At 32.5% G+C, this 72,089-nt stretch overlaps 2 protein-coding genes and 2 long non-coding RNA genes across 4 annotated transcripts; 1 reads left to right on the plus strand and 3 right to left on the minus strand.

Moving 5' to 3' along the window:
* Positions 1-5,558: 5,558 nt before the first annotated feature.
* LOC132731956 (uncharacterized) lies at positions 5,559-30,094 on the minus strand. The gene is made up of 7 exons (XM_060718260.1): positions 29,956-30,094; positions 19,409-19,983; positions 18,912-19,070; positions 18,405-18,425; positions 17,529-17,855; positions 15,962-16,031; positions 5,559-7,609 (listed from the first exon to the last, which is right to left on the minus strand). The coding sequence occupies exons 2-7, from the start codon at positions 19,973-19,975 to the stop codon at positions 5,559-5,561; spliced, it is 3,195 nt and encodes a 1,064-aa protein (XP_060574243.1). The 5' UTR covers positions 19,976-19,983; positions 29,956-30,094.
* Positions 30,095-33,239: 3,145 nt separating this feature from the next.
* LOC132731957 (uncharacterized) lies at positions 33,240-33,994 on the plus strand. The gene is made up of 3 exons (XR_009625959.1): positions 33,240-33,317; positions 33,486-33,585; positions 33,815-33,994. It is a non-coding gene; the product is annotated as an uncharacterized LOC132731957 (long non-coding RNA).
* Positions 33,995-47,674: 13,680 nt separating this feature from the next.
* Positions 47,675-51,586, minus strand: LOC132731960 (uncharacterized). The gene is made up of 2 exons (XR_009625960.1): positions 48,412-51,586; positions 47,675-48,345 (listed from the first exon to the last, which is right to left on the minus strand). It is a non-coding gene; the product is annotated as an uncharacterized LOC132731960 (long non-coding RNA).
* A 13-nt stretch (positions 51,587-51,599) lies between these two features.
* On the minus strand, positions 51,600-69,934 carry LOC132731959 (uncharacterized). The gene is made up of 6 exons (XM_060718261.1): positions 69,878-69,934; positions 68,788-69,362; positions 64,513-64,671; positions 63,237-63,488; positions 58,466-58,535; positions 51,600-56,861 (listed from the first exon to the last, which is right to left on the minus strand). The coding sequence occupies exons 2-6, from the start codon at positions 69,352-69,354 to the stop codon at positions 53,599-53,601; spliced, it is 4,311 nt and encodes a 1,436-aa protein (XP_060574244.1). The 5' UTR covers positions 69,355-69,362; positions 69,878-69,934; the 3' UTR covers positions 51,600-53,598.
* Positions 69,935-72,089: the final 2,155 nt, after the last annotated feature.

The raw sequence follows: 72,089 nt of genomic DNA on the forward strand, positions 1-72,089 counted from the left end.
TTGATAAGAAAACAAATTAAAAAAGCTTTAAATGAAGTCAATTATTAATAATTAACATTAAATCTATCGGATGAAATGATTTTTGAGTGTTTAGGGCAAATATAAATGGTAGTGAAGTTTGCCACTATCCCGGTGGTGCAAAGATTTTCCGGTGGCTGTTATTAATGAACTGTTATTTTCAGACGGACTTTAGCTATAAACATTTTAACACTTCTTATATAATTTTTAACAAGAGCTCTCAACACCACGGTGTGCTCTACTATCCACAGTGATGGATAATGCAGAATTTTCTAACATCAAAAAGGGAAATAATTCTGTCAAATATCTATGTTATAGTTCATGGTCCTGGGACTTCCTATCACTCACATATATGTGTAAAGTTCTAATCCATCCTTTAGTTGTAATGGAGATAGAGCTTACGTGTAAAAATTTAACCTAGATTTATTTAGTCGCAGAAAGGAGCTTAAATATGAAAAAAAAACAGTTATGGTACTTGTGGTAATCAAATGTGTCAATTGATATTTTACTTCAGTAGTTTTTAGATACCAATTTTGCACGCAAAAAACTTAACCTAAGTGTGACCCCAATGCGACACCTTTGTAACTACTACAAGTATATAGCTGTAGCTATTCTCTTAATAGTCGAGCTAAATTGATTACAAGTATTTTCGAAGAATGATCTGAAATTTCGCACACAAGTTAATAGTTATATTCAAATAGTAGGAAACCTCAAGAACATATAACTCATGTCAAAAATCAAGAAGATATAATTCCAAACATGTCAAAAATCCTCAGTGGAGTCCCTTTAACTTTACACTTTGAATAATACTAACAGTTTTAACTTGTACACATTGTTTTACATAAATATAATTTTTAACTTTTTTCAATATTTACAATATAAAACTATCCAAGAAGGAATCACTAAAATATAACATGTAAATGAAACAATTTATGTATACCATTTACTTGTCATATTTATCATCTAACAAGTATTCATTATTATACAATTGACTATTCCTCTGCATCATATAATCCTATATATCATATAATTTGTAATAAGATATACTGTTCCACTTTACTATATATCATATAAGTGGTATTTATTATACAATTCCCTTGTCCTTTATAACATATAACTGGTATTCATATAATTATACCATTCCCTTGTCCAATATATCATATAACCGGTATTTACATAAACCAATCATTTGTCCTATATATCATATAACCAGTATTTACATAAACCAATTATTTGTCCTATATATCTTACAACTGGTATTAGTATAAATAATTCCATTGTCTTAATATAGTATAACAGGTATTTACATATAACATTCCTTTGCTTTATATAACATATAACTGGTATTCATTTATACCATTCCATATTTCTTTATATCTTATAACTGGTATTGATATATACCATTTCCTTTGCATATTTAACATATAACTGGTATTTTTATATACCAATCACTTGTCCTATATATCATATAACTGGTATATATCATATAACTGGTATTTATTAATAATATTCAACTGTAAATACCATTGAAATATTTCTTACATATACCATTCCCTTATCCTATCATATAATATAATAATTCACTGCATTTCTTTCATTTATTTATTTAAATACACATTTGAATATTACTTTCATCAATTTCAATATTACTACAATGATCAGAAATTGATATTTAATGAACTGTTTTTGATGATTGTTATCTATCATATTGTATTACATTCATTATTTAACATATCAATATGTAACTTTAGTATTTTTATTTTTTTTGCTGATAATGTTTATTTTAATAATTATGTCTTTTATCATGAAATAATTTAGATTAAGCACTATGTTAACTCACGGATTTATATTACAAGGATCGAACACTATATCGTTTTGCTTAAAATCTCGTCGCGCGCATTCGCGGAATCGCATATCGGATAAAGGTGGACATAATGAGAGATGGCGGAACGCGCGGAGTGCGAAATATGACAGATTTTCACAAGAGTATGTGGTGTTATGGCAGCTTTGTGAAAATTTTTACACATATTAATGTAATTATACAGTATTATTTTGTGTCGCTAAAGTATTAATATATAAAAATATTCCGCTGCAACGCTGAGTTAAAATAGTACCTAATTTAAAAAATATTCGTCTATTGTTTAGGCATACTCTCTACACTTTGACGCCCTTTAACTTGAAGCACAAATTATTACCGCGATTCAGATTAAGATAATTAATTTCTACATGGTTTAATGGTTGCAATGCAAAAAAAGTTTCTTGATTGCTTAAAAACTTTTAAAGAAATTCATGTTTGAAATTTGTCTTTTTTTTCTGTGAATTATTTCCAAATGATTTGAACATCTTTTATTTGATTACCTGAATATTAGTATAAATGTAGTATTCTACTAATTAGTGTATTAAATATATTTTCAGATCATTGAAAAAAGCGTTCATACATAGATGAATTCATTATATTGGCAAGGAAGAAACTTTTATTGGCATACAGAACAGCTGTTTTATAATATTATTTTTTATGTTGACACAAAATTTTTCATAGTTATCCTTCACAATTCCCGTCAAATGATTTATTTGTCATATGTTTATTTTCATTTTTTCAACGAAAGGACTTGTATATTTTCAATTTCATTTATAAATGTTAATAAAGAAAATAGATTTACATTGTATTTATATCTATCATCTTCAGAATCATTTTCTTATTACACATACAATGGACTGTAGTTTAAGACCACGCACATACAAAATATACATTCAAATTCTATTTGTTTTTGAAGATTGATTGTTGCAATTATCACATGCAACCTGGTAATGAAATGTTGAAAATAAAGTTTTTCAATTATTACTTGTTACCTGGTAATTAACCCCTTTCAAAAGTAATTAAACTTCAAAGACATTTTTAAAGCGATGTCACGGATTTATATTACAATATAAATCTGTGGCGATGTGTAAAAAATAATCAACAGTTACTTTTATTTCGCATAATACTGACTCAAACTGTAAAGATTTTAATTGTTTTTCTAGTGTTACATTAAAAAATATCAGAAATATCTTTCTACAGGCATCTAAATAAAAAGAATAATTAAAATATACGAGTGACATTAAAAAGGCCGGAATCGAGACAGCCACACGAGAGTAGGGCCTACTTTACTGTCACGATGATTGTCTACTTAACTGCACCGACAGATAATAATGATACAAATTATGAATGAAATTTGAATATTGTATGAATATGGCAATATTAAACTCTCGGCAATATTTTGTACTAAAAAATGAATATCTTCTTCACGTGTTGAGTGAATATAATTGTAAAGCCTGCAATACATTACCCGTAAAACAATTGTGCGTTAATAAATTTGACTACATAACCCAATAAATCTTAAATATTGCATATTTGATCAACTGTGAATAACTTACATTGGCTTCTTTTTTATTTTGAAATTGAATTTAGTACGTGTCCATAATAATTAATTTGAAATACCTGCTTTTTATATAAAAAAATGTAAATTTACCGCGGATTTCGTCAAGTTATTTTTCTTAATCGCCGTTGCCGACAAATAAACTATACATTGAAAAAATAAATTAGATATTTGAATTGAACAAGTATTTTTCTTCAAAATAAACTTTAAATTTCAAAAATGGGATAATAAATGGAAAAGCTATATGGTATTTTGTAAAGTAGGAATCCGTTGCGAACGGGCATTTACGCTTAGCGCCGGTAGATTATCGATCGATGTACCTTTATCGGGTGCACGACAAGATATTTAAGCATTTATATAGGGTTAACTGGGAGTGTCCGATCCCTGTAATATAAATCCGTGGTTAACTGCATGTATTCTATCTCACTATGTTAAATATTCAGATCATTTCTTTTTTGTCAAAAATGAACAAAAAAATTATCTCTTTTAACATGCAATAATTTAGTTTAATCACTATGTTAACGTCATGTATCCTATTTCACTATGTTAAATTTTCAGATCATTTCTTTTTTGTCAAAAATGAACAAAAAAATTATCTCTTTTAACATGCAATAATTTAGTTTAATCACTATGTTAACGTCATGTATCCTATTTCACTGTGTTAAAGATTCAAACCATTATTTTTATTGTTAATATTGAAAAAAAAGTTCAAACACTATGTAACTAAATGGATACTTTATCACTTTTCTGTTGAAAATATAAACAAATCATCATCATGTTTAACATGAAATAACTGATCTCTATTGTTTACATACTGTTTAGCATCATTTCCCTTCCCTTCTCTTAGTCCTTGTGTTATCAATGTAAACATATCAACATCATTAAACTCCTCACCATCTCCTGTCATATAACAGAACATACTCACATCTACAGTATGAGGAATATGAGGAAGACTATCAACAAACTTCTGCCATGTTGTCAAACTCATTATGACTTCATAAAGCTCAATGTTCTTTAAACTCTTCATCTCTAAAGGTAACTGTATTATATTGTCAGTTAACCTACAATACCTTAACTCAAGCTTACTGAGATTGTGTAACAATGGTAATACTGTGACTAGTCTCTTTGTTATGTTGGTATGATATAATTGAGATTTATTGTTATCATCTCCATACAATTTAAGTTCTTTTAATTTGTTAGATTTTCTAATAATATCAAATATTTTCTCATAATTACTATCTTTCAATTCACTAAATTTAAATATTTCAAGGTTTGTAGTATCAGCATCTATCACACTAACAGTATTATACAAATAAAGGTACTGAAGTTGTTGATGTTTTGATAAATTTACATCATGCTGGTTCTCACACTCACATTTAACATTAAAAAGATGTATTTGTTCAAGATGACTGGTTCTCTCAAGAAAATTACAAAATGTAGTAGTATCATCATGACTCATTGTTATACCACTCATACTTATTGCTACAAGATTGATCATACTAGGTAGGTTACTAACAACTGTTTTACACACTGGGTAATACTTGTCAGTGTAAGAGACACCAGCAAGAGACAGAGATTTTAATGTTGAAGTATTTACTTTAATTGTCTCAGAAACACAATTGTTTATCTCATCAATCAACTGTTCATTACTCTGTGTACTACTAGTATCACTTTGTGATTCATATCCATATTTATTTCAATTTTTTCAAGATGATGAAACATTGGTAAATATTTTGTAAATTTAACATTTTTTGTGTTGATGGCATCTACCTTAATAGACAGAACAGAGTCAGGAACAATTTGATGCTGATCAATACCTGAACAAACAATATCACAAGACTGACCCCCTCTACCAATGACCAAATCTCCTATATAAAATACAGGATTACTTCCTATATTACATGTTGCATTAAATTCTTCCATTGAGTCAAACATAAGCTTTTGAATATCAGTAATACAACGATTATCCATATCTATTGTTCTCCTGAATTCCTGACCAAGAGAGTCTTCTGACACAGTATCATATATGTATTTTGAAACATATGTTGCTAATCTAGGTTCTTGACCACATAGCATAATGATAACATTTGATTGCTCTAATATGTCATGTATTGTTGAACATTTCTAAAAAACCTCTTTTATAAACTTCTTGGCTAATTCCTCATTTCCTTTACTATCTGACGAACCCAATTTCATATTAAAATTGATACCAATATTCGCTGCAGCCAGAAATTCTTGCATTGATTTGTGAATAAAAGAGAACAATGAGCTTGGTGGTTCTGATACAGATAAACTTGGACATTCATCTTCTGTCATTATTCCAAGTTTCAAGCAATTTTCTCTTACTTCATCTGATATCTCTACTTCATCAAACATACAAATGTCAAATGTCAAGGATTTATCCTTCGGACAATTAAATAGTGTCTCATAAGCCAACTGTGACACTTCATAAATGAAATGGCGGTTTAATCTTAATTTAGTTTTATCGGCTAAATATTTAGGAAGATCTACTTTCTGGGCACTCTTCATAAGTCTAGTACTTGTTCCTGTAGTTTTCATGTCATTCCAGGTGAAGAATAACTCTAACATACCGGTGTAGATGGCACATCTTAAGGTTTTATCGAGTTTACCATCAAACCATAGACATATCAGTTGATGTAGCATAATTGGTACCTGTTTTAAACTTTCCAGAGACTCTTCTTTTAGCTTTTCCCTACAATCTCTTGCTTCTTTACTAGAATGTCTTTTTATATTTAATTGTGAAACTGTCCTATTTACCATTTCCCATTCACATCTAAAATCAAAACCCTTCAGATTCAGCGACTGTTCAATCTTCACATCACTAGATCTTAATGTATGAAATTTCCATGGCCTCGAAGTAGTTAATATTGTGTACTTCTTGAAGATGCTATGTCCTGGGACATTTTCAGAGGACCATTCATCTAAGCCATCAAGCAAAATTATAACTCTAGAGGATTCCTCTTCCAGAAGTGTGTTTAACATTTTCATTTGGTAACGTTTTTGAAGCATTTCATCGATAGTGTCAATGTTTCGATACTGTCTAAGAGGGATGTAAAATACAAAATCAAATTTCTTCATCTCTATTACACCATTGAATTTCAGTTCATAATTTTTGCTATCATATTCAGAATCATTACTGTCAAATTCAGAGTCTGTTAAGTCACCATCAGAGCCATCACTATCAAATTTAAAGTCTGTTATGATATCATCAGTGTCATCACTGTCGAATATGTAGTCATTTAATCTATCAACATAGCCATCACTGTCAAATTTAAAGCCTGTTAAAATATCATCAGAGTCATAAATGTTAGATTCGGAAGGCATTGAGTCACCATCAGAGTCATCATTGTGGGATTCGGAGTGTACTAAGTCATCGTTGTTATCTTGAATGTCATCACTGTCACTTCCATTTTTCTTCATGTCACCCACATGTTTTTCATTCCCTCGTTTCTCAATAACACCTTGATGTGTCTTACTGCCCTCTTCGTTTTCAATGTCTCCACTATGTGCCCCCTTTACCTCTTTATTTACAATGTCACTTCCTCTTTTTTCATGTTCTTCAAAATCACCTCTGTGTTTCTCTTTGCCATCTTCAATTTCATCGACACCTCCAGCTCCATGTGTTTCATGTCCTTCATTATCACCTCCTTGTTCCTCAGTGCCACTTTCATTTTCATTGACACCTCCTTGATTTTCATTGTCACCTTCATGTTTTTCACTGTCACCTTCAGGTTTACTACTGCCATCTTCATTTTCATTGCAAGCTCCATGTTTTTTACTGTCATCTCCATGTTTTTCACTGTTCCCTTCAGGTTTACCATTGCCATCTTCATTTTCATTGTCGGCTTCATGTTCCTCACTGTGTGCCAAACACCAACAGTTGACCAGATATTTACAAAAACTAGTTTTACCTGACCCTGCATCTCCTATAACATATACAGATTTTTTGGGGACTTCATCCTTTGTAAAGATTTCTGACATTGTTTTAACCTCCACCTCCTTTGTCTCACCCTTTTCTCGTATTATTTCCCTCGTTATTTTGGGCCTAATATAAATCTCATTAAAGCTACATTTTTCACTTTTTGGTTGTAAAGGTGTTGTAGGAACTTGCAGCAGGGTTTTTTGATACTGTTCAATCAGCTTTTCTCGCCATTCTGTAATTTAAATCATAAAATGACATCAAATTGTTATGGACAAATCAATGAATAAATAATACAGAAATATATTTAAGAAATGAACACAGCACTGATGGCCTCCTTGAATTATAAAGATCAATCAGCCAGTCAGCAAACATTAAACAGCCTATGACAGTTTATGACAAGAGACAGGCACTACAAAATCACCTGCCAAACAAGGGCAACATTGTCGCAATAACCACAGAAACATTTGACAGAAGTGTGGGCATTATAGACATGCATATAGGAGATATTATGCTCTGGGCAATATCTGGAAAGTATCTGTACATTAAGACATGTGTTTTTTTTTCCTGAACTTAAACCCCTAAATGTGACTTTGACCTAAGTCGCTGCGAACTAAATTTTGTGCGCAACACTCTGACTCACATTAGTGCCAAGTTATATTGAAATCCCTCTATGCATGTAGAAGTTTTGCTCTGGACAAACTTTTTTCAACGACCTCTAAGTTTGACATTGACCTTTGACCTAGAGGTCTGTTTAATGCACAAGACACATCTTCACATAATGGTTAACATTTCTATTAAAATTCATTACAATTCCTCCATGGATGTAGGAGATATGCTACGGATAAAAATTAGACGCGGTTTTTTTATTGTGTTCTTTTCTTCATAATGAAACATAACACTGTGAAATCATTTATATTCGCGGGGCACAAATTTTCGTAGTTTTCGTGGATAGGTCAATCTACGAATTTAAGTCCCGACGAAATTTTATCTCAACATATACTTCTTACCATGTCTCTGTTCCATATATCACAACATGAGTCAGCGCTTTTCCGGCCGATTTTTGTGGTATGAATGTATACTAATAATCAGGTCAGTGACAAATTAAATCGATAAGTAGTTTAGTATTGCAATATTTAAGAAACTTGAAAAACAAGAGGGCCATGATGGCCCTGGATCGCTCCCCTGACCCATCAACCGCATCCAAGCAATGTCTTAGACAAGCATCCTGGCCAAAATGTGACCTCTAGTGTGTTAAAAAGGTTTTCCAAATTTGGGCAATGCGACCTAATTTTTAACTGGAGACGACCCATATTCGAACTTGACCTAGAAATCATCAAAACAACCTTTCTGACAAATTTCCTGAATATTTGGATCAAAACTGGACCCACTACAGTATTATAAAGAATTTCCTATTTTTAGCTCCTGTGACCTAGTTTTTGACCGGAGATGACCCATCTTCGAACTTGACATAGAAATCATCAAAACAACCTTCTGTCAAATTTCCAAAATATTTGTATCAAAACTGCAGTCACCAGAGTGTTAACAAGCTTTATCTATTTTTACTTCCTGTGACCTAGTTATTGACCGGAGATGACCCATCTTCGAACTTGACTTAGAAATTATCCAAACAACCTTCCTGACAAATTTCCAGAATATTTGGATCAAAACTGTAGCCAATTGAGTGATAACAAGCTTTTTCTATTTTTAGCTTCTGTGACCTAGTTTATGACCGGAGCTGACCCATCTTTGAACTTGATCTAGAAGTCATCAAAGCAACCTTTCTGACATATTTCCAGAATATCTGGATCAAAACTGCAGCCAGTAGAGTGTTAACAAGCTTTTTCTATTTTTAGCTCCTGTGACCTAGTTTATGACCGGAGATAACCCAAACTTGATCTGTAATTCATTGAGACAAACATTCTGACAAAGTTTGACAATGATCCAATCAAAAACGTGACTGCTAGACTGTTAACACCCCAATTGTTGACGACGCACAACGCACGACGACGGACGCCGGACATAGCCCCATCACTATACCTCACCTTGACCACTTCGTGGTCAGGTGAGCTTAAAATCCATTGTATGTCTTCAGTTTGCTGTCACAAATGTCATCATAGGGACTACTTGATCGTTGTAGGCTATTTGATTGTGTAAGCCAAAATACGTGACATAATCCAGTAAATATGGAAACCCAGTGCATTAGTTAGCGCCGATAAAACTTTACACGACTAGTGTTTATATGATCCATTTAAATAAATTTCAATATGTATTTATGTGACTGCTATTCCTAAAATATTTAAGAAGCTTCCGTATTTTTACTAGATACACACATACATATCTAACAGTATTGAGGCACTTACTCGTATTAATTTATATGCATATCAATTTACACCGTCGTAGTGTGTAGTTTTGGACCATTTCAGGGCGTAAACTTTTTAAATCGCTGGTTAAAAAGTGACAGATGACGTATTATTTATGCGATGTTTACATTGGCGAATTATAGGGGCAGTGTTTCCAATGGAGCTGCATATCATGTCACACAAACGTGTTAATTGCTGTCAATTATGGGCAGTTACTGTCTTACTCCCAGAGGCAAGGATTAATTTTATTGACAAGATCTGTGTTATATACACGTGGTAAGTAACACAGCGCGGTGATTAAGTGAAAAATAATACTTTCCATTGCTAATATTTTTTTTACAAGAAAATGAAAATCCACAAATTTAAGAACCCAAGAAAATGCCAGTTTGATAAAACCACGAAATTTCATGTCAACATATACAAATGATTACACAGTACTTGATATGATATGAAACATCAAAGCGTTGTCCTGTGCGGTCTGAAATTGGGGTTTGCAATAACTCTACATGTAGTTGGGAAAAGTACTGGCAACTAAAAATGGAACCTTTCACAAATGGCCCATATTCATTGTTACTGTACATCTGCAAAGTAAAGCTTTCTTTTTTTCTTTTTATACTGGAACCTTGTCAATTCCATTTTTTATTCAATTTTTAATCAGGATAACAGTTTGGCTATTAAAAATCTTAAAAAGAAACAAGAGGGCCATTATGGCCCTATATCGCTCACCTTAGTAATAGATCTTATAAATTATTTTCCTTTTTAAAAAAAAAAACAACAGGTTTATAAAATGCTTTCATGTCATTTAAAGGTTAGTGTCAAATGTAATGTATTTTTGGCCGACAGCAACAGGAATGCAAACAAGTGTTTAGAAATACCTCTTTTTTCTTTTCTTTAATGTACAGGTTGCTAAAAATACACTCCCTGTGGCGTGTTTACATCATGAAAATTTTAACAATGACATCATCATAAACAAGACGAAGTACAAATTTGGATCATACTTCAATAAAAATGGGCCAAAGACAAAAATCGCCGGGTTACATTTGTATACCAAATAACATGACTCCTGAGGCTGTGATGTTACAAAAATTTCCTACAATTGACCATTCATATCGAACATTTAACTAAGTCGGTAAACTGGAAGACGATAAGCGATAGACCTGAACTTTGCAGTCACAATACCAAATTTCAAGAGGCTGTGATATGTAGTTGCTAAGAAAACTGTTACGGAAATTTCCTTCCATTTACAATTACTGCTGAAAATTTCACTAGGTCAGAAAACTCTAAGTGGATGAGCCACATACCTGAAATCATATCAATGTTGTATACCAAACATCAAGAGGCTGTAATAAGTAGTAGCTGAGAAAATTGTTACAAAACATTCATACCATTGACCATTATTATGAACTAAACTAATGAGAAAATTGTTACGAAATATTCATACCATTGACAATTATTATGAATTTAACTAAGTCAGTAAACATGAAGTGGATAAGCGACAGACCTTAAATCGAATCTCATGGTATTGGACAATGTGTTAATGCTGCAAACTAAATATCATGAGGCTCTGATAAGTAGTTGCTGAGAAAACTGTTACGAAAAATAGCCCAACCATTTCGCCTGCCTGCCAAGAATCAAGCCTCAATACAGGATGGCAAACAGTATTATATGATTTTTTTTTTCGAAAACCAGTATTATAGTTGTAACAGATATCCCATTAGTGTTTAAATATCAAAATATTTTTGATAGTGTTTACTCAGGGGTATCATGTTGGCCCAAGCATCTGTGGTTTATCATAATTCAGAACACCCTTTCTAAAAAAAAAGAACAACAACAATTAGCAGGGATCTCAGGAAGGTAAACATTTCAAGTGGCAGACTGTTTGACCAAAATTTTCATGAGTCATTTCAGTTTTTTCCTCTCTTTGAATCTCTTCATGAACCATTTTCATGTTTCAATAATGAATTCAAAAATTACTGTTTGAGAAGATTTTCAAGTATAAATCGGCGGCACGAAATACCCAATTATAACCAAATACACCCAAATATACCCAAATATAGCAATATTTATTTTTGTTTGCATAAAATATAGATTATAATGAGAAATAAATAAATATTTATAAAATAATATGACTTAGCCTGCTATAACTTTTATTCATTCCGTTGAAATGGACAGTAAAGATGTTGTAAGGAAATAATAGTTGTGACATTTGCTTATCTAATATATATATAGGTTCTTTATGAATGTACTTGCAATTTTAAATCAAGATATGGATATGGTATTTGTTGTCTACACTAACATTTTTAACGTGTAATTTTGTTGAAATTTCATATCATATACATGCAAGTGTCCATCTTATTTAAAAAAAATAGCTGAAATTGAGTACATATACAGTATTTTGGTTCAAAACACAATGATAGGAAAATGTATATTTGGGTATGTTTGATTATATCTTAGTGAAAGTGTATATTGTATTCATGATTGAAACAGCACATTTTTAGCATAAAACATTTATTTTTAGTATAATTTGGCAATATTTTGGTATATTTAGGCAATATTTGGGTATATTTGGGCAATATTTGGGTATATTTGGGTGTATTTGGGTATATTTGGGTATATTTGGGTATTTCGTGCTGCCCGTATAAATTGATAATATTGTGAGGTTAAGTTACTTTAAAATTACGTATTTTTCTTGCTTAGTTAACAAAATGATAAAGATAATTAAGTATTACTAGCACCATGGATAATTCCCATAATTATTTTTCCATTTTCACTAACATTTATTGAGGTCAATAACACATGTGTACATGTATAATTTTATAAATCATAACACGGGACGTCGGGAGGTGATATTTACATAAATACAGAATGTCATGCCTTTAAACTTAATAAATAGTTAACAAAATACCTATTTCAACGAAGCACACCGATAATTGTATTCATCTTCACTTCTTTGTTGTGAAATACGAGTTTATGTTACAAAATTTCTCAATTTTCTTAATTGGTGGACGTTTCGTCATGTACTTCCGGTTTAGTATAATTTATAATCTCAACTCGAGGTCAGATTGATACAGATGTTTTCTTAGGCAAAATTGTTGGTTTGATTTGATTTGATATGCATTATTTGATAATTCGAATCGTATGTTTGTTCTCAGAATGAAATATTATGACATAATTCGTTCATCAGTAGGTGCGCTGTAGCTAGCTGCTATATGATTTTTCCCGCAAACCGGAAGGACAAAAAATGTAATATCCGTTCTGTAAATTAAACTTTTATCTTAATCAACTAATTTTTGTGGGAAAAAAACAACATTTTTTGTTCACTTTCGTTTCTTTGTGCAATTTCATGCACAATAAAATGTGCCAGTCATTGTCAAGAACCGAAATATTTTACAATTGTATTTCGGAAATGACACAGTCTTCCTTTCTGATGATATAACGAAATTAATGGAAAAATCCATTATTCAATGGGGAAATCAACTTCACTGTAGCTCTCAAATGTGTGCTATTCTGATCGACTCTGTTTTGAATTAACATTCACATTCAACAAACTTTTCATCCTTCTTATGCTTTAAAAGAAAAATCTTCATAACAATGTCTGTTGAGACAAATAATACAAGATACACTGTCTCAATTTATCCCTACAAAGAAAGTCTATATAACCTTGCAATAAAAAAAAACACTTTAACTCCCAAAATAGAGACCAATTTTCAGCTTTAGGCCATAATTTGAATATCCTTTGTAGGAACTAACAAGCTAATGCCTTGTGAGAAATATCTAAGCTCTAGCCCGTTCCATTTTGAAGTATAAGAAATTTTAAGTTTTTCTTTTAGTTGCCATAGCAACCAGAGTTTAGCATGGAATGGCATTCTTTGAACAATCTTGATAGAGCTTCATACGATGAGTATTCCTGCCAAGTTTCATTAATATTGGCCAAGTGGAATTGTAGATGATGTCGTCTGAATAAAATGTGGACGGACGCCATTTGGTTGGCCATCCTAAAAACTCTATTGCACTTTGTGCAAGGTGAGCTAAAAATTACAGAAAAGAGGGAAAAAAAGAATGGATTTTTTTTTTGTGAAAATGAACTGAATATCTTGACTAACTTGCCCAGCCAATTTTCAACTTTGCAGGGCAAGTGGGCAATGGATTATTTTTAAATTGTTTTTTTTTTTTTTTGCAAAGTACAAACATTTACATTTTTATTTGTAAAATGTATTGGGTACTGTATGAGGTAAGTTAGAACACTATTTTCCTAAAGAAAATTTTTGAGTTTTTTGGTGGTGTAGCGGTCCATGCATTTGGTAGAGTGGGTCTTGAATAAAACAAACTTTTGTGTAAGCAAAAAGTGTTATCTATATGACAACAGCTAGGGTTTTGTAATAAATGATTCATTACAGTCACACAAATATATAAACAAGAGGGCCATGATGGCCCCAAGAGGGCCATGATGGCCCCAAGAGGGCCATGATGGCCCTGAGTCGCTCACCAGAAACAACTGCTTTTCAGTGTTGGAAAAAATTATTCATTGTCAATTTTTTTCTATAGAATATGTTTAAACAATAATTTTAAGAAATCCCATGATCTGGGGCATTTAAGCTTTAGCTTAATTGGGGCCAATCAAATTAATATGAGCAAACTTGATAAAAGACTACCTAAGAATGCTACAAAGTTTGGTGATAATCTTTAAATTATTTCAGTAGGAAATGATGTTCAAAGATTTTTCTATTTTTGGCTTTAGTGGCCCCAAAAAGGGGCTAATCAAATTAATATGAGCAAACTTAATAAAAGAGTATCTAAGAATGCTACAGACAAAGTTTGGTGATCATCCATCAATTAGTTCTGTAGAAATAGACGTTAAAAGGTATTTCTTTTTTAGCTTTACATATGTAGCTGCCTCTAAAAAGAGGCTAATCAAATTAATATGAGCAAATTTGATAAAATACTACATAAGAATGCTACAGACAAAGTTTGGTGATCATCCATCAATTAGTTCCATAAGATGTCTGAAGGTTTTTCTATTTTTAGCTCTAATTACCCTAAAAGGGGCCAATCAAGTTAATATGATCAAACTTGATAAAAGACTACTTAAGAATGCTACAGACAAAGTTTGGTGATCATCCATCAATTAGTTCTGTAGAAATAGAAGTTAAAAGGTATTTCTTATTTTAGCTTTAGCTGCCCCTAAAAGGGGCTAATCAAATTAATATTAGCAAATTTGATAAAATACTACCTAACTACAGACAAAGTTTGGTGATCATCCATCAATTAGTTCCATAAGATGTCTGAAGGTTTTTTCTATTTTTAGCTCTAATGACCCCTAAAAGAGGCCAATCAAGTTAATATGATCACAGTTGATAAAAGACTACTTAAGAATGCTACAGACAAAGTTTGGTGATCATCCATCAATTAGTTCTGTAGAAATAGAAGTTTAAAGGTATTTCTTTTTTTAGCTTTAGCTGCCCGTAAAAGGGGCTAATCAAATTAAATATGAGCAAATTTTGATAAAAATACTACATAAGAATGCTACAGAAAAAGTTTTGGTGATCATCCATCAATTAGTTCCATAAGATGTCTGAAGGTATTTCTATTTTTTAGCTCCAATGACCCCTGAAAGGGGCTTATCAAATTAATATGAGCAAACTTGATAAAATATTACCTAAGAATGTTACAGACAAAGCTTTGAATAAACATCCATCAATTAGTTCTGTAGAAATAGACGTTCAAAAGATATTTTCTATTTTTAGCTTTTTAGTGGCCCCTAAAAGGGGCCAGTTTAAATAACATGAGCAAAATTCAAGTGTGACTGGCACAAGGATGCTACAGACCAAATTTTAAGTAAATCTGCCCAGCAGTTTCAGAGAAGAAGATTATTGTTGACACATTATGACGGACACCGCAGTATCCCCTTTGATACTAGCTGATAGCTCAGTATGAACCTTCGGTCCTGGTGAGCTTATAATACATATCAACATAATATTAATATAACGAATATATGAAAATGAATGACCAAACAATGACCAAAGTCATTCCAGTATAGCCCCAACCATATAATGTGGTAGGGTATAATGAAATGTTAATTACATGAATTTCATCATAAAAATATAATTTAGAGTCTTATCATTATAAACTTGTAAAATTACAAAGTAACAATGACCTTTACTTGTTTTTTAATTAACAAATGTCATACACTTGTATATACACCATCAAAACAAATATTCACTCACCTAACTTGGCTTGATCATAATCTGTCTGACTTTTACCTGAGGAGGTTTCTGTCTTAATTTTTGCCATTTCCTGCAAAAACAAATCATTTACTTTACTCCAAAAAATTATGGTACAAAAATAATCAACAATATATTATTAACTTAAGTATAATTACCACCATAAATTGCCCCATTTAATCACTTATGCTAAAAGGGCTCTCTTCAGCATTTTGAGACTTGGGCCAGGGTCCATGCAGGAGGGGAATTTTGCATGATTTTTCAAATATTTTTCATTCAAGGGGAAATTTCAACAGAAGAAAAATTTTAATTAATTAAAAACAAGGGAAAACAAGATTCAGGTAAAAAATTTATCAACAAAAAGCAGCTGTCATGAAATATTTTAGTTATTTCCAATGTTTGTTTGTTTGTTTGTTTTGGGTTTTACGTCACACCGACACAGTAGAGGTCATTTGGCGACGTTCAAGCTATACTGTTGAAGAAAGACCTCATGCACAATTCCTTGCATTATTCCAGGCATGAACGGCCACCTGAGTAAACCACCGACGTTCCGTAAGCTAGCTGGATAGCTTCCTCACATGAAAGAATCCAAAGTCCTGTCAGGATCCGAACCCACAGCGTTGAGGGGCAAGTGGTTTGAAGTCAATGACCTTAACCACTCGGCCACGGACAATATCTCATTCCTAACTCCACTTATTTTCCATAAACCATTTTACTTTTTTTAGTAACAGTAACCTTGTTCTTGACCCCAGGGGGTCCCAAAAGCAATACCAGCTAGGGTCTTCATATAAGCCTACTAAAAATTACACCAAGTTTGATTACAATATCTCATTCCTAACTCTAGTTATTGTCCAGAAAACCATTTTTCTATTTTTACACTGTAACGGTGATCTTGACCCTAGGGGTCCAAATGGAATACCAACCCAGGTCTTCATATAAGCTTGCTATCCGCCAAGTTTGATAACAATATCTCATTCCTAAATCTAGTTATTGTCCGGAGACCATTTGTCTATTCTTAGTAACTGTGACCTTGAACCCAGGGAGTCCAAATGCAATACCAACCCAGGTCTTCATATAAGCTTGCTATACACCAAGTTTGATTACAATATCTCATTCCTAACTCAAGTTATTGTCCAGAAACTATTTTTCTATTTTAAGTAACGGTGACCTTGACCCCAGGGGGCCCAAATACAATACCAACCCAGGTCTTCATATAAGCTTCCTTTATGCTAAGTTTGATAACAATATTTCATTCCTAACTCTAGTTATTATCCGAAACAATTTTTCTATTTTTAGTAACGGTGACCTTGACCCCAGGGGGTCCAAATGCAATACCAACCTGAGTTTCCACATAAGGTTGCGATATACCAAGTTTGATTACAATACCTCATTCCAAACTCTAGTTATCGTTAATTGGCTAGATACTATTAGTTTTAATATTTTTGCCACAAGAACTTAATTTTTTTTTCTTTACAATTAACATATTATCTTTATCTTCTTTAATGCAAAGATGCAGATACAGGTGTAACATATATCGTTTAGCTAACAAGCAGAAGGAAATTTGTTTTACCTTTTTCTGTTCTGCAACAAGAGTCTCTAGGACAGTAAATTTCTTTTTTAAATCGACATGTTCTATTTCCATCTCGAGTTTTTCCTTCTTCTCCTGGACCATTTGTGATTCAAGTTCTGTGATCGTTTTCTTAAGATCTTTAAGTTCTTTTTCATTTTCAAGCTTTTCCCCATCCTTTTCTTCTGACATCTTGGTTTCAAATTCTATAAACTTCTTCTTTAGATCATCGTATTCCTGTTTAGTTGCAGCATCATCAATTGAATTTAGAACTTTTTTCATTTCTTCATTGATTTGTCCCAGAATTTCATCAAAGTCTACAGTAGTTATATAGAGGATATTTGTTTGTTTTGCATGTAAGATTGAAATATAATTTCACTGAGTGAACACCAGATGTAATATTTTCACGAGTGGCGTAGCCACGAGTGAAATTATAATAGCTGGTGTTCACGAATGAAATATATTTCAATCTTATATGTAAAACAAATAAATTTTCTTTTTATTTCATGCTTTTTAAGTGATTTTAAGTATTTTTTACTGATTTTGCCGCGTAACGTCGCGCATTTTCCTTTGTGACGTCATCACATCATGACGTCACATCATTAATTTTGAAATATAGTTCTGTTAAATTTTGTCTAATTTTGTTACATTTTTAATATGATGTATGGTGACATCGACTTTCTTTTCCTAAAGAAGCAAAGTTTATGCATGACAGCATTTATTTCTGCCTTTTATTCCATTTCCTTATGATTTTCTATTCATCCGCATTCAGATATAGTCCGGCTACTGTGAAAATTATATTTTATAAATTTCACTAGTGGTTTATCAGAATATAATCATCTGATATATTACAATAAAACACTGGAAAGCATGAAATAAAATGAAGTCCTTCTTCTTCAGCTAATGAAAAATATCAATTTCTTTTATATTTTCCTTCATAAAAAATGAAGTTATGTGAGTTATAATACTTACTCTTCTATGTAACAAATTATATGCAAGGTTAAATTTCAAAATTATCTCAATTGTTTTTTATTTTAACTCATACTTTTTCTGAGGGCTTCAAAAATCTGCTTTTAAGGCAGGATGTGTGGTATAGTCATTTGATTGCCAGAATTCTCTATTTTCTTCACCATTTGTTTTTCTTACCTGTTACTAACAAGCTTAGATCTGTATTCTTCATATTTACACTTGTGGGTAATTTTATTTGATTTCATCAAGATAAGTTAACTTAAGGCAGTTGTTACTTAAATTTGACTAAAATGAAGTAACCACTTCGAGCACTTTTTTCTATTTAACCCTGTAAATTTAGTAAAATGTGCTTATTTCAAGTTATGATAATTTAACTCTTTAAAGGTTTCAAACTTATAATTTATTATGTACACTTACATCTTGGAGTTTCAGTACAGCTTGTTGTGCAGCTGGTTGATGAACAAGTTCCTTACTATCTTGTAGAACTGTTATCATATCATCTATGTAAGTATTTGCATCGCTTTCCTCTAATTCCATACTGCTTGAGTGGAAAATCATGTTTCTGTACTGACGTACCTATTGAATGAAAAACAAATAAAACAACATATTTATAGGGGTGTATCACTTAATTACACTCAGAGTTAAATGGACATTCTTTTTTATGCTTTGTTGCTGTATTAACATAGTAGTTACCTTACAATGAAGCGTAAAATTCTACGGTATCTACATTATTTAACAACATCATTGCAAAGGAACAGCAAAATATGCCAGAATAAATAAGGCTTAGTAATCAAGGATCAAATGTGCTTGAGTTATCAAGAATAATTTTTCACATAGAGAAAAGCCCCAACATTCTACAGAAATAAAAGAACATTATAATTAAAGTATATAAATCATTAAATGATTAAATCTACCTTTGAAAAAAGATTGTTTGGTCCTGCAACATTGCCTCCAATATGACTATGAAAGTACTTGTTATTTATGATAACATGAAGCAACCCAGTGCAATCAGTTTCGTCTGCTGATGTCTTGTCCTTGTACCCAGGAGCATTTATAAAACATTTGCAAACCTCCCACGGTTCTGTCGACCACTGTTGGACATCACTGTTTTTCCAAAAAGGTGCCAGTGGCATTGATGCATGATACTGTATAATGCTGTCATAGATGGCACCACATACATTGTTTGGACAGGGTCTCTTTTTATTAGGAAAGCAACAATTACATTTATCTTGATTGAGGGGACATATCCCTTTTGAGACTCGGACATGGTCTGGCTGGAGAGCTGTTATCCGACAGGCGCTGCATGGTACGTTTGGTTGAGGAGTCTTTGTTTGTTGTATTTTGTTTATAATATCTTTGTGTTGCTGTCTTCCTATGTCATCACAAAATGGCGCAAGTCCCTCTTTAAGATAACCCAAGCCTAGGCCAGCCTTAACCCACTGCCGGTATTTGTTGTTCTTTAAATGTATTTCATGTGCCATCTTGATTTCTAGAAAGAACAAATTTTTTTTAGCTACAATATGTAAGAATCCAAGGAAAACCAACATTAACTATGATTGATCACGAACACTTGTACATGTATGCCTTGAAAGCTGGGTCCAGTTAAGGGAACATGAACTTTAACTCATAATGAAGGCATTGCTACTATCACTAGAGGGCCATATTGGCCCCAGATTGCTCAACTGAGATTTGTTGTTAGAAATGGTCATAGACAGAAATAGATATTATTTGGGCTACGTTGAGCGACCAAAATTAATTCAACCATTTCTATGTCTCTGCAATTAATTTCTATAATTTGAAATCACATTTCAATCTGTGTCAAGATAAAAGTTGATACAAAGGCAGGGCTTGAGCAGGGTCAGAAGTTATTTCTCCGTCAAGCTGTTTTAGGGATAAAGGAAGAGACTTTAAGTAGAACTTGGAAGACATGTTAGGCGTCACCTCGAGACATATTTCCTGTCTTTTTTTCTTCGGAATTATAAGCAATGAAACTTTACAAACCATAAAAGAAATAAGAAACAACTCTCAAAATCAATTCAATTATAATTCTACTTTCCATAAATATACAGTACAGATTAAACAATTTACTAAAGTCTTTATTATTTTACGGGTGGATTGTCATAGCAACATCCCTGCTACATTTTTGACTTTCCCTTATCAACTAATCGGTTACCTATTGTCCCTCTAGCCACATAATTACTCTCCTGTGAGTGCGGACGGACAGACGGACGGACGTACGGACTGACGGGCGCCAGGGGGTATAACATAATATTCCCGAAATTCTTTCGGGCATATAAAAAAGTCTAGAAATTACTATAGTATATAGCCCTTATAGAACATTACTTATAGTTTGTTTCAAGTACCTGTCGAATGACAAAAATCAAGACTAAACATAACGGAAACAGGTGCCCTGTCAAAAGGACATGTCTAAAACAATACTGTGGCTAGTAAAAGGACAACTACTGTATGGTAGCTGTATTTGCACTTCAGAAAAAAACTTATTTCTTTGTGCTAAAATGAAATAATTATATGTACGAAACAATCTGAATTTTGAAGATTATTTTGTCAAATAAAAATCCGATAGATCTAAATCAATTATCATTATACTTTGAACTATCTTTTGATTCGAGATTCATCATTCAAAAATGTCTACATTTTAGTCTATGCCCATAATTATCTTAACACTTAAAAATTGGTGTAAAACAAAATTGTTGGGACAAAAAGAAAGCTAAACATTCAAAGCATTTAGGAACATTTTGGGTTTGTTCAAGAAAAAGGGTTGTTAACTCAAAAGAATAAGTAAAAAATTAGATTCTGTTGTATGACTGCCATTTAGCCGCAATCTTGAGACCACATCTTGATGGCAAGGTTAAAACAAGAGGGCCATGATGGCCCTGAAATCACTTACCTATATATAGGCGCCTGGGCCAAGGCCAATTTTAAACCAGGGGCTTTTATTTGAACAAACTTGCTAGACACCCATTAGAAGATGTTTCATGATAAATATCTACAGTAAACTCAGTGCGGATTTTGCAAAACCTGCGTGTCCCGGCGGATGTGGCTCATCACAGACCAAAATATGCTCAAATATTGTGACAGAAAATTTTCACCACCGCGGACATAAAACTACAGCCGTAAGCGTTTCCCCAGCGGAACACTGCGGTTGATTGCGGGGGAACGCGGTGTTCAATCACCGTAAACCGCGGTGTTTTTCATCGTGAAAACGGTTAAATTTTACAAGTAGTTCATGGAACTTGTTAAAACGTTATGGAATAGATGTAATTGTACAGTAAAGAATTTATATTAGAGTCTACTAAAATAATTTATTTGCCTTTATTTTCAATTTCAGAATGTTTTTGGACATCAATTACAGAAGTTGCAACAGCTTGCGTCCGGGCCCGTACCGCTAGTCAAATGTTATTGCAACCTCTATTTTTTCTGTGAACCCCGTTTATTTAAAGAATATACTATGCAAAGCTTTTAGTAGATTATAATTATTAGAAGAAATTTATTTAAACCTATGAAATTCTTACTGAATATGTCTAATTTGAATAAAAAATATTGAATAAACTATGCATTGGAAGTTACGTTCTCTATTATGGGACAATAAAGTTGATATTTTCTTTAAAAAACTGCCAGTTTTTTTAACGACACTATATATTCATATTGTGACGACCTATACTGTGTAGAGCGTTAAACATGACAAATCAACTTTTTGTGAAGTCAAAACATGTTTATTTCATATTTACAAAGAGACTGTGTAGCAATTATCAATATTTTCTGATACCATATCTGAGCATAGTATATCTTTACATATGCATGTAGAAGAAAAAAATTCTATCAACCAACTATCTTTATTTCATCAAACAAATTGTAAAAATGAGGTACGTTGTTTTAATTTTGTAGAAAGATGTGTTTTCCGTTGGCTAATAAATTTGGTAGATTGACGGGTAAAATTTCTAAACTCTATTTATATTTCATCGTATATTGTAAAAATTTGGGGCTCTGTTATTTTTGTTGCAAGACATAAAATAAACATGGAGATGTAGTGAGAAATGTACAGTTAAAATTTAAAACTGTATAATGTTGGTCCTAAACCAAAGAAATATCTTTTATATCAAAGAAAAGGCATCCTCAGTAATCCAGGCCGTATACCGGTATCGGTATAAAAAAAGTATTTACGGATAGTGTACCGTGGGTTCTGGCGGTGAGAAAATAAACATCATCTTAAAATTATTTTAAAAATGCAAGAACTGTGTATAAATTTCTTATTCTTCATTTTGAAGTGAAAGCACATCCACGGTCGTAGACTAAGTTTTTTTTTTAGATTTACTTGTTCTGACCCCCGCGTTATCCCGCGAAACACGGATGACTGATTTTAACGATAACATGACTGCAATCGTCGGTTTCTGGTCCGCGTTGGAAACAACTAGACACCGTTGATCGCGGGGAAAATTAGTATTTTTATCGCGGACCTCCACCGTGTTTGTCCGCGTTAGAAAAAAAATGACCGCGATGGTATCGCTGAAAAGGCTAAATCCGCGCTGAGCGTACTGTAAGCTCTACCTTTTTGGGGATTTTATATGAAGATTTTTTCTAAGTTTTTACAATGTACATATAGGGAAAAACAATGGCCGCCCCCCTCCCCATTCCGTCAACGTGGCCAATTTTTATCCCAAGGCTTTTATTTGAACTAACTTGGAAGACACTCACTGGAAGATATTTCATGCTTAGTATTTAAACTATAGCTCTTTTGGTTTTCAGGTCTTCCATTAATGGAAGTTTGGAAGTCATATACTCTCTGATTTTGGCTTGTGACTTCCAAAATCTGACACTTTTCAGTCTTTACCTATATAATGTGTCTACCAATATCAGAGATTTTGCAATGACTGACTCCCAAATTTTTGAACTTAGTGGAAGCCCTGGGTTTTTAAAAGATTTTTTAAGTTTAAGTTACTACATGTATACACATAAGGAAATCCATTACCCGCGGGCATGGCCAATTTTTACCCAAGGACTTTTATTTGACTAAACTTGGTAGAAAGAAGATTTTTTAAGTTTTTACTATATACATAAAGGGGAAAAAACGACCCCCTGGTACGGGGCTAATTTTTATCCCAGGGCTTTTATTTCAACAAAGAAAATTTTAATAATTTGACCATCAAAGTCAAGATCATATATGAGTACAGGTCTGTCAGGTTATTCTAAAGGGCTATCCTTGAAGATTATTATGTTCAAATTTGGAGACAATCCATTCAAAAATAACAAAGTTACAGCCAATAATAGCAAGAACAAGCAAAATTTGGACTTTTGACCTTGAAAGTCAAGGTCATTTACAGATGAAGGTCAAGGTTAGTGTAATCTACTGAAAGGTCTTGTTCCAAGGGTTGTTGTGGCCAAGTATAAAGACAAGACACCAAGAACTAAAACGTTATAATCCAAATACCTGTTTGTGGACGGCAACGGCAACGCCGCCAGGACTATAACAATACCTCTACTTTTTTTTAAAAAGTTGAACTAAAAGTTGCTTGGCATTTTTCGTTAAGCTTCAGATTATTGTGATTGTAATTAAACGCCCCCTATTGCCTAAATGAACATTTGGTATTTAGACTTTTTGAAAAATAAAGTAAGGATGTTATGTTGACTCTAGGAGAGGGACAAATTTAGGGCAGACGACGATCGATAATCAATTTCTACACCCGATTATTGAATCCATGTAAACAAAATGCTATTTTTAGCGATGTCAATTACCGAAAACTTCAGAGCGTTTTACACAAATAAATATGACTGTTGAAAAGTGGAATATATATATGTCGGGCTAATTTGGGGAGAGTTTCGCTAAATTATTTACATCAGTGTTAAACAACAGGTTTATCGTGAACAAAATACTTCAAAATTAATAAGGATTATAAACCCGAAATGGAAATTCTAAATTTAGAATCATTTATTTTATTCGGGCTTACTTCGTATAACTTCCCCGTGGTGCAGGGGTAACGCGCTCCTTTAGGGTGTTTAAAAGTTTGATTAAACAAGAATTTTTTAAAACTATTTTTAAATATTGACGATTTGTTGTTTACTTCTTTCACATTCCTCAGTGGTATAGAATTCCAAATCACCATGGCATTAAATTTGAATACATCATTAAAAATGATTAGTACGTGGGTTGTAAGACGAAATTATTTTTTTGTTAGATATCGATCTTAAATTATTCTTTTGATTATTTGATATTGTAAGTCTCGGATATATTGAAGGGGCATATTATTCAGTGCTTTATATATTTGGACAACGGTGTGAAAAATACATTTTTTCGTGAAAGGCATTTTTTTTAAAATTTGTGTATAAATTTTCTGATCGTGGTTTAGAATACTTTTGCAAATAAGGTTTTGTATTTTGTATATTCGGCACATTTTTTGTTTTCTTTCCTCCATATATTACAATGGTTATCAAAATAGTAAGAATGTATGCATTATAAAAAGGATGCGAGGTTCTTTATATAAAAAAAGTACTTTATACGCCTAAATAAATTAACTTCAATTAGTTCACATTTTGTCGAGTTATCTGTATCTTAAATGTAAATTATATCTTCATGTACAAAACTTACAACCAGTATTTAAACTCCTGCGGGCTAAATGATATTTGGAGAAGAGATACTAACTCTTTCTTCATTACACGGATTTTGTTTGAAAACTCGTCTGAATGGCAATGATTTCTAGCATTTTTTGCTAATACTTCTTTGTATATATCATGTGTACTAGTATATCAATTAGAGGCAATACTTAAGCGAACGAAATAATGTTTTAATCAATCGATGGAAGAATTTCAGAAACTTTTTCGAACACTATTGAAAACTTAAAAAAAACCTGATCATATTCTTTTCGTAATAGACTTAAGGTAAAAATATTGTCAATTAGTTCTATTTATTACTTGTGCCTTAACTCTGATTTACTTAAGTAAACATGTATCAGTCTTTGTGAGCGTGCTACAATGTGTTGTTTTACGACAAGACATGTTAAATAATTCTCAGTTTGATACATAAATATAAAATCTTTAAAACGTGCAACACTTCTTTCAATTGCAATGTTTTCAAATAATGGTCATTATTGTAAAGACGATTGGAGTTAAATATTTTATATTTTTGAGATAACAACTTCTTTCAATATGTTTCTTGTATTTTAAATTTAATTTCTTCAGAAACTCTGATTTATTTTCAGATAAAATAAGCATGGAATTTCGTTTATGTTATACCGTTATCCACTTAGACTACTACTCTGTCTATTGCCTCACGATTATAAAACATATATTGTTCTTATAAAGTAACATGTTCTTTGAAAATTGCCTAGGAATAAAAGAAGTAATTATGCTAGGTATCTGTTTCCTATATATCGAGAAATACCTTTCTTAACATAATTTTAAATGTCGGTTTCAAACAAAAGAAGTAAATATATCTGACCATTTGATCGTTGGCACAAAATAAAACAAATCTTAATTGAACATGTCAAAGTGTATAAGTTGATTATATTGATATTTGTTCTTACATTTTTGCATCTATCTAATATGTGAGCTTTATGTCTTCGTATGTCCACTATAACAAAGTGGTTTATTTAAACTCGATAAATTTATAACATTTTGACCAATACTTTTACAGTTATAAAGCGTTGGTGCTAAACATAGCTTTCACGTGTCTTAGTAAAAAGGAAAATGTGCAAAACGTATGTTCACTGAATAAGATTATTTAACTTGAATATAATCAAGTGCCAATTGCACTATTTACACACGTATAACCTACTCTATACCCAAAGCCCAAATTTATTCAAGTAATGATACATGTGTCAAACTTCCGCTGCGTGATCTAGGGTTTTGTATTACACTCGCAATATATAGTTTACCTTCTTCTTGATCTATTAACGTAGCAAAAAATTATATGATCATAAAAATAGCTTTTATTCGTAGAAGTATTACAAAGTTGCAGTACGTACGTTCACTAGATAAGATAATTTTATTCATTTAAAGCAAAGTGTCAATTGTATTGTAAACCCATGTATAACCTTTTATAATTCCAAAGCCCAAATTTATTAAAGTAAAGGTAAATATATCAAACATCCTCTGCATGATCTAGGGTTTCGTGTTTAACTTTCTTGATAAGTGTACAAAACAAGAGTTTAAAATGTTCAATCACGTGTCATTTGTAGTGTTTATACGTGTACGAAATTAGAGTGTTTGCAAAACTCGGATTCATTTAAGGAAAGGTAAGCATATATCATACTTCCTCTGAGCGATCTAAGGTTTTGTAGTTCAGCGGACTGATCAAGTTTATTGTTTAATTGATCGATTTACGTACAAAAAATAATATTATCCTTTAAATGTTCTTATTCGCAAAACATTTCTCGCGATTTTAAACAAACAGACATGTCATAGGTCCATGTACTTTGTTCAAACCAAAAAAGCACCAATCATTTAGATATTAATGCTTATTTATTATCTCTTTGAAGAAAAACCGACCGAAATATAAATATATATTGTCAAGACATGTATTCAAATCTGAAAATATATAACCCATTCGCTACATTTGCTTTCTTCTTAAAATGTTCTTTAAATTTTCATCATCAAAACTTTTCAACTTTTTCCTTAATCTTTTATGTATTTTTTTCAAAGAAAAACAGTCATAGCAATTACCTTTCTAATTAAGCTTTCCCCAAACACAGAGTACACACTCCGTCTGTATTAACTAAGCTTTATTTGCGTAAACACAACGTATTCTTTGCCGTTTCTTTCTTTATCAAGCTTATTTCAAATATAACGAACGTAGTAGAAATTTGTCTCGGTTCGAGAGACAATATTGAGCGAATGTGTTAAGGTTTATTTAAAGTTTGGAAGTATTACCATTTCAAAAATGCTAAGAATATGCTAAACAGTTATTCAATTTTGAATTGAAACATATGTAGAAATCGTCCTGAACAAAAGAGCTAATGTTTCTTCCTGTAAATACTGTTTAACCCACAGGAGCCTACAAACTGGTTTCGAGTTTCATATATTCTATATACTCAGGCAACCTAACAATAACATGACGGATGGCATGCCCCGTAGCGTCCCTTTTTGATGTCTTCTTTCGTCCTTTTGTCATCATGTGTTGTTTATTCTGTATTAGTTTTGGCATAAAGCAGGCGTTGACCGGGTATAAATGATGGAATCTAGTCACTTGGATATGTCACACCATCAACATCTTTGATTGATGAAGGTTAACCATATATATGCAAAAGATGCAGGTATTACATATATTACGCGAAAACCTTATATTCATGTGCGTTATGTCTCTTCTTTGCTCACACATAAGCAGAAACAAACTAGGCTAAGGCTGACATCAAAAGTTAAGCCAAACGTTGATGCATGTGATTACTACCAGCCGGGAGAAATAGACACAAATAGAAGCTCTGAATTACTTATTATATTTTGTTCAGATATATCAAAGCAATGTACTGAAGTGAACTATGATAAAGTTTCATGATTGTGCTACTTATTCTGATGGACTAAAGGCTCGTTGAGACATTATCAGACGGTATGATTTAGAAGTATAACAACCATTAAAACTAAAATGTACAGTGAAGACAACTTTCTTTTGATTTCATGAACCTTAATGCTAGATTTACATTACAGTATATGTCTTTTTGTAATTCCTTTTGTGGAGACCTCCAACGACGAAAAGCGACATTTGTCAGAATCTTTAATCTGATAATAAGTGTAATCAACGGGATTTCGTAAGAATTAGAAATAAACATGTAAACAAAGTAGTAAGACAGAATAATGAGGATGTTGAATACCAAAACACTGAAAACAAGGATTATAGATTAAAAAGTTTAAAAATAATAAAGAATGTCCTTGGTCGTTCCCATGAACGCAAAATAATCTTTCACTGTTAGTCCTAAACGCAGAGCAGGCTTACATGTGCTTGGGGGTGGCTCTGTTATTCCTGATCAAAAAGTAGTAGAAATGTACTACTTAAATGGACTTTCATTGATAATACACGCCCGTGTAAACAGTGTAAATCTTTACAATCCTCCAGCAATTTAATACTACAAGGGATCTATTTGGAGAAAAATGTATCTAAAAGTATAATTTTGAGAAGTGACCTATAGGAAGCAATGTACACATTATCAATGGGACTTGCAACCCACGTGAATTACCGGAAAGAGGTCAAAATATGCAGAAATAGCCCTTACTTTGTTAGTATCGCAGTAGAAATAGTGTTATACATACAGAAAATCAGTCATTAATCGCACATAAGATAAATTATTACTTGAATATTGAATCTTTATCTTTTTCCGAAACTATTAGATCATTTATTCCAAGTTTGATTTTAATAAAATACCTTGGCTCATATTTAGGCGTGTGGCTTTAATTGGTCGATACCAACACGGTGTAAATATTAACGGATACTCCTGTAATTTAATACTTCAACGGATTGATTTAGAGGAAAATGAAAATGTAGTAAAAAGTAGGCAAATCTACAGTTTGGGGTTTGACAGTAAATGGTAAAATACATATTAAAAGACAACCAAAGATCAATTTGCATATATGATAAAGCAGTCAAACTTTTCATGATAAATATTTCCCCGTGCAAAATTGAAATAATGTGTAACCTCGGCTGAGTTCTCTTTTGGAGTGCAAAACTTCTTTCCAACATATTTTAAAATTTCATAAGGTAAACTTTCACAATAATCTTAACATCAAAAGGGCAACAACACCTTAACCCTTGTTCCAAAAGGGCTTTTCTCCGAAGAACTTACACTGCAACAATATAAACTCGTCAATTATAAAGATATACAATCTCCCTTGACAACAGTGGTTTAGAAATAATTTTTTGAATACCCTTTGAATGAGCAGTGAAAGTGTCGCTGTAATGTTGAGTTTTTCCCTCTATTTGTCCTGAAGTAGATTTTACCTTCCCGGTAAATATTTTAATGTATGGGTCGATATGGCTATAAAGATATTTCTTCTATTCATAAAACATCCACTGACTTATATCAATAAATAGTCAATACTATTCTATGAAATCGTGTTATACTATAACTATTGTTATTTCATACTTTACAATTATTGACTATCAATCATTTGAATATGATATGATATTCACATGTTTAATATCATATGCAATTATTTGAAGACCAAAACCATTCAAACAAAAATGCTCGCATGCCTTAGGCAAACCAAGATATGTACGATCTAAACCCTAAAAAGTTGTTAAATGTTCATGTCAAGACAACCTTAAAAATCATGTAGGTTAATTCAGAAATGATAACACATAAGTTGTAAAGAAATGTAGATATACATACCTTATTCTTATTCTCGTCTCTTTTCTGTTCCTCAAGCATTCAAATGTTAACTTTCAGGTAAACCTTTCATTTTTTATAATCTTTATATTAACTTCATCACAAAATGCGTATATTTCTGATTAAAATAAACATACCGTAAGTTCTTCTCCCTAGTGTTAAATGTTTATCCTGGGCTCTCTGCAGCCATCTTGACGTGTCTCAAATGTAATGGCTTTTAAGAAGGTTTACATCCTTCAGGTTAACATGTAATTTATACCTCGTTATTGTATTTTTGTATTTCGAAACGTTCGCAATTGGATGTAAAACTACCTCCTCGTGACTTTATTGTATAAAAAAAATCGACCAATCGTTGCGCATTTAGTGAATAGGACAACCCTTTATGGCGTTTATTTGTTTGAATATAAATACGATACTTAAATATCGCCGGCATGGAATGAAAAGAACTTAATATCAGTGCAGCGACGCCATGAAAGATAAAGATTTATGTAATATGGCGAACTGAATGATAGCTAACATACAATGTATATGAAATATATAAAAGATGTTGTAAAATATGACCCAAAACCGAAAAGCGTTTAAACGCTTTTCATTTCAATCGATCTGTGAAAAGCATAATATTACGATTTTTTTTTATACGTATTAAGGTATATTTTTTAACTATCTTTGCATAAATTTCTGTATGGTGCCCCAGATCATTCATGTTAGAAATTCAAATGTTATGTTTTTAGGCTTTTAAACCTCAGTGGAGCACCTTTAAACATAGCTAACATAAAATTTATAAAAAATATATTAAAAGGTAATTTTATGCCAGTCTGATGAAAAGAAAAGAGGACGTGAATGTGGACATTTTCGGTATATATTTCAAATGTTGAGCTCTTCAAAGTGATTACCCATTTTAAGATATATAATTTGAACCTGCTGGTAGATAATAAATAAGCATGTTGTTTATATGCAAAATAAATTACTTATTGATTGTAGGTTACAGCATTTAACGGTTTATTATCAATGGCCAACACATATTAAATTAGACAACCCTCGTAAACATGAAGTAGATATAAAACATATAAATTGTTTTATCAGTCTTATAAAAGTGAGAAAGGGTGAGAAAATTTTCAGTATATATTAAAAAAGTGTATTTCCTGTACTTCCGAGGGATTTCCAGATATTAAATCTGAACCTGTTGATAACTAATTAGTATGCAAATTATCTAGAAAATAAATTATTAATTGATTACTTATTAACATCATCCTAAATACTCAACCGAAAAAAAATACTTGGACTTGGATTTACCCCATCCTTGCTTTGCCTTGTACCCTGCCTTATTTACATTTGGTGTCATTTGGCTCCTTGCCTGGGGCTCTGTGTTGCTGGGTCTTGTTGGGGTTGCGTTCATTTATCGTGGCCTTTCGTTCATGACCTTTCTTTCATATTTTATTCATGGTAATAAAACGTAGCCAATTGCCAATTAGTTCATATTTTGACAATGTGTACAAATATGATAAACAAGATCAAAAAGGAAAGACGGCGTTGAATAAACGCAACTCCCACGCGACTCAGTAACAAGAACCAGCGCCAAGGAATCTAGGAGGACCCCAATCAAATAGAGAAAGGGCGCAAGTGAGAGCACGTACAAGCTTATCACTGTAATTGTAAATATGTTTAAACCTAATACTGTACGTTAAGGCTGACATACTGAACAGATGGAGTCTTAAAATAGAATTCATGAAATACATTCAATTTGCTTAACTCTATTGACTATTCTATGTTTTCTACACCACGGGGATATTCTCAAGGCAGATATGATTTTTTCCGCTTTACAATTTTAAAGGCAAAAGTAATTACTTTCAACCAATTTAATTGTCTTGTATCAATGTTAATATCACTTATGTCCAATGAAATGTTAAACATTATTTATACCTACATAAATTACTATATATTTAGGGTGCCTATCGTTCACCTTGAAATGACCCCCACTATAATGTAGGTTGCCTAACTTGACATTCTCGGATTGAGATAAAAACAAATCTTAACGCTCGCTTTATAAATGAAGCCTTGTTTGATGTAAAATGAAACCAAAGTCTTAAAACTGTCATACAAAAGAATTGAATTACTTATTATCTGACAATTAAAATATTTATAGTTAAGTGTTTGGTGTTATTTTGTAAATATTGGAGCATTATGAGTTAGTGTGTCATAGTTTGGGGACATTTCTGTAGAAAATGTGTCCGAGTTAAATCGTATACATTTACATGCACCATGCTTGAACTAGAGTGCAGGTATTTGTTACCCGCACTTCAGAGCATGCCCAGCAGGCACTCGACGTTGTTTCAACGTTGAAACAACGTTGAAATATGGTCGTGACGTTGTTCAACCAATATTCAACTATGGACGACCATACGGATATATTGCCAATTAATGTATATACAACGTTGATTCAACGTTGTTTATGGTCGAGGTTTTACATTTAGTTTAATCATTATATAAACTTTTATACCACTAATTTTGTGATATTATTCCTTTATTGAATTAGTCTGTAAGTGATTTTTGTCAGGAAAATTTGCGTTACAATCTTTTTCAGTTTATTCGAAAAATTTTAAACAAATAAAGTTGGAAATAATTTTTCACTTTCTATTAACGCTTTAAATATTAGTTAATATGTTTTGTTGTTTGTTGTTTCATTTTTTAGTTCTTTATGAATAATATTTATTAATAAATTGATATCAGTCAAAACCCCGTTATAAAATAACGCTGGTCGGGGGAAGTAATTGTTGCGGGTCTATGATTTTGTTTGTTTGTCTATGATTATCGTTCGTGCAAATGGTGGCGCTGTTTGGAAAATTTGAAAACAACACGATTGGCAATTTATTTGGATTTCGAAGGTATTACCGTTATGTTTTACTGTAGTTTACTGATTATTTTCTAAAATATTATAATTTATTCCTTAAATTCTACTTTAATTTACTTTATGAAATAAATGAGAGATTTTAACACATTATTGAGTTGATTTGACACGTTTTCGCGACCTAATTGAATGATTTGGGTTCGCATGAAGTTATTGATGTCATTGGCAATTTATGATTTTACAAATCTTGTCTTTCTTTAATTTATATTTCATATTATTAAACATATGTCTGTACTATATCCTATTTAAAATTTAATCAATTTTAAAATTGAAACCTATAAAGTAGTTCGGCCCACTTAATTTACGTCCCAAGACGATTCGTCAATATATATAACTATGTATATATTTTATTGATAGTATAATACAGTGTTAATTAGTTTGAAAAAAAATAAAAATACAGTATAGTGATTATTATTAAGTAAATTAACAAATTTGAGTGTTAAACTTTAAAGTTTAATAGTCGTAAATTTAATAATAAATCTATTTCTATTTTATTATATATTATTTTATATTTCTAGATCCTGGTTCTGGCTGAAATAGAGTATTGCAGCTGTAGCCTGTATACCATACATTCAACATGAAAGGGACTGTCAGGTTTGTTAAATTGAAATTTATTCTTATTAATTTATATATTTGAATTTCTTTACAATACAAAGTATAAATTTTTCAACTACTGGATATTTATCTTGTATTTAAATATATTTCTCTCGGAATATTCCTGTAACATTATTGATATAAAATTTACATGTTTGTTGGTTTCAGGATGCTGCATAAAATGGTCTTAGCTAGAGCCTAGAATGTTAATTTCTTGGGAATATGCTGCAAGGAACTGATGGGGAGCAGTTTTTCTTACTAATCAAAGGTGAGACTTTTTAATAGCTTCTTTTTAAAAAGATTTTGTTGTCTTGTATACAGTATTTGCAGTCAATATCAAACTTAGCTATGTTTCAATTTCTATACTGTTTTATGATGTAAATTTTTAGATAAAAGCATTTTAAGATAAAAAGAAATCACTAAGTTGAGTAATTATATGTATAATTTGAGATTGACCAAGTCACTTTTAACTACAAACTTCTTATTTTTATATGCAGAAGCAGTAAGAGACAGCCAAAGAAGTACTCGAACACTTGAAATACCCAGAAAGATCTAGAAAAAAAGATTGGAACAGATTTTAGCTTAATTGTTAAAACTATTAAAGTGAATTTTAGCTGCACTTGAACTGTATTTTTGAAATAAAATATCTGAAGTATTTGATATTGTCTTGATATTTAGTTAAACTTGGTTACTTTGCTTTATATCCAAAAATTAAAGTATGGTGGGTTTTCAACGTTGAAATGACATTGAAACTTCAACGTCGTGCCAACGTTGAAGCTGCAACGTTCAAAAGTGAAAGAACATCAAAACAATCTGCAATATGATTAATACTCAAGGGCTACGCCCCCCTCGTACAAATCAGATAGCCTCGTGTTTCGATGCTCTATCACGTATTTTCATTGAGCAAATTACTACGCGATAATTATTTAACATAAGATATTATTTTTGTTCTATTTAAAATGTGAACGGTTATTGGTGTAATTAGTTTCATGTTATTTGATCAAAAGATCATATGTTTTTGTAATTTAGCTGTGCTTGTATTTGATCAAGTGTCATTTTTCAGTAAACGTTATGAGGGCAATGAATGATTAATTATTATTGTCTTGAAAAACAAAACCTGACCTTTAATCATTGAAAAGTGTATCCAGTAATGAAAGCAAGGTGATAAAAAAGGCCGATAAATGACTGGTAATAAAAAGGCCGATAAATAAAGAACTATCGTGATAATGAATGAACAAGGGAGAATACATATGGCAGAGGTTAATAGACATCATAATAATTACCAGTATTATACTAAATTTAATCATGACACTTCATCTTTCATACATGGTTATATTTTAAAATATATTGATACTTTAAGTAAGGGAAACGGTAAAATATGTTGGATGAATTCAACATTTTTGTCGGAAGATGTACGTAGTCCTGGCTTTTATATCCTTAAAAAAACATAAAAGGTATATTGAACTATATCCAAATGATTTTATTGCCAAAAATATAACCTCTGGGGTGGGAGAACATTATCTTGTACATTTAGGTGTTACATCTTTATATACGAACATTCCACATACAGAGAAAGTATAAGCTTGTAGACATTGTGTGGTGTGGGGGTTTCTTAGAAAGGGCGACAACCAAGATTAGCGGCGATGTCTAAATGCCGTATTTCATAGTGAAATAGTGAAATATAAAATGTGCTATTTATTTAATTATTTTCCAGTAAATATCGAATTAAGCACGAAGTTTGTCATAATAATAGAAATAAAATAAATAAAAAGCCCTGATGGAAAAGACCTCATGATCTGATTTAGGCATTTTATGAGCAAAATTAAATTTAACGAAATATGTTATTTATTTAACTAATTTCTATATATATCGAATAAGGCACATATTTTGTTGTAGTACTTTAGTTTGTGTACTTATGTCACGACACACATTTTATGAACAAAATTATTGTCTAAACGATTTTTACTTTATGCCTATATAGATTGTCTCCGATAATATGGAACGCTTATTAAAAGAATCGTACTGGATTCATTTGTTTAACAACTTATCTCGTACGTATTTGTATGAATGCTAAAATTGTGTACATTGTATAGCTTTGCATAACATCTGTCAAGCATATTATTGGGCCGATATACATGTAGTGCTAGTGTTTGCTCTCATACAAATGTGTTCTTTTATAAATTTTGTACCGCATTTGCAGATCCATATTTTATGTATACTGTATTGTATATAGCTGAATTCATGAAAAAAATATTAAATTGAAATGATCTGTTTCCATTTGATAAATGTTTCATTTCTGCGTTACCGTCACGTTCCGTGTAGCGTATAGTTAAACGGACGTTACGTCATTTGTTATCCTATAACTTCATTTTCTTCTGAAGAAGATAGAATGTCGGTGGCTAAAGAAATGCTTTTGATTTTATTGGACTATTCGATATATAATTGCAATTGTCTTAGCATAATTTAGGCTAGATGTGACTCAGACTTCAAAATGTTTAAACAAAAAAATAAAGTTATTAACTATCTATAATGCTTAACAGTATCTTTTTCAAATTAAGATACACGTTTTTTAAATACACAAAGAAAAGATTATCTCCAGTTTACAGGTAACTATATTATGTATACATCGTGTCATTGAGAAAAATTGAAAGCTGTTTTAAGAAAAAACAAGTTGTTTTGTCCAGTATTGGAGAATACAGCGTTGTGAACAAACAATGTTAGACAAATTAGACAATTTCAGTCAGAATTTCAAAAATTTCGACAACAATAAATCTGCAATAAATAAAATTGAGCATAGTATACATTTCAGTCATTTATTATAAAAAAGTTTTGAAATAGAATACTAAACCGCTGCATTAATGTTTAAAGGGAGATTAAAACATGTCATAGAAGTAATTTGTGACAAATGTTATGCAATATGGCTGAAAGAGTTATCCGCCTAAACAGTAAAAACTTAGCTTAAAGTATTTTATTATCACTTACTTCAACACACGCTTTGTGAATGGTGGTACACTTTTTTCTCTCTAAAATCCTCAATAAAAGAATGAAGGGAAACGTTTATACAAGGAAATAAATATAATACACTTATAAACTTAAACTTATAAAATATATCAATGAATATTGAACATAAACGTGAAAGTAAGGTACATATTATAGTTTTAAAAAAGAATGCGAAAAACCAATGTATAAAAAAAAATAGAATTGAAAAAAGGCTGCATGTACAAATTAAGCGTAATACAATATTTGTTTTCAAACGTTCTGAACGATAAAACGATAAAACAATTTTATAATTTTTTTTAATATTTTCTTTCAGTAACATTTTTGTTATTATAACATGAATTGTGCGTGGTGTTGACAATGAATATGTAAACATGTATGAAAACCACTACTTGTGCTACGCATCTTATTACACATCTTCTGTTCCACTTGGAGTTTCAAAGCCGGTCAGGTATAGGAATACAAAGACTTCTCTCACGATTGAACACATTGATGTGACTAATGTATTAATATATCACCATAATGCAACTGACATAACTTATATCAAATTCGCTACTTTTCTTTTCTCTTGTCCTTTCTTCTGTATGATGTCTGCAGTGTCCTTGTTGGAAAATTGGACTCGTAATATGTCGCATAAATTAACAGTTTTAAGTAGCATGTGTTAAATATTAACTCTACAAATCAAAATACTTCGTGAAACAAATATTTAAAACAAATGACATATTTGACATATGACACAAATAGTATATCGTCAACTTAGTTTAAGTGTCTTTACTTGAAAGTATCTTATATCAAAAAATCGTGGTTAACATTAAACACCCCTTATATTTTTCACTGTAATGTATATTTTGCCATATATTTCAAAATGAAAATTGAAAGAGTAGAGTTGAGAAGAAACCTGGTAAAGACAATAATTATTTTATTCATCATTGACATACTAGGCATTTAAAATTATTTAAGAGATCTAATTGATCGTCCAAAATTACATTTAAGCTATAAATACAATAACATTTTGTCACACTAAAACATTTAAGCTGTTGTTTTTGTATTATCGTCTTACAGATCATTTTAAAGCATATTTTTCCTTGATTATAGTTAATGTTAAGTAATGAAACGGCAGAAACGTTGCGATTGGCTAACCGAGGCGGCCAATCAGAGGGAGTAACTGGAAAGGAAGGGTACATAGTGACCTTCATATTATTCTCGCTCTTCTTTGTATGTCATGGCATAAATCTGCTTCAGGGCGCTGGCCAACAAAAGACCACATATGCTTCTGGCTATGGTTGTTTAGTTGTTACAACCTGCAGTAAGGATAGCTTCTACTCAGATCTATTATGTCGATTTCTCCATCTTTAGCAGGAAGATGTTTGATGTTTAATCTAAACTTAATACATTCTCAAATCTACATGTTAGTGAAATTATTTTTGAAAACATTACTCAATCGTGAGTAAGAAAACAATGTATCTAGTTTTTTGTATTGTTAAGCTGTGTTAAAAATACAAAACACAGGTTTTGGGAAAGGACAAATCTGTTAACATGTCCAAACTATTGGGTGCATTAAAAGAGACAGATCGACCGACAAGCTGACTACGATATATATCCCTTACCATCGTTTGTGGGGGTATTATTAAGATTTTAATTCAACTTTTTATCTCTTCACTGGTCTCTGCATAACTGAAATATAGACATTTACCAACTGTCTGGCCCTTTTATAGTTTTTCCACGGTGTTTAACGATCATATTTTTTCAGTGTTCTGTCAAAGTCCACTTTTAAGGCAGGATTTATGGTATTCTGACATTTTCTTACTTTTTCTTACCTATTTCAGTCTAACCTTTGGGACTTGAAGATGAAGAATTTTAGAGAAGTTTCCGGTATTCTTATAACAATCTGGAAACAAAGTGATCACTCTGAAGCATTAATCACAACAAAATTATAAGAGAAGTGCAGACTCGGTTTGATTGAGTATGTACATGAGGGATAATGTAATGTGAAACTACCCTTACGCCCCCAGCACCGGCTTGAGCGGTACTAAATTCTAAACACTTAATAGTGCTGTTATCAATGATCACGGAGGCCAGAAAAATTATAACAACACTGAAGTGAAGAACGGGGCATTTTTACAGCTGTCGCACAACACTTGTCATCCGCCTTTGTGAAGCAGAAAACAAAGTGATCCCTCGGAAACATCAATCGCAACGAAATTATAAGATAACTGCAGACGCGGCTTGATTGGGTCTGTACATGAGGCATTATGTAATGTGCAACATTCCTCACGCCCCCCAGCACCGGCTTAAGCGGTATTCAATTCTCAACACTTAAGAGTGCTGGCATCAATGATCCCGAAAGACCAGAAAAATATAACAACACTGAAGTGAAGTATTGGGCAATTGTTTACAGCTGTCACACGGCACTTGACACCCGCCGTTGTGAAGCACAAAAATCTGGGCGCAAAGTGATCCCTCGGAAGCATTAATCACTACAAAATTACAAGAGAACTGCAGACTCGGTTTAATTTGGTCTGTACATGAGGTATAATATAAAGTGCAACATCCCTCACGCCCCCTAGCACCCGTTTGAGCGGTACTCAATTCTCAAAACTTAATCATCCCTATACTTCTCAGTTTCTTGATTCCATACATAAATCAAGGGTTTGACATGCTTGACATATCGAGGTTCTAATAGGGATCAAGATATATGGTCTAAGCTAATTTGAAGATATTAACATTTTGAAGGTTTTATTATCACAAGTATGATAATCCTTCAGATCTATTTCAATTACCGGATATGGTAAGTGATTGTTTTATATAAATAATCTTAACTTAAAAAACAATATAATTATTTAGAAGTCTTCAAATTCAGTGGTATGAATTATATAGAATTTCTGGACCCTGCAAAATGTTCGAATTTCAGTTTTTGAATTTCAGAAGTTCCGGATTTTTTAGGTTTTTTACTGCACTTACAAAGTAAAATATTTTTATAGGTATACTATATTGTAATATAATTTTTTGAGGATTTAAGCTGAAAAAAAGTGTTTCCAATAACTTTAAAGGCCATTTCACCTCCGATTGTGAGGTCTTACTAAACTCCTAAAAAATAATGAGACGACAGGAAAACAAAATCAGTACATTGTAGTTACAGTCAGGGAACTGTTTTCTCCTGAAATCTGAAATGCTAGCCTTCCATATTTGAGACTTAAAACTTATTGTAACAAATTTATATTCATTCCGATGAATAGACAAAACATAATTTAAAAAAGACCTAGTTTGTAGACAAACAAATTAAGATAATCGCTTGTTTCAGAGATCCTTATTTTATTTTAAGACAGAGATAGGACTTTATGGTTTGCTCATAGATGTTATCTATGTTTCTGGTTTGCTAAAAGATCAACTAGCTAAGACAAGGTCATGTTATTCGATGCTTAAACACGAACTATTAATGCAAATCTAAACAAAGTAGATCTATAAAACACAAATTCATCAGGTCCATGGAAAATGAGAAAATAAATGTTTAGGAATTATAAAACGTAATATTTTATAGTAATGATAAGACTTCGGACATTTCTTGCATTTTCATAATATCTTTATATTACTTTGTTTAAAAGAGAACGTTGCCTTATCTATCAATGCTAAAAAAATGTAAAAAAAACATCTTTACGTTTCTTGTTAGAGTGTAAGCTTCCGTACAGATTCCGACGTTTTGCTGGAATGTTTAACTTTTATTTTTTGTTCTTTTTCTTTCCAATACTGCGACAAAATATGTGCCATATTCGATATATATGGAAAATAATTAAATAAATAAATAACATATTTAGTTAAAATTTAATTTTGCTCATAAAACTGCCTAAATCAGATCACGAGGTATTATCCATCATTTGGGTTTATAACTCGCATGCAAACATGGCAACAAATTGCCAATATAAGAATATCAAATATCAATATATGTGGATTTAATGTCTTCAAATCACTGCAAGATTTTTGTTTTAACACATTCTGGTTGACATATGTAATCTGTATAATGACGCATCTGCGTGACAGAAAATCATCCGTGCCATGCTGTATTTATAAATAACGCTCGTCTGCTTTAATTGGAAAATTCGGATCCCATTACGCACGAATTTCAGTTAATTTCAGTTAAGTTCCGTTAAAGTAGGAATAAGACGAAGTTTAAACTTACAGTTTAATAATGAAAATGACATTTCCAAAATCATCAAAAATAGCGCTAGGAACTATATATTATGATAATGAACGTTATATTCTAAAAATGTAACACCTATGCAAGTTTACAGTTTATGAATGCTAATTAGTCAAATGACGAAAAGGTTGTTTTATAGCTGCTGCATTTTTTTTAATTTATTGAATATGTAATGCATCTGATTAATGATAATAATGAATAAAGGGAAAGTATATCGTTGTAAAGAGGATTCATATGACTGTTGATTTGTCTCCCCTAAATATGACGGCTTTCCGAAATGAGTTATGTTTACACAAACTAAATGTTCAATTTATCAAAGAGAAATAAATTCTGTTGAGTTGATTGATATAATTACAATATTAGTCTCTCTTGTCAATCCGTGTATTGCATATTTTCTTGTTTTATAGCCGTAACAAGATGTTTTGTTTAAATGGACAATATATAATGTGCCATATTTCAGTGTCTCACTTATTAATATTATAATAAATTAATTAATATTTAAATAACATGCTTTAAGGTATTTATGTGTCTGTGAACATCGAAATATCATAAAATAAACACAGCTACATGTCGCTACATTTACTCGTTGCTGGACCCACAATAACCCAATCTGTAAGTGACCTTTAGCGTCTTTTTCCGAGGTCACAGTACATTTTGTATATGTTTCTCCACATATGTTTTGACACATGTTGTAAACCTAAAATACTTAAATAATACTGTAATGATGATTATATGAGTTGTATCTTACCAACATTCACATTTTAGAACTAAAAAGTGTACAAAACATGAAAAGAAAGACCAGGCAAACTTTATGGAACTATACAGGCTAATTAATAATTAAGCCGGGTCATAGAATGAACTTAACACACAGAAAACTCGGAATATATCACGTGCAGTAACAAAGTTTCAAAAGTTTTTATTGATATCTCAAGGCCCAACTGGGCATGTGAGAAAATTTGAAAAACGCTAAATGTGATGGTAAAATGTTAAAGTATTTTTCAAAACCATATTGAGTTTTAAAAGTTCTATAATTCAGCCATTTACTGAATTCATAAATAGAAGTTTGCCAACCTTGAATAAACTGATCCTTAATTCTATATACTCTATAAATGCTTTTCTTAAAATGTGGACGCAATTGCCTGTTTGAAAAATCCAATAACAAACCCAGAGAATCTAAATTAAGAAGTATGCACAAATGAAGAAAATGAAGCTGGGTCAAAGAATAAATTTAATTTAACACATCATAAAGAGACTACTCGGAATATATCACACGCAGTAACAATTTCGTATTCAACGGTATGTTTTGTATAACGTCATAATCATGCGACGTCATATATGACGGGAAAAACGCATACACCCTGAATATAATATTGTATATTTATGCATTTGACAAACTAGTCACGGTTTATTAAAAAAATTCACTATTGGTTGCGAAATTGTTAAGTGCAGGTGATATTACATATGTTTAACACGGTAATTGCTTCAATTCCAGTTCTATTCACGAGTCAATCTCTCAATCTTAGTACAGTGCATATATTGTATATGGCGTTATTTATGAAATTGCAACTTAGTCATTGTAATATGGATAAAGTGGAAAGGTCAGGGTCTCATTCTTAGTAGTCTGCATATATATACATAACGTTGTTGATGTCTTTATTTTATAAGAAAATTGTGCGAAGTATGTAACCTACAAGTTTTAAACAAGAGCCCGGTTTGAGCCGGGTGGTGCTCCCCGAATAGGTTTTGAACACAGGAAAGTACACCTTTTGTACTGTAGAGTTATTTCCCTGGAAAAAGTTCAAAGTGCAATAATTCCAAAATAAGGCAAGGCAGAGTTACTGTTCTTCGCACTGCACTTGTAATCAATGCGATCTATCCACAGGTGCTCGTCCAGTCTTGGTGCCCATATAAAAAAAATGAAGTTTAAAAAAAAATTGAAAAAAAAAAAAATAAAAAAAAAAAAAAAAAAAAAAAAAAAAAAAAACATCAAAATAACTATTTTGGGTTGAGTGTAAGAAAAAAAATTGAAAAAAATTTTTTTTTTCCTATATACCATTACTTTGAAAAGGTCACCTAGTCGCCGTAACGCTATGGAGCTTTACTAGGACACGCTGTGGAACAACCAAAATGTCGAGTTCTGTAACAATACAAGCTATTTTGCTACTCTTTACACATCGTGCATTTAGAAAATTGTTAACATTCTTCATTTACCTTACATACAATCTTAAATAACTTACATTTTAAGGTATTAGCACCCTAATGCATTACCTCCGCTTTGAAGAGTATTCAAAAAGGCTAGAACTACTGTTTACTACATTGAAAATGAAGGCCATGGGTTCAATCCCCAGAAGGGTCAACTTTTTTTTTTCTTTCTTTTTTTCTTTTAACATTATTTATGTATCTCTCATGTCCCATTTGGAAAGAAAAAAGTGTTTAATTTTGATCTTTTAATTTATATAGGTATTTATTGGCTAAATTATGCTAAATCTAGTAATAAATATGGTACCTGATATTTTCAAAGTGTAATATAATCAAAACTAGACGGTAAAAGCATTTCATATTTTACAAGATCAACCAATATACTTTTTTAAAAATTTAGGGAAACTTTGAAAACAGGCACTCATTTGGGTCAATTTTAAGAATTTTTAAAATTAGGCTCCCTAAGTAGAAAAATGGTCAGACACGTGGTAAAAATGGGTGGGGTAGGGTAACATTTTTATACAGATTTCATAAATTTTAAGTAGAAACCATGATTTTGCTTATTTGGATTGTTAGCTGAATGGTACTATTTGTTTCTTACCAAAAATTAATGGGAAAACATTTCCATTAGAATGTTATTGCAGATTATTTAAAGGTTCCTACATTCTAAAAAAGGGCCCTCATAACATCCTAGCTTGAGTTCAGAAAAGTGGCCATAACTTGATTTCCGTACGGTAAACTTTGTTTAAATTTTGCATACAAATGTACTTTAAGGTATACATCTGACTTATGATGTCAATTTTTTAGTTCCTGATAGTGCCCATTAGGGTCCTAATACCTTAACTCGGACACTCCAGTTTGTTAAAATCTTGCAAAAATTCCGTTGATGGTCGGCCATTTGTCAAAAACGAAAGTACAAAACATACATCGTACTGTTCCGCTATCCTGGTTTCCTACAACTACGTGCGAGGAACAGTAGACAACGGTAACCATCAATTTATTGGTTACTGTTGTCTATTGTTCAGCGAACGTAGTCGTAGGGGACCAGAACAGCGAAACAGTACGGTGTTTTGTACTTTCGATTTCGACAAAATGGCCCACTTTCACTGTTGTTTTGCAAAATTTTAACAAATTGGAGTGTCCGAGTTAAAATGTAAGTTATTTAAGATTGTATGTAAGGTACAATAAGAATGTTAACAATTTTCTAAATGCACAATGTGTAAAGAATAGCAAAATAGCTTTTATTGTTACAGAACTCGATATTGTGGTTGTTCCACAGCGTGTCCTAGTAAAGCTCCGTAGCGTTACGGCGACTAGGTGACCTTTTCATAGTAATGGTATATAGGAAAAAAAATATTTTTTTCAATTTTTTTTTTCTTACACTCAACCCAAAATAGTTATTTTGATGGCTTTTTTTTCAATTTTTTTTTTTTTTTTCTTTTTTTCAAAAATTTTTTTTTTTCAATTTTTTTTTAAACTTCATTTTTTTATATGGGCACCAAGACTGGACGAGCCAATTTTGACCCCAGGGCTTTTATTTGAACAAACTTGGTAGACACCTATTAGAACATGTTTGATGCTAAATATCTTAGCTTTTACTCTTTTGGTTCCTTAAAAGAAGATTTTTAAGTTTTTACTATATGCATATAGGGAAAATCAATGACCCCCTGGGGTGGGGCCAATTTTGACCCCAGGACTTTTATTTTAACAAACTTGGTAGACACCTATTAGAACATGTTTGATGCTCAATATCTTAGCCATAGCTCTCTGAGTTCTTTAAAGGAAGATTTTTTAAGTTTTTACTATATGCATATAGGGAACATCAATGATCCCCCGGGGCGGGGCCAATTTTGACCCCAGGGCTATTATTTGAATAAACTTGGTAGACACCTATTAGAACATGTTTCACGCTAAATATCTTAGTTTTAACTCTTTTGGTTCTCTAAAAGAAGATTTTTTAAGTTTTTTCTATATGCATATAGGGAAAATCAATGATTCCCCGGGGCGGGGCCAATTTTGACCCAGGGCTATTATTTGAATAAACTTGGTAGACACTCATTAAAAACATGTTTCATGCTAAATATCTTAGCTCTAACTCTTTTGGTTCTTTAAAAGAAGATTTTTTAAGTTTTTACTATATGCATATAGGGAAAATCAATGACCCCCTGGGGCGGGGCCAATTTTGACCCCAGGGCTTTTATTTTAACAAACTTGGTAGACACCTATTAGAACATGTTTGATGCTCAATATCTTAGCCATAGCTCTTTGAGTTCTTTAAAAGAAGATTTTTTAAGTTTTTACTATATGCATATAGGGAAAATCAATGACCCCCTGGGGTGGGGCCAATTTTGACCCCAGGGCTTTTATTTTAACAAACTTGGTAGACACCTATTAGAACATGTTTGATGCTCAATATCTTAGCCATAGCTCTTTGAGTTCTTTAAAAGAAGATTTTTTAAGTTTTTACTATATGCATATAGGGAAAATCAATGACCCCTTGGGGTGGGGCCAATTTTGACCCCAGGACTTTTATTTGAACAAACTTGGTAGACACAAATTAGAACATGTTTGATGCTCAATATCTTAGCCATAGCTCTTTGGGTTCTTTAAAAGAAGATTTTTTAAGTTTTTACTATATGCATATAGGGAAAATCAATGACCCCCTGGGGCAGGGCCAATTTTGACCCCCGGGCTTTTATTTGATCAAACTTGGTAGACACCCATTAGAACATGTTTCATGCTAAATAACTTAGCTCTAGCTCTTTTGGTTCTTTAAAAGAAAATTTCATAAGTTTTTACTATATGCATATAGAGAAAATCAATGACCCCCCATGGCGGGCCAATTTTGACCCCAGAGCTTTTATTTGAACAAACTTCGTAGATACTTATTAGAACATGTTTCATGCTAAAAATCTTAGCTCTAGCTCTTTTGGTTTTTTAAAAGAAGATTTTTTAAGTTTTTACTATATGCATATAGGGAAAATCAATGACCCCCCCCCCGGGGCGGGGCCAATTTTGACCCCAGGGCTTTTATTTGAACAAACTTGGTAGACACCTATTAGAACATGTTTGATGCTATATATCTTGATCATAGCTCTTTGAGTTCTTTAAAAGAAGATATTTTAAATTTTTACTATATGCATATAGGGAAAATCAATGACCCCCCTGGGCGGGGCCAATTTTGTCCCAAGGGCTTTTATTTGAACAAACTTGGTACATACCCATTAGAACATGTTTCATGCTAAATATCTTAGCTCTAGCTCTTTTGGTTCTTTAAAAGAAGATTTCTTAAGTTTTTACTATATGCATAAAGGGAAAATCAATGACCCGCCCTGGGACGGGGCCAATTTTGACCCCAGGGCTTTTATTTGAACAAACTTGGTAGACACTTATTAGAACATGTTTCATGCTAAAAATCTTAGCTCTAGCTCTTTTGGTTCTTTAAGAGGAGATTTTTTAAGTTTTTACTATATATGCATATAGGGAAAATCAATGACGCGCCCTGGGGCGGGGCCAATTTTGACCCCAGGGCTTTTATTTGAACAAATTTGGTAGACACTTATTAGAACATGTTTCATGCTAAAAATCTTAGCTCTAGCTCTTTTGGTTCTTTAAAAGAAGATTTTTTAAGTTTTTACTATATGCATATAGGGAAAATCAATGACCCGTCCTGGGGCTGGGCCAATTTTGACCCCAGGGCTTTTATTTGAACAAACTTGGTAAACACTTATTAGAATATGTTTGATGCTAAATATTTTAGCCATAGCTCTTTGAGTTCTTTAAAAGAAGATTTTTAAAGTTTTTACTTTATGCATATAGGGAAAATCAATGACCCCCCGGGGCGGGGCCAATTTGACCACAGGGCTTTTATTTGAACAAATTTGGTAGACACCCATTAGAACATGTTTCATGCTAAATATCTTAGCTGTAGCTCTTTTGGTTCTTTAAAAGAAGATTTTTAAGTTTTTACTACATGTATATAGGGAAAATCAATGACCCCCCGGGGCGGGGCCAATTTTGACCCAAGGGCTTTCATTTGAACAAACTTGGTGGACACTTATTAGAACATGTTTCATGCTAAATATCTTAGCTTTAACTCTTTTGGTTCTTTAAAAGAAGATTTTTAAGTTTTTACTATATGCATATAGGGAAAATCAATGACCCCCCTGGGGCGGGGCCAATTTTGACCCCAGGGCTTTTATTTGAACAAACGTGGTAGACACTCACTAGAAGAGGTTTTATGCCAAATATCTAAGCTCTAGCTCTTTCGGTTTTTTAAAAGAAGATATTTAATTTTTTTTCTTTTGGTCGCCATGGCAACCAGAGTTCTGCATGGAATTAAATTCTTTGAACAATTTTTAAAGGTGACCACCAAAGGAACATTCCTGTGAAGTTTGGATGAAATTGGCTTAGTGGTTTATGCGGAGATGTCATTTAAAGTAAAAGTTTACGGACGGACTGACGTACGGACGGACGCCGGACGGACGCCGGACGGACGCCGGACGAAAAGCGATCACAAAAGCTCACCCTGTCACTTTGTGACAGGTGAGCTAAAAATGAACAAAGGGCAATTACTACAAAATTTGGCAAGGCAGAGTTCAAGTTCTTGTGCACTGCATATCAACCCATTGAGATATATCTACCTACAATTTTATTATATAATGTTGATATCTCTTATAGTTTTAGAGTTATGTCCCGGACAAGATTTTTCTATAAGGGGAGATAATTCAAAAACCGAGCAAAATAGAATTATGGTTCTTTGACACTGTACTCCACTCAATGCCCTTTACCACTGTATGAAGTTTGAACAAATTATCTCCAAGGGTATTTAAGTTTTGCTCCGGACAAGACAACGGACGGAGAGATGGACGGACAGACGAACAATGCGCCAAATATATGCTCCCCCGAAATTTTTCGGGGAGCATAACTAGGTCTGTAGAGAGGGGAAAACAAATAATATACTAATCAATTTTGTACAATTCTTTATTATGAAAAGTCACACATACATGCTATCAGAACCAATCAAAAAGATATATTTTACTATTTAAAGTATTACATTTATAACAAAAGCAGCAGAATAACAATGCTCTCATAAAGGTTATATGACCAGATCTAAATGTTATATATTGCCTACATTTTGTTAACATTTCTCTATACTGATATACATGTCACCATTGTTGGATAAATTCAATAAATATGGATCTTGTGTATCCATTCTGAATTTAAATTTTTTAACCTTATAAAATACATAATGTTCTAGACATGTTATTTATTATACAAAATGTTGGTCAACCACTGCCTGATATCTTCTTATAATTCTTCAATAAAACCAGCTACTTATAATAAACTTAAAAAGTTCTATGTTAAATGAATAGAATTGTTTCGAAATGTTTCACGATTGTTTAGTTCTCTCAGACAAGTTTTTATTGATGCTAACAAAATAGCTGAATATTGTTTACAATGAACATTTCAAGTTTTAAACAGTCATGTTTAATATATATGTATATGTATAATTGACATATTCCAGCATGATCTTATCTTAACTTCATATAGAATTGTTTAAGTATAAACATGGCCAATATAGTTTTGTCATCATGAGGATTACAAATATAAGCATAAAATACACATAAATTCAAATACCTAGTAAACAATTCATAAAATGATTTTCATGTTATCATACATAACATGATTTTCATGTTATCATACCTAGTAAACAATTCATAACATGATTTTCATGTTATCATTCCTAGTAAACAATTCACAACATGATTTTCATGTTATCATACCAAGTAAACAATTCATAACATGATTTTCCTGTTATCATACCTAGTAAACAATTCACAACATGATTTTCATGTTATCATACCTAGTAAACAATTCATAACATGATTTTCATGTTATCATAAATATGTTAACTATGATACTATATAAATGAATTTACCCTATCATATATACATTTAAAGTTTAAAGGCACATTACGCCTCAAAAATGAATATATTTATTTTTTTTTTGTAAAAAAGGGCAAATATGTGTTTTATAATGTTGTAATTATAGATTTACAACATGTGATATTCTTATCACATGGCAAAAAAAAATGAGTTTGAAAAGAAAATATGATTTGTGTAGCAAAATGTCAACAAAATGGTTATTTAACATCCATATTAAATACTTATTCATCATATTGTACTGTACTGCAAAGACAACAACAGATGGCTCTGATAATGAGAAATTCTTTGGATAAAAAATTATGAAAGCTTTTGAAAAATAAAAGTGATTGAATTTTTTAAGGCTTAATGGGCCTTTAAAACAAATAGTACAACAATTTAAAATGTATGTATAGTGCCATGTCATTTTACATAACTTTTTTATAAAATAATATAATCTTATTTTCATAAAAGGATTGCAATGGCTTGTAAATATACAATTAACAATATTAAAGGAACTGAGGTTTATAAGCCTAAAAACATAACATTCTAATTTTCACATAAATAAACATGAGCACTTTAAACAGAAATATAAATTAAATATAACTAAGAAAATTATACAAGAAATACATTGAAAATTGTATGTTTTTGCTATTCTCAGTCCGATTTGATTGAAAAGCGTTTAAACACTTTTCAATTTTGGGTCATTTTTCACTATTATAATAATAATTCTGGAAAAAGGGAGCGAGCTAATGATCTGAAATTTTGCTTATAATTTATTAGTATAGATCTACATCAAATGGAGTAATAATCTCAAAAAAAATATTTTCACGGCATGTCAAGTGTCAAGAATCCTCAGTGGAGTCCCTTTAACATGTAATAATATGTACTACATACATTCAATCAGAATTTCATGTAACAATCAGACATACGTAACATGTTTATATATACCATATCTTCACCTTGGAATATACTAACATCAGCCAGCATAAAAACCTAACATACCATTCATAAGATGTAGTTATATCATTGCTGTCTGAAAGCATTATTTTAGCTGAACCCAGAGGTACTGAACCCAGAGGTACTGATTCCGGTAAACTACATTCATCACGAATGAAGTGTAAACATGACAAGTATCCATTGGTTACCCAGGACACAGGATAACAACATAACTTTTGAGTAATTTCATGTTAACAATACATGTAAACTAACATATCATAATTATGTTAATATCAGCAGAAATATAACTTATGTATACCTATAATGTTATAATGTCTTCCAGGTACTAAATATGACATATTGTTTAATTAGAAAATTCTAATTCAACCATTACATAAATTATCTATGAACATAAATATCTGATAGTATATAAACTTATAAAACATGGCTGTCTGTGTGAAAGAGCATATTGACATCCGAGAGCTGGTATATATAACCAATGAATATGCCGAGAACTGGAATACATCCACCACTGGGGGTGGCTGAGAACTGGAATACATCCACCACTGGGGGTTGCTGAGAACTAATATATCTATCCCACAAGGCAATACTAGGTATATATACCTGCGGTATAGGTGAGAACAAGTATATATTTCTAAGGGGCAGCTTAGAACTAGTATATATCCCTGAGGTGTAACAGACAACTGGTATCTTTCCCTAAGAGGGAATCCAAGAACTGGTATATATCTGAGCAGTGAACTGGTATATATCTCAAAGGGGGGGGCTGAGAACTGGTATATATCCACCAAGGGGCAGAGAACTGGTATATATATCCGAGCAGGGAACTGGTATATATGTCAAAGGGGGGGCTGAGAACTGGTATATATCTCGAAAGGCAAATGGGAACTGGTATATATCCTTGAGGGGCAGCTGAAAGCTGGTTAATATCCCCGAGGTGTTATCGATAGAGGTAAAGCCAGTTAAAGAGTCAATAAGCACTTGCACCTGACAGCCATGTATATTTTTTATCTAAATTGTACATTTCTATTGAGGATATGTATGAAGGTATAATGAAATCATATTTACATCTATGGTGTATAACTTGTTTTGATTAAAAATTGTGTTATACTATGTAGTAACAGTATAATTACTAGTACATCTAAATTTACAACAAGGTATATCTATACATGCCTAGTGTTTAAATTTATCACAACAAAGAGTTGACTTAAAGGAGCTCCACTGAGGCCCAAAAGCTAAACAATAAAGAATGAAAATAGAAAATCAAAAACAGATTAATCGGGGTATTCAATACAAAAAAGATACTTAAGGAATATACTCGGAATAAAACTGAAAATCGATATTAATGAAGTGTGATTTTCAGACAGACTTTAGCTATAAACATTTTAACAAGAGCTGTCGCTAGGACCCTATTATGTCAACAAATCAAGAACAATATAATTCCTAATATGTCAAAAATCGTCAGTGGAGTCTTTTTAACTTAACACTTTGAGTAATACTAACTTACAGTATTAACTTGTACGCATTAATTGTTTTGCATAATTATAATTTTTCTCCCTTTTTCAATCCTTACCATATAAAACAATCAAAAAAGAAATTTCTAAAATATAACTTGTAAGTACATGTAGTCGTCATCTCCATGAAAAATATATGTATATCATTTACTTGTCCTCACATCTAACAGGTATTCATATAAAAAAATTACAATTCCTCTATATCATATAATACTATATATCATATAATTGGTAATAATATATACCGATCAACTGTCCAATAAATCAAACGACTGGTATTTATATATACCAATCCATTGTCCTATATATCATATATAATTGGTATTTATATATACCCTTCCATTGTCCTATATATCATATAACCGGTATTTATATATTTACTTCATTTGTCCTATATATCATATAACAGGTATTCACATATTAAATTTACTTTTCTTCCAAGTCATATAACCCTATATATCATATAACTGGTAATAATATATTGTTTATAATTACATATACCATTCCCTTATCCTATCATATATTATATCATATAACTGGTATTTGAATGTTATATTAATATTTTACTTCTTCTAACCTTGTACATCTGTGGTATGATATTTCCATTAAATTTACTTACTCATTAACTTATTTACTTGTTTATTTACATATCTTTTTGATTTATAATAAAAATATTACTTTTTTCAAATCAGTTTTTTCCTCATAAACTATCATTGATCTTAAAAAAAAATTACCTTTATTAAGATCAATATATGTATTATATTGCACTGCATTTCTTTTATTTATTTCTTTATAAACACAATTTGAATATTATTTTCTTCAATTTCAATATTATAAATAAATTTTGTTACATTGACTAGTATTAGTATTTAATGGACTGTTTATGATGATTGTTGACTACAATATTAAGATCACTTTTTTATCAAAATATAAAAACAAGAGATCAATGATGGCCATGAGGTCGCTCACCTGTATATAGGCCCCAGGAGCTGGGTCACTTTAAACCCCAGGGCTTTTATTTAAACAAACTTTGAAGACACCCATTAGAAGATGTTTCATGATGTTAAGTTTTAACTACATACATATAATGAAAAACAATGATACCCCCCCCCCATCAGGAACAATTTTAACCCAAAGGCTTTTACTTGAACAAACTTGGTAGACACCCATAAGAAGATGTTTCATGCTAAACATCTAAGCTTTAGCTCATTGGTTTTTTTAAAAGAAGATTGTTTTTAAAGTTTTTACTATATACATAATTTGTTAAAAACAATGACACCCCTGGATCGGGACCAGTTTTGAACCCAGGGCTTTTATTTGAACAAACTTTGTAGACACTAACTAGAAGATGTTTCATGCTTAATATCTTAACTCTAGCTATTTGGGTTTTTTCAAAGAAGATTTTTTAAGTTTTTGCTATACACAAAGAAGGAAAATCAATGACCCCCGGGGCAGGGCCAATTTTGACCCCAGGGCTTTCATTTGAACAAACTTGGTAGACACTCATTAGAACATGTTTCATGCTAAATATCTTAGCTGTAGCTCTTTGAGTTTTTTTTTTAAAGATTGTTTTAAGTTTTTACTATATGAATATAGGGAAAATCAATGACCCCCTCGAGCGGGGCCAATTTTGACCCAAGGGCTTTTATTTTAACAAACTTGGTAGACACTTATAAGAAGATGTTTCATGCTAAATATCTAAGCTCTAGCTCTTTGGGTTCTTTAAAAGAAGATATTTTAAGTTTTTACTATATGCATATAGGGAAATTCAATGACCCCCTGGGGTCAGGCCAATTTGACCCCATGGCTTTTATTTGAACAAACTTGGTAGAAATTCACTAGAAGATTTTTCAGGCCAAATATCAAAGCTTTAGCTCTTAGGGTTTTTTAAAAGAAGATATTTAAAGTTTTTTCATTTGGTTGCCATGGCAACCAGAGTTCTGCATGGAATTAAATTCTTTGAACCATTTGATAGGTGACCACCAAAGAAACATTCCTGTTAAGTTTGGATGAAATTGGCTTAGTGGCTTATGAGGAGTTGTCATTTAAAGTAAAAGTTTACGAACGTACGGACGGACGCCGGACGGACGCCGGACGAAAAGCGATCACAAAAGCTCAGCTAACAAAACAAATTTATTGTGTGAAACATGAAATTGTTTAGTCTGAACACTATGTTAAGTGCATGCATTCATTCTCACTATGTTAAAATTTCGAACCATTTTTTGTTGAAAAGATAAAAAAAACATTAATTTCACACACAATGTAACTAAATAGAAACTTTAAAAAACATCACATTTATCATCTGTTTCAACAGACAATAATTAAGTTAACACAGTGTAACTACATGACTTACTGGATCACTTTTTTGTTGAAAATTTAAAGGCATGTACATATTGTATCCTCTAATTGTTTTAATTTAATATCTAATAATAATAATTTATGTCTTTGAATATGCAATAATTTACTTTAACCACAATATTAACTACATGTATCCTATATCACTTTTTTGTTGAAAATGCAAAACAATCATCATCATCATATTCAACATGGAATAACTGATTCTGATCTTTTACATACTGTACAACATCATTTCCCTTCCCTCCTCTAAATCCTTGTGATGTCAATGTAAACCAATCATCATTTAACTCCTCACCATCTCCTGTTATATTACATCTCATTACACTCACACCTACAGTATGAGGAATATGAGGAAGACTATCAATAAACTTCTGCCATGTTGTCAAACTCATTGTGACTTTATCAAACCTAATGTACTTTAAACTCTTCATCTCTAAAGGTAACTGTATTATATTGCCAGTTAACCTACACTGACATAAGTCAAACTTACTGAGATTGTGTAACAATGGTAATACTGTGACTACTCTCTTTGTTATGTTGGTATGATATAATTGAGATTTATTGTAATAATCTACATACAATACAAGTTCTTTTAATTTGTAAGATTTTCTAAAAATATCTAATATTTTTTCATAATTACTATTTTTCAATTCACAAAATGTAAATATTTCAAGGTTTGTAGTATCAGCATCTTTCACACTAACAGCACCATGTAAAACAAGGTACTGAAGTTGTTTATGTTTTGATAAATTTACATCATGCTGGTTCTCACACTCACATTTAACTTGAAAAAGATGTATTTGTTCAAGATGACTGGTTCCCTCAAGAAAATTACAAAATGTAGTAGTATCATCATGACTCATTGGTATAGACCACATTGCTATTGCTACAAGATTGATCATACTAGGTAGGTAACTAACAACTGTTTTACACACTGGGTAATACGCGTCAGTGTAATACTTGTCAGTGTGATAGTCACCATGAAGACACAGAGATTTTAATGTTGAAGTATTTACTTTAATTGTCTCAGAAACACAATTGTTTATCTCATCAATCATCTGTTCACTGGTATTACCCTGTGAATTAAGAATTATTTCAATTTTTTCAAGATGATGAAACATTGGTAAATATTTTGTAAATTTAACATTTTTTGTGTTGATGTCATCTACCTTAATAGACAGAACAGTGTCAGGAACAATTTGATGCTGGTCAATACCTGAACAAACAATATCACAATACTGACTATCAATGACCAAATCTCCTATATAAAATACAGGATTACTTCCTATACTACATGCTGCATTGAATTCTTCAATTGACTCAAACATAAGCTTTTGAATATCAGTTATACAACTATGATCCTCATAAATGTTACTATTTGTTGTTCTCCTGTATTCCTGAACACGAGAGTCTTCTGACACAGTATCATATATGTATTTTGAAACATGTGTTGCTAATCTAGGTTCTAGACCAGATAGCATAATGATGACATTTGACTGCTCTAATATGTCATTTACTGTTGAACAATTCCGAAAAACCTCACAAATAAACTTTTTGACTAATTCAACATTTCCTGTACTATCTGATGAACACATTTTTGCATTGAAATTTATACCAATATTCACTGCAGCCAGAAATTCTTGCATTGATTTGTGAATGAAAGAGAACAATGAGCTTGATGGTTCTGATACAGATAAACTTGGACATTCATCTTCTGTCATTATTCCAAGTTTCAAGCAATTTTCTCTTACTTCATCTGATATTTCTAGTTCATCAAACATACAAATGTCAAATGTCAAGGATTTATCCTTCGGACAATTAAATAGTGTCTCATAAGCCAACTGTGATACTTCATAAATGAAATGGCGGTTTAATCTTAATTTGGTTTTATCGGCTAAATATTTAGGAAGATCTACTTTCTGGGCACCCTTCATGAGTCGAGTACTTGTTCCTGTAGTTTTCATGTCATTCCAGGTGAAGAATAACTCTAACATACCAGTGTAGATGGCACATCTTGATGTTTTATCGAGTTTACCATCAAACCATAGACATATCAGTTGTTGTAGCATAATTGGTACCTGTTTTAAACTTTTCAGAGACTCTTCTTCTAGCTTTTCCCTACAATCTCTGGCTTGTTTATTAGCATGTCTATTTACATTTAATTGTGAGACTGTCCTATTTACCATTTCCCTTTCACATCTAAAATCAAACCCTTTCAGATTCAGCGACTGTTCAATCTCAACATCACTTGATCTTAATGTATGAAATTTCCATGGCCGAGAAGTAGTTACTATTGTGTACTCCTTAAAGATACTATGTTCTGGGACATTTTCAGAGGACCATTCATCTAAGCCATCAAGCAAAATCATAACCCTAGAGGATTCCTCTTCAAGAAGTGTGTTTAACATTTTCATTTGATAACGTTTTAGAAGCATTTCATCAATGCCAATGTTTTGATTATACTGTCTAAGAGGGATGTAAAATACAAAATCAAATTTCTTCATCTCTTTTACACCATTGAATTTCAGTTCATAACTTTTGCTATCATATTCAGAGTCATAAATGTTAAATTTAAAGTCCGTTAAGATCTCATCAGAGTCATCATTGTGAGATTCGGAGTGTACTAAGTCATCGTTGTTATCTAGAATGTCATCACTGTCACTTCCATTTTTCTTCATGTCACCAACATGTTTTTCATTGCCTCGTTTCTCAATAACACCTTGATGTGTCTTACTGCACTCTTCGTTTTCAATGTCTCTACTATGTGCCCCCTTTACCTCTTTATTTATAATGTCACTTCCCTTTTTTTCATGTTCTTCAAAATCACCTCTGTGTTTCTCTTTGCCATCTTCAATTTCATCGACATGTCCAGCTCCATGTCCTTCATTATCACCTCCTTGTTCCTCAGTGCCACTTTCATTTTCATTGACACCTCCTTGATTTTCATTGTCATCTCCATGTTTTTCACTGTTCCCTTCAGGTTTACCATTGCCATCTTCATTTTCATTGCAAGCTCCATGTTTTTTACTGTCATCTCCATGTTTTTCACTGTTCCCTTCAGGTTTACCATTGCCATCATCATTTTCATTGCCAGCTTCATGTTCTTTACTATGTGCCAAACACCAACAGTTGACCAGATATTTACAAAAGCTAGTTTTTCCTGACCCTGCATCTCCTATTACATATACAGATTTTTGTGGGACTCCCTCCTTTGTGAAGATTTCTGACATTGTTACAACCTCCACCTCCATTGTCTCACCCTTTTCTCGTTTTATTTCCCTCGTTATTTTTGGCCTTATATAAATCTCATTAAAGCTACATTTTTCACTTTTTGGTTGTAAAGGTGATGTAGGAACTTGCAGCAGGGTTTTGTGATACTGTTCAATCAGCTTTTTCCGCCATTCTGTAATTTAAATGATAATATGACATCAAATTGTTTGTTAAGGACAAATCAATGAGTTAATAATACAGAAATTAGTATGGACCTGCATTGACAGATTATCACAGGCCCAAAACACTTATTGTGCAAAATAAAGACAACAGTTTAATGTAGGCACACAAGCTCGGTATATCAGTCAGTCAGTTTTTAAATTAAATTATCTTTTTTCTATATACTTAACTTTACTTGTCAATCTACTGCTTTCTACTTTGTTTAAAATATGAAAACAAATATCAACAAAAGAAGCATTGCACTCTATGAATGCATAACCCTAAGTAACACAACCACAAAGTTTATCTCCCAGTCTCAATAATTTCAAAAGAATTGAAACTGAAACTCATTTGTATGAAGACATATTCCAAATTAAAACGAACCTCGGGATTACATTTTTGCTTTGGATTTTTGCAGGCCTAAATTGGATTTTTCCCGCATATGGCATTGAGGTGTGCCTAATTTCCCAGACTGCAGTATATAACATACCTGATTAAGCCTTTACATATCCTGCATAAAATATCCAATTTAGCCTTTTCATATGTAACATACCTGATTCAGCCTTTTTCATATTCTATGTAACATTATTTACATATTTAGCCTTATAACATACCTGATTTAGCCTTTTCATACTATATAATATAACATAACTGATTAATTCTTTTTATATTTTATATAACATACCAGATTTAGCCTTTTCATACTATAGAATATAACATAACTGATTAATTCTTTTTATATTTTATATAACATACCAGATTTAGCCTTTTCATATTTTATATAACAAACCTGATTAAGCCTTTTTATATTTTATATCATATACCTGATAGACTTGTCAAATTCTGTACAACATACCTGATTAAGCCCTTCCATACACTGTATAACAAACCTGAGTTAGCCTTTTCATATATTATTCAACCTACCTGATTTAGCCTTTTCATATATTATATAACATATACCTGATTTAACCTTTTTCATATTATATGTAACATACCTGATTAAGCCTTTTCATTATCTATATAACATTTCTGATTTAGCCTTTTCATATTTTATATAACATACTCGAGGCACACGCTTTCTCATACTTGGGGACCATACATGGCTTTTCATGGAATGGCACGGAAGTGTCGCATTGATAACCGCCATAAGAACATATCTACGGCTGTTTCTAAGTGCAAAATTTTATCATTTCATGTTTATTGTTGAATTCTGCTCAAGCCAGTGCTAGGAGGCGTGGACGGTAGTTTGCACTTACCAGTACCTTCCACTAACAGGCTATATCTAACCAAGCCTGCGACAATTTCAATTCTGTCGTTTTTGGATTTCTTTAGGGATTCTTATTTTCTCTATTTTAGCCCTTTTCTATATAGCATACATGATTAAGCATTTTTATATAATATATAACAAACCTGATTTAGCCTTTTTCAATAATATATAACATACCTGATTTAGTCTTTTCAAATTCTGTACAATATAGTCATATTCATAGTCATATTCTATTTAACATACCTGATTTAACCTTTTCCTATTCTATATAACATACCCGATTTCACCCTTTCATTTTCTATATAACATACCTGATTTTGCCTTTTTATATTCTAACTGTTTCTGTTGAGGAGAATCTTCTAACTTGAGTCTTTCTATCTCCTACAACATAATTAATAAAACAAATAATTGTGTTTTATTTTAAATAATTTAGTAATTTTCAAAAATATCTATTGTATACAGTAATATTTGTATTTTTACTGTGTGCCAATAATAAATATTATCTAAACAAGAGGGCCATGATGGGCCTGAAATCGCTCACCTATATATAGAGTCTATAGTTTATACTTATTTATGCTAACTGTACCCAAATGATACACCCCTTTTTCATTTTAGATTTCTTATTTGCAGTCAGGTCTTTAGTTGCTACTTTTGAAACATGAAGTTATGAAAACTTGCATTTGAGCTTGATCAGTAAAATACAATCTTTAAACTTGCCCATGCGACCACATGTATTAAGCAAATTTTGTCCTAAGCGACCACTGTAAATCCCCCAAGAGCATTTCCTATATATCTTTAATGTATTTCAAAGCGACTTTTGCTCAACGCTATCGGCGACGGCTAATTAGTCAGCTATTTGATATTAATCTTTTAATAAAACGACCACTTTTAAATGGTAAAACACAGATTTTACTGCAGGCATATTCTTAAAGTGCTCCTACCTGTCAAATGTTTGTGTTTTTAGTGAAAGCCGCCTCGTGATTTCACAAGTGTCAACAATCATAACAAAATATATAAATGTGTGAAAAACTGTATTTCCCAAACAGTTTTTAGCGTATGCAAATGAAGTTAATTTAAGATGTGACATGTATGATCGAATAAAATCGATAGAACAATGCCCTGTCCTTACTGAGATGGTGTATACACTTCACTGTTGATATTTTGACTGCATTGAATTGACCTTGAACTTTTATAATCAGTAATTAAATTAATAGTTACAGTTACATGTACTGACTGTAGTTAGTTTCTTTGAATTGAAAATCACCACAGAAAAGATTTACACAAATTAGATTTTACGTGCCGAGGACAAGGAAAAGTAACGTAGTACAGTAGCTTGAAAATTTCAGAAAATGTAAAACATGTAGGTAATGGATCAAAGCTGTTTTGTCAATAATAAGTATCAGAAAGTTATTTTTTACTTGAACATAGTAAGTAAGTAAGTAAGTAAGTAAAGTCTTTATTTAATGAGGCTACACATTTGGTTTCCCAATCTTCCACGTGGGCCTCAAAAACATAAATATACATAAAATATACATAATTTACATCATGGTTATACAGTGAAGTTTTCAAAATACATATACACATGAAAACACAAAATATAATAATATATTACTATATGAAACAATAAATAATTAAAAACACAATAGATATTCAAAATACATGTACAATGCATGAACATACATTACTTTACACTAAATCTATGTAAGATCAAGGTACTTGAGAGAGATTCCAACTGATATAGGATGCTTGAAATTTTCCAACAGTTTCAGATTTACGTACGGAGAGAGGGATATTATTCCATAGTTTGGGGCCCGAGTAAGTCAGAGATTTTCTAAAAATTTCTTTTTTTGGTTTAGGTATAAATAAATCTGAATTTTTTGCTGACCTGAGGTTACGCTCATGTTTTTTGGTGAATAAATTGAAATTTGTTTTTCATGTACTTTGGAAATGAAGCATTGTTTAATGATTTATACATAATGACAGCTTTCTTGTATCTTATTCTTTCATCAAATTTTATCCAATTTAATTCATTAAATAATTCAGTAGATGGGGCATCATAACTTTTGTCAAGAATGATTCTTGCAGCTCTTTTCTGAAATTTTATTATATCCATAACTTGTTCATTGCTACAGTTTCCCCAGACTGTACAACAATAATCTAAATGTGGTAAGATATAAGCATTAAAGAACAGTTTTCTTGTATTTACATCAAGGTACTGTTTTATTCTTAGAAGAAGGTACAACTGAGTATTGCATTTCTTTAACGTCTTATCTACTTGGGTTTTCCACTTAAGGTTATTGTCAATATGAACACCTAATAACTTTTCAGTTTCAGTAAATTCAAATTTCATGTTCTTGCAGGTGTAGTGGTTGTAATTGTTGTTTATTATTATTGGATGACAGGTTCATTGCTTTTTTTTTCTTTGCGTTTAGCATCATTGCATTCTGTTTGCACCACAGATTTACATTGTCAAGGTCAGCTTGGAGTTTATCATGTAAATTTTGTATAGAGAGACCTGCTGCTGTAAGAGTAGTGTCATCAGCAAAAAGATCTGCCTCTGAGGTTTTCAAATGGAGTGGTAGATCATTTATATATATGATGAAAAGCAAAGGTCCAAGGACAGATCCTTGAGGTACCCCTGATATAACTGATGCTGATTTTGATAGGTTGCCAGATACACTGACCTTCTGTGATCTATTTTCAAGATATGATGTAAACCAAGTAATTGCAGAAGAAGAAATTTGATAAAAATGAAGTTTTTGGATGAGTAACTTATGATTTACAAGGTCAAATGCCTTTGAAAAGTCAAGAAAGATTGTGCCAACTACCTTTCCATCATTTATTGCCTTGATCCAATTGTCAACAACATTTGTCAATGCAGTTTCACATGAATGTTTTTGTTCTATTATATTTCTATAAACCACCAAAAAGCATGTAATAAAAGTATAAAAATTTTCTTTTTTAGTCTTAAGAGACTGTTTTGTTAAGTGACCATTTCTAGAAGGTTTAACATTATAGAGGCATAATTTATAGGTCCTCAGTCAAGTCATTTTCCTATTTAAAGAAAAAGTTATAAACATGATACTAAGGCATGGCTCTATTTGACCCATGTTAATGATTTTCATAACTTAGGCAATGCTTCACACTAAATATCTTTCACTTTAGCCATGTAGCCTAAGGATAGGCCATTGATTTCAAAGGGGGCATGATTAATTTTACTTTTAGAGAGGACTATAAGGGGATCACTTCTGTAAAGGTTGTTCAAAATCTATTTTGTTGTTTTGGCCAATATGTTGTTAAAAGGAATTGTAGATAGTCAAGCTCAGTTACAGATCAAAGTTTAGGAGTTTTATACATATATAGGCAAAATTATAACTGTACAATAGAATTCCTTAAAACTTGGCATGTTCTTAGGCTATGATAAAGCTAAACTGGAACCATCACTGAAGATGAGTAAAACCCCCATCAGCAACTTTGACTTTTTGAAAATTAAGTGGTCTGAAAAAAATATTTGAACTCAACCAATAGTAAAGTGTACAAAGAATTATTTCAATTAATTGAAATCACAACCGGTGTTTTCAAATAAGCTTGCTTTACATCAAGTTTGATTCCAATATCTCATTCCTAACTCTAGTTATTGTCCGGAAACCATTTTTCTATTTTTAGTAACGATGACCTTGACCTCGACCCCAGGGGGTCGAAATGCATTACCAACCGAGATCTTCATATAAGATGCTATACACCAAAGTTGGTTAAAATATTCCATTCACAACTCTAGTTTATGTCCAGAAACCATTTTTCTATTTTTAGTCATGGTGATCTTGACCCCAGGGATCCAAATGCAATACCAGCCTGGGTGACCGGTCTGCATATAAGCTTGCTATACACCAAGTTTGATTACAATACCTTATTCCAAACTCTAGTTATCGTCCATAAACCATGATGTGGACGGACCGACAGACGGACAGACCGACCGACAAGCGGACTGCTATATACCCCCTTCTTTTGTGGGGGTTATAAAAATGGGGGCCACCATCCTTGTTATTGAGTTATCTGCTACAAAATTAGACTTGTTTGCTTATATAAAGAGCACAATACCTACTTTTTGCTTAATTTATATAGTTTACTTCTGTTTAAATCAATGTACAAAATTTCAATAAAGAGTAGCTTGACTTTTTTCCACTCTTTGTGAGATTTTTCTTAAAACAATTACCTATTTTTTTTCATTAAAATTGAAAAAATAATTATGACAGAAACAAGAGCTGTCACCAAAGTGACGAATGCCTCAAAAAGGTTTTCTTAAGCATGTAGGTATTATGAAAAGAAAAGAGAATGAAAGTAACTAATTGCTGAATATTGTTCTTTGCATTATTGTACCTGTAATCTCTAATTGTGATAGCATGATGCTTCAAAATAGTGTGCCCTTGACTTTTGAAGAAGGGACCAAGTTCCTGGACACAACAAAATGTTGTTTTGAGATAAATATCTGTGCCAAATTATTTCAAAATTCCTCAATGCATGATAAAGTTACAGTCTGGACATGATTGTTGTGTAAGTGGGGACACGCAGACAGACGGACATGAGCCTTAGCCGCGACACATTGTCTTGATGTGGTAGACATTTGTGCCAAGTTATTTTAAAATCCTTTTATGCAAGACAAAGTTACAGTCCTGACATAAATGTGTATCCTCAAACTCTTCTCAAAAAACAAGTACCTTCAAACTATAAGTGTGACCTTGACCTTGAAGGTAGTGGCATGGGTCTTTGTTGCCACCTTTCCTCCAATGCATGACAAAGCCCGGACATGAATGTGTGTACCTATAAACTCTAATTGTGATAAAGTGTACTTCAAAATGGTAGTGTGACCTTGACCTTTGAGGTAGGGACGTGGTTCTTAGACGCAACACATCGTCTTGATGTGGTAGAAATTTTGCCAAGTTATTTTAAAATCCCTCAATGTATGACAAAGTTACAGTCCGGACACGAATGAAGTGGGGACGCACAGACGGATGGACGTAGTTGTATTGGAATACATGTACTGGTATATCAACCTGAAACAAACAAAAGGAAAACATTTTTTACCTGTTTTTGCTCTGTTATAACTGCCTCAAGTTCAGTAAACTTTCTTTTCTGTTCTTTCCCAGCCTCAAGTTGTCCCTCTTTTTCTTTTGCCAACTGTCTTTCAAGTTCAATAACTTTATTTTTAAGCTCCTCATATTCATCTTTAGTTGCAGCATTTTCGGTAAATTCCCGCATTTTTGTCATTTCATCTTTGATTTGTTTCAAAATTTCTTCAGAGCATTCAGTAGTGATAACAAAGTCTTTTTGCTTTAGCTGATGGATAAAAAAAAAGTTCGATTTTCTTTCAGAGATAAAATGTAGCTATATCATATAGCAACATTTTTATTTCAAAATTACCACAAATGTTTTTTATTTTAATTCTCATACTTTTTCTGAGGGCTTCAAAAATCTGCTTTTAAGGCAGGATGTGTGGTATAGTCATTTGATTGCAAGAATTCTCTATTTTCTTCACATTTGTTTTTCTTACCTGTTACTAACAAGCTTAGATCCGTATTTTTGTATTTGTAGGTATTTCATTTGATTTCATCAATATAAGTTAACTTAAGGCAGTTGTTACTTAAATTTGACTAAAATGAAGTAACCACTCAAACCCCAGTCACACTAGAGCTTACGATTACTTGCGACCACCGGCGACTTGTAAAACTGACGATCAATTCAGCGATTGTCTGCGACCAAAACCATTTTTGCACAGAAAAATTTACTTTTGTGACTATCGTAAGACAAGTCATCATTGACAATCGCACGACAGGTCATAATATACGTACGATGGTCTCAAGATTGCCTGGGATTACTTACGACTACCCATGACATAACATGCGATCACCTACAACTTGTCGTACGACCATCACACGATTACTAAAGACTTCTTAAGATTATCAGTGACTAGTGGCAATTTGTAAAGACTGTCGCACTTCCGAACGACCATCGTGCGACAGTCTTAAGACCTTATAAGATCACTAGCGACCTGTTTGATCGCAAGGAGGTTTTTGTGCAAGCTCAAAAACCTCTCTACGACTGAAATTGGTCGTGGGACCTAAATAAGATAATCTGCGACTGTCAAAGATCACCGATGACCGTCGTAAGACGTTTTAAAGATTGTCCGCGACCAGAGGTCACTGGTTTTCGTGAACTGGTCTTCACTGGTCGTAATTTGATTGGGGCTTTAGAGCACTTTTTTCTATTTAACTCTGTAAATTTAGTAAAATATGCTTAATTCAAGTTATGATAATTTAACTCTTTAAAGATTTCAAACTTATAATTTATTATGTACACTTACATCTTGAAGTTTTCTGACAGCTTGTTGTGCATCTTGTTGATGTAAAAGTTCTTTACCATCTTGTAGAACAGCTATCATGTCATCAATATAACAATTAGCTTTGCTCTCCTCTAACTCCATATTGCTCGAGTGAAAAATTTCGTTTCGGTACTGCCGTACCTAATATACAGAAAACAAATAATACAACATTCACATAAATACAGTGTTCAGCAATGAGACTAAACACAATTCTTAAGTTGAGAATTAAAACTGTAATAAAGGAGTTACTTTAAAATACTTACCATAATAATCATTATTATTATTGTGTTTAAACCGCAGATTATATAAAAGCAAATGGAATAGAAATTGCTTTTCATAAATGTTATAATTATTTCACTGAAGTAATAGTATGTACATGTTGCATTTGCTTATTAAAGGGACTTCACTGAGGTTTTTTGACATGATGGGACTGAAAATATTTTTTCCAGATAATTGTACCATTTGATGTAGGTTTAGACCACTAATCTTTCTGCAAAATTAAAGATCATTCACACACTTCGTTTTTCCAGAATAATTATTCAAATTGTAAGAAACTGACCAAAACTGAAAAGTGTTAAAACGCTTTTCACTCAAATTAGGCTAAGAAAAGCACAAAAATACGATTTTCAATTTATTTCAAAGTATATTTCTTAAATATCTTTGCATATATTACTATTTAAAGTGCCCCAGCTCATTTATGTAAGAATTTCATTATTATGTTATGTTTTTAGACTTTTAGACCTCAGTTTAAGTACAAATAACCTCCTTCTTTACATTTAACAGTGAAGCTTAAAATAAAAAAAGTTTTTGTTTCCCGCCCACACAAATTACAGCTAGCACAAAGATTGTATTGCAAACAAAATATTTGTGAGTAAGATTTTATGCATAACAAGATATGTTTGTAAAACATGTATGCCCCCTATCAGCAGCCAATTAGTCATGTGAAAAGGTTATTATGCATGACTTCTGACCCAGTGATCAAAATATTAATAAGGGTTATCAAGTATCTACTGGTCATGACCTTAACCTTTGACCCCTTGACCCAAAACTCAATAGGGGTCATCTGCTGGTCACGACCAATCATCATACAAAGTTTGAAGTTCCTAGGCCTAAGAGTTTTTAGTTAATTGATCGGAAACCGTTTTAACATACAAGGTCAATGTGACCTTGACCTTTGACCCCTTGACCCCAAAATCAATAGGTCATCTGCTGGTCATGACCAATCACCATACCATGTTTGAAGTTCCTAGGCCAAAGGGTTCTTAAGTTATTGATTTGAAAGCATTTTTACCTACAAGGTCAATGTGACCTTGCCCTTTGACCCCTTAACCCCAATATCAATAGGGGTCATCTACTGGTCATGACCAATCACCATACCAAGTTTGAAGTTCCTAGGCCTAAGGGTTCTTTAGTTATTGATCGGAAACCGTTTTTACCTAAGAGGTCAATGTGACCTTGACCTTTGACCCCTTGACCCCAAAATCAATAGGGGTCATCTACTGATCATGACCAATCACCATACCAAGTTTGAAGTTCCTAGGCCTTAAGGTTCTTTAGTTATTGATCGGAAACCGTTTTTGCTTACAAGGTCAATGTGACCTTGACCTTTGACCCTTTGACCCCAAAATCAATAGGGGTCATCTACTGGTCATGACCAATCACCATACCAAGTTTGAAGTTCCTAGGCCTTAAGGTTCTTTAGTTATTGATCGGAAACCGTTTTTGCTTACAAGGTCAATGTGACCTTGACCTTTGACCCCTTGACCCCAAAATCAATAGGGGTCATCTACTGGTCATGACCAATCACCATACCAAGTTTGAAGTTCCTAGGCCTAAGGGTTCTTTAGTTATCACTCGGAAACCATTTGGTCTACGGACCGACGGACCGACAAGTGCAAAGCAATATACCCCCTTTTCTTCGAAATGGGGGCATAACAATTTTAAATCATTACACATTTGTTGCAAATCGTTTTTCTGGCATTAAACTCATAGTTATATGGACATAATTTCAGCGGTATGGGTTAATTCCTTTAAAAATTCAAAAAGGTAACTTCAAGGTAACTATTTTCATATAGGGAAAATGATTGACCCACAGGGCGGGGCCAAATTTGACCCCAGGGCTTTTATTTGACAAACTTGGTAGACAATCATTAGAAGATGTTTCATGCTAAATATCTTAGCTCTAGCTCTTTGGGTTCTTTAAAAGAAATTTTTTTAAGTTTTTACTATATGCATATAGGGAAAATCAATGACCCCCTGGGGCGGGCCAATTTTGACCCCAGGGCTTTTACTGAACAAACTTCGTAGACACTCACTAGAAGATGTTTCATGCCAAATATCTAAGCTCTAGCTCTTAGGGTTTTTTTTTAAAAGAAGCTATTTGAAGTTTTTTCTTTCGGTTGCCATGGCAACCAGAGTTCTGCATGGAATCAAATTCTTTGAACAAATTTTCAAGGTGACCACCAAAGAAACATTCCTGTGAAGTTTGGATGAAATTGGCTTAGTGGTTTTGTGGAGATGTCACTTAAAGTAAAAGTTTACGGACGGACGGACGACGGACAGAAGCCGGACGAAAAGCGATCACAAAAGCTCACCCTGTCACTTTGTGACAAATGACTGATTTTTCAGTATTTACAACAGTTTTACTATATTTCTACTGCGTTACTAATGCAGTAACGGCTATTTTTGCATATTTTGACCACTTTTTTTGTAATTTACTTGGGTTTTAAGTGCCATTGAAAATGTGTCAAGTGCTTCTTTTTAGTTATTTCACAATATTGTACATTCAAATACATTATCAAAATATACATGAAATTTATATCCCCCGCCGAGTACTGGTTATTATTAACACAACAACTGAAGACATAAGACTTTATTTATATATTAATCATGGCATAAACAGTAATATTCTTTGAACTTGATAAATATTCAGGGAAATAACAGAGCCATAACTTTGTGTTAAATAGTAAAATCTGGAAATGCCAATGAGATGTATGCATACTACATAACTAATCAAGGGCCATAAATCTGAGTTATAAGTATCTGACTGGAACAAGGCGACTATATGCACATCTCCTCTTAGTATCCCATAAAGTTTCATTGAATTCCAGCCGGTGGTAGCAGAGAAGTAACGAGGAAACAAATATTTTTCTGTATGGATACTGTATAACTAATCAAGGGCCATAACTCTGAGTTAAAGTGTCTGACCGGAACAAGCCGATGATATGCGCATCTCCTCTTGATATTGATGATTCCCATAAAGTTTCGTTGAATTCCAGCCAGTAGTTGCAGATAAGTAGTGCGGAAACGATTTTTACTCTATATGCATACTACATAACTAATCAAGGGCCATAACTCTGAGTTAAAAGGTCTGACCGGAACAAGCCGATGATATGCGCATCTCCTCTTGATATTGATGATTCCCATAAAGTTTCGTTGAATTCCAGCCAATAGTTGCAGAGAACTACTCCGGAAATGATTTTTACTCCATATGCATATTGCATAACTAATCAAGGGCCATAACTCTGAGTTAAAGTGTCTGACCCGAACAAGCTGACGACATGCGCATCTCCTCTTGGTATTGAAGGTTCCCATTAAGTTTCGTTGAATTCCAGCCAGTAGTTGCAGAGAAGTAGCGCGGAAACGATTTTTACTCCATATGCATACTGCATAACTAATCAAGGGCCATAACTCTGAGTTAAAGAGTCTGACCGGAACAAGCCGATAATATGCGCATCTCCTCTTGGTATTGATGATTCCCATAAAATTTCGTTGAATTCCAGCCAGTAGTTGCAGAGAAGTAGTGCGGAAACGATTTTTACTCTATATGCATACTGCATAACTAATCAAGGGCAATAACTCTGAGTTAAAGTGTCTGACCGGAACAAGCCGACGATATGCGCATCTCCTCTTGATATTGATGATTCCCATAAAGTTTCGTTGAATTCCAGCCAGTAGTTGCAGAGAACTACTCCGGAAACGAAATTCGGACGGACGGACGAACGGACGGTCAGATGCGCATCTCCTCTTGATATTGATGATTCCCATCAGTTTCGTTGAATTCCAGCCAGTAGTTGCAGACAACTACTCCGGAAACGAAATTCGGACGGACGGATTGACGGACGGACAACGCCAAAACTATATCCCCCTCCCGATTCCATCGGCGGGGGATAATAAGCATGAAATGGAGGCGTGCTGCTTTAATATTTTACAAAATTTAAAATAAACATAATAAATATAGTATACAAATCTAGTTACCTTTGAAAAAAGATTGTTTGGTCCTGTAACATTGCATCCAATGTGACTATGAAAGTATTTGTTATTTATGATAACATGAAGCAACCCAGTACAATCGGTGTCGACTGCTGATGTCTTGTCCTTGTACCCAGGAGCATTTATAAAACATTTGCAAACCTTCCACGGGTCTGTCGACCACTGTTGGGCATCACTGTTTTTCCAAAAAGGTGCTGGTGGCATTGATGCATGATACTGTATAATGCTGTCATAGATGGCACCACATATATTGTTTGGACAGGGTCTCTTATTATTTGGAAAACAACAGTTACATTTATCTTGTTGTAGGGGACATATCCCTTTTGAGACTCGGACATGATCTGGCTGGAGGGTTGTTATCTGACAGGCGCCACATGGTACGTTTGGTTGAGGAGTCTTTGTTTGTTGTATTTTGTTAATAATATCGTTGTGCTGCTGTCTTCCAATGTCATCACAAAATGGCGCAAGTCCCTCTTTAAGATAACCCAAGCCTAGGCCAGCCTTAACCCACTGCCGGTAATTGTTATTCTTTAAATGTATCTCATGTGCCATCTTGATTTCTAAAACAAACAAAAAATATTTTTAGCTACAATTTGTAAGAATCCAAGGAAAACCAACATTAACTATGACTGATCACAAACACTTGTATGCCCTGAAAGCTGGCCCCAGTTAAGGGACCATAAACTTTGACTTACAATGAAGGCATTGCTACTATCACTAGAGGGCCATATAGCCCCAGATTGCTCATCTACAGTACAGATAACGAGGAATATATGCAAAAACCTCGGAGGATCGAGGAATCCACTCGCAACTCCGCTTAAGTATTTGTCCATAAAACCGAGTGACCGAGGACTGCGTGAGAAACATGTGATGAGAGTGAAACAGCACGTGGTGACTCAGAGAGAGTATTACCACGTTACACCATGTCAGTGTCTGGTGTAAATAAATGAGAGTGCAATCTCATTTTACATTTCATTTTAGATTACGATTCGAAAATAAAGATGTTTTTTACTGTTGTTGTTTTCAATTTACCGTGAAACAGTTGAAAGGTACATTTGATTAGAAAAAACACTACCGTAAGCGTCATCAAGTTGTTTTTTTTATCCCGATTAATTCAGTCAGTAGCAATAACCACAGGAACCTGAAATTCTATCAAAAACAAAAAAACGATTTAAAAACAAAAAAAACATATAATAACGGCCCAACTTTTTTGTATAAGAATAATTCAGATTATATAAACTTTGTTAATCTTTAAATGTCTCTAGTCCTATTAAATCACTGCAACAGTTCCTAAAAAAAACAAAAAAATTTGTCACTGTGTGACACGGGAATTGCCGGAAATCATCGGTTATTCTTTCCTTTTGATATTAATGAATCAAGTTGTCTACTTTCGTTTTCATTTGTGATACTTTCAATCAACGAATAATTTTCGACAACATTTTTATTTTGAATGAATAATAACATATACATGCGTTCAAGGATTTTAGTTTAGAGGTAGAGCAAATTTATTTAGGAAATTTATATAGGGTTAACTTGGAGTGTCCGATCCTTGTCATATAAATCTGTGTCATTATTAACAACAAATCTACATGAAAATATAGAAACAAATATTTAGAGAATTTTTATAAATACATTTTGTAATTTGTTTTTATTCATATTTGCAGCTCAAAAACATTTAGATGCCATTGCCAGATCTATTTATTAAATTAATAAACTGTAGAAATATTATAAGTGTTGTTAATTGTGTTTATATTATAGTTAAAGGATGTATAGCCAATAAGCCATCATGATAATGCGGAGGTGAAATAGGGCGGACCGTGAGACAGTATAATGGACCGTACCAGGGCGGGGCAGACCATATTTTGGGACAGGACGGACCGTGACTCGAGACGAGGCGGACCATGTATATTTTCGAATTATATATTGCTATTTAATTTTCTATATATATTTTGGCATCATTATTATCCTAAACATGTCGTAATTATAAGCATTTTCATATTGAACAGATTTGAATTTAAAATTTTAACATCGATCTAAAACTTGTTAAATCTTCATATGATATTAATATTTTAATCATGTGCATAAGGTGGATTGTGGATTAATCTAACTTTATATTCATTATTATAGATATTGACCCATACAATTATAAGTATAAAATAGGTTGTATAAGCTAATGTGAATGGTTTGAGAAAATCTCAAATATAAAACATATTTTCCTTATGCCCTCAATGTTAATATAAACTTGAACTGCCACTATCATGGCGTGAATACCCCCGCATACCACTTTGTCAGAATCAACAGTGGCCATTTAGAGTTCAAGGACAACCTCCCTGCCAAATCTGAGGTTACTAAGCCAGTGCATTGCTAAGTTATGTATTCTACATGCTTCAAATGTGAAAATGTCAAAATCAATACATTGCGGACAGGACATTCTTTAGCAATTGAGAAGAAAAGCTTTTTTTGTCAAGGTCCCTGTGACCTTGACCTTTGACCCAGTGACCTAAAAATCAATAGGGGTCACCTTATAGTCATGATCAACATCCATGCCAAATATGAAGACTGTGGGTCAAAGAAATCTAAAGTTATTGGGCAGACAAACTTTTTGAAGTCAAAGTCCCAGTGACCTTGACCTTTGACCTGGTGACCTCAAAATCAATAGGGGTCATCTGCTAATCATGACTAACCTCCATGCCAAACATGAAGACTGTGGGTCAAAGGAATCTTAAGTTATAGGGCGGACAAGCTTTTTGAAGTCAAGGTCCCTGTGACCTTGACCTTTGACCTGGTGACCTCAAAGTCAATAGGGGTCATCTACTAATCATGACTTACCTCCATGCCAAATATGAAGACTGTGGATCAAAGGAATCTTTAGTTAATGGGTGGACAAGCTTTTTGAAGTCAAGGCCCCTGTGACCTTGACCTTTGACCTGGTGACCTCAAAATCAATAGGGGTCATCTACTAATCATGACTAACCTCAATGCCAAATATGAAGACTGTGGGTCAAAGGAATCTTAAGTTATTTGGCGGACAAGCTTTTTGAAGTCAAGGCCCCTGTGACGTTGACCTTTGACCTGGTGACCTCAAAGTCAATAGGGGTCATGTACTAATCATGACTAACCTCAATGCCAAATATGAAGACTATGGGTCAAAGGAATCTTAAGTTATTGGGCGGACAAGCTTTTTGAAGTCAAGGCCCCTGTGACCTTGACCTTTGACCTGGTGACCTCAAAGTCAATAGGGGTCATGTACTAATCATGACTAACCTCAATGCCAAATATGAAGACTA

Source organism: Ruditapes philippinarum, unplaced genomic scaffold, assembly GCF_026571515.1.
Source record: "Ruditapes philippinarum isolate M1 unplaced genomic scaffold, ASM2657151v2 ctg3008_1_1_1_1, whole genome shotgun sequence".
In the NCBI taxonomy this organism is placed as follows: Eukaryota; Metazoa; Mollusca; class Bivalvia; order Venerida; family Veneridae; genus Ruditapes; species Ruditapes philippinarum.

What these genes read in the sequence shown, in the direction of transcription:
- LOC132731956 (XM_060718260.1), bottom strand. Translation starts at nt 19,975, where the DNA reads ATGGCACATGAAATACATTTAAAGAACAACAAATACCGGCAGTGGGTT. An exon ending in CTGTACTGAAACTCCAAGAT is followed by an intron (nt 18,426 to 18,911) that starts GTAAGTGTACAT and finishes ATTTTTCATTAG; the next exon opens with CTGAAGAAGAAGGACTTCAT. An exon ending in TGAAGAAGAAGGACTTCATT is followed by an intron (nt 17,856 to 18,404) that starts TTATTTCATGCT and finishes AATATCCTCTAT; the next exon opens with ATAACTACTGTAGACTTTGA.
- LOC132731959 (XM_060718261.1), bottom strand. Translation starts at nt 69,354, where the DNA reads ATGGCACATGAGATACATTTAAAGAATAACAATTACCGGCAGTGGGTT. An exon ending in CAAACAATCTTTTTTCAAAG is followed by an intron (nt 64,672 to 68,787) that starts GTAACTAGATTT and finishes TCTGTATATTAG; the next exon opens with GTACGGCAGTACCGAAACGA. An exon ending in ATATAAAAAGGCAAAATCAG is followed by an intron (nt 56,862 to 58,465) that starts GTATGTTATATA and finishes TTTAAATTACAG; the next exon opens with AATGGCGGAAAAAGCTGATT.